At 35.3% G+C, this 56,339-nt stretch overlaps 4 protein-coding genes across 5 annotated transcripts; 2 read left to right on the top strand and 2 right to left on the bottom strand.

The window, feature by feature from the left end:
• Positions 1-1,465: 1,465 nt before the first annotated feature.
• Positions 1,466-5,694, bottom strand: LOC115969539. Its single transcript, XM_031089210.1, has 3 exons — positions 5,477-5,694; positions 4,981-5,137; positions 1,466-1,847 (listed from the first exon to the last, which is right to left on the bottom strand). Exons 1-3 carry the CDS (start codon positions 5,654-5,656, stop codon positions 1,714-1,716), a joined length of 471 nt encoding a protein of 156 aa, XP_030945070.1. The 5' UTR covers positions 5,657-5,694; the 3' UTR covers positions 1,466-1,713.
• A 6,074-nt stretch (positions 5,695-11,768) lies between these two features.
• LOC115966559 lies at positions 11,769-13,681 on the bottom strand. Its single transcript, XM_031085771.1, has 2 exons — positions 12,730-13,681; positions 11,769-11,899 (listed from the first exon to the last, which is right to left on the bottom strand). The coding sequence occupies exons 1-2, from the start codon at positions 13,679-13,681 to the stop codon at positions 11,769-11,771; spliced, it is 1,083 nt and encodes a 360-aa protein (XP_030941631.1).
• An 11,179-nt stretch (positions 13,682-24,860) lies between these two features.
• On the top strand, positions 24,861-27,614 carry LOC115967432 (pentatricopeptide repeat-containing protein At1g74630). 2 transcript variants are annotated; one of them, XM_031086525.1, is made up of 2 exons: positions 24,861-27,047; positions 27,227-27,614. In XM_031086525.1, exon 1 carries the CDS (start codon positions 24,940-24,942, stop codon positions 26,887-26,889), a length of 1,950 nt encoding a protein of 649 aa, XP_030942385.1. In that variant the 5' UTR covers positions 24,861-24,939; the 3' UTR covers positions 26,890-27,047; positions 27,227-27,614. The 2 variants fall into 2 exon arrangements, with proteins under 2 accessions (XP_030942385.1, XP_030942384.1); XM_031086524.1 differs by having other exon boundaries at positions 24,861-27,083.
• Positions 27,615-33,878: 6,264 nt separating this feature from the next.
• LOC115966219 (pentatricopeptide repeat-containing protein At5g18390, mitochondrial) lies at positions 33,879-35,454 on the top strand. The gene has a single exon (XM_031085465.1). The coding sequence runs from the start codon at positions 33,893-33,895 to the stop codon at positions 35,327-35,329; it is 1,437 nt and encodes a 478-aa protein (XP_030941325.1). The 5' UTR covers positions 33,879-33,892; the 3' UTR covers positions 35,330-35,454.
• The last annotated feature ends 20,885 nt before the right edge of the window (positions 35,455-56,339 follow it).

The raw sequence follows: 56,339 nt of genomic DNA, 5'->3' as shown, positions 1-56,339 counted from the left end.
TGTACAAAATTTGCCAATTTTTTTGTGTCTACAATATAAATTTACATTGTAATTAAGTATAATGTATACATAGAGATATTATGAAAATATTGTGATGCATGTGTCAATTCCTTATAGGTCAAAATAAAATAAAATAATAAAATATTATACCGAGATCTAGCACAACTAAAAATGTCGTGACATTTTGTTGTTATTATAATATATTCACAACTATTGAGGTGTAAGTTATAGATCAAAATAAAATAATAAAATATTGGACTGAAATCTGTCACGGTCTTATACGATTGAAATTAACTTTTTATAATATAATTATCAAAATTCTTAAAATTAATGTATCTTTTTATTAATATAAACTTCTATGTATTTTAAAAATCAAATGATTTATATTTTTATTTTGTGATACAAATAAAATCTAAAATTGATCTTAATCACTACTTTTTTTTCCTATGTATTTTAAAAATCAAATGATTTATATTTTTATTTCGTGATACAAATAAAATTTAAAATTGACCTTAATCATTACTCTTTTTTTTCATGGCTAGCACGTGCCTTGCACGTACTGCCTTGACTAGTTATGTTAAAAAATTACTAATGCACCCTTAACTTATGTTTAGTATTTAATTTTTTAATCATATATAAGGACATAAAAAGTAAAAAATATATTTTTACCCTTTTCCTTCCCTTTACAATCCAAACAAAGTGAGTGTTTGCGCTCTGCGTTTGCGTCCACGTTTTGATGAGTTCACGTTTTCTCCTTTTTTTTTTTTGGCCCGTATTTGTTGATTTTGGGGGGACAAATTTTACTGTTATGAACAGTAAATACACTGTTTACATACTGTGCTGACACTGTTTATGTACTAAAAAATATTAAAAAAGAATCCCGCGGTACTATTTACATATTTAAAAATTATTTTGCTACAGTGTTTTCAGTTTTCAGTTTTCAGTTTCAGCAACAATAAGCTCAATCCAGACGGACCCAAAGGAAAGATTCACTAGTCTTTTTTTTTTTTCCTATATCCAAACACATGAAAAAGAAAATACTTTAAACCTTATTGCTGGAGAAGAATGTGAAATGCTGGAGAAGAAAGCTAATAACACAACACAATCGACGAATACTTTTGCCCACGATCTCTTACCAATAACTTTCCATTCAGGAAGAAGAATACTCTTACTCTTACATGCACAATCTTGAATGAAACATACATTAAGTGTCAAACCCTGTCAAAGCATGACTTCATCAAACACAACCGTTCTGTCTCCTACCACAAAATTGAGCATAGAGAACACATGTATGGCTTGCATTCTGATCACCATATCCAATTGTTATGGTCTCTTCGTTTCCCCACACACACACACACACACACACACGCACGCACGCTCAGGATACCTTTCACTGAAGTTGTGAAGAACAAGCAACATGAGTTCTTGTCCTGTAAATATTCTCTTGAAAACCTGATACTGCAGATTTCACATCTCCTACCGCAATTTCATTCATTAAATATAGAAGATTAAAAGACCAATATGAACAAGAAATACACGAGCACTTTCAGCCAATTTGCTGAGATCCTTTCATTCATCTACAATAGTAAATTCAACCCAATAACAAATTAGAGCAGAGAGAGAATTTGTGTGGAAACATTGCAATTAGTAAAGTGTAGACATTCAACTGTTCCTATCTCTTGAATTTACAAGCTCAGCTCAGCAGAGCAGTGTTTAACCATTTGCAGAATGTGACACTTTTCCACCTAGCGTTTGAACAATAGCTTGGAGGACTTTAATTTCCTCATCACGCTTTGAGATTTCACCCTGCTTTGCACGCAACTCTTCCATGTGCAGCTCAAATACCTCTGTGGCAAAATATGAAGTGCATTGGACAAATTTGTATTTTGGAGGTAATTACACTGATAGAAAACCCAAAGTTCCAAGTGAAATCTTAAAAAAAATTTGAAATTTCAACTGCATCAATGTCTAAACTATAGCTGTATGACCATTTTAATGTTAATCCTCCATGTGTCTCAAGTAACTGAGAGTTTACAAGAAATGTACACGAAGCCCCTCCAGCTGGTAAAAAACCTCCACCTGAGCTGCATGCACACCCTTTAAGGATTTTTAGCACCTAGAGGTCCTACAAGCAGCTCATCTAGGTTCTTTTATAAATCTGGGTCTGATATAATGCTCTCGAAACTATAAGGTGAACATTTATGTAAATGAAATTTCTAGAGTTAATTTGCAATTGGGATCAAACTCCAAGGTTGGTTATGTACTTGCTCCTTTATTTTGCCTATAAGAGGCCAGGGCTACGATAAGCCCCAAGCAGCTATTTAAAAATAAATTTGTATAAAACTCTTTTAAGGATAGCTAGATTTCTTGTGGCAATAGAGTTACTCCATTTTGATTCAAATAAAATTATTTACAAATAAGCGCAAATGCCAAGGCTCAAGCTCCACCCATTTTGTTATCCTAGCCTAACCCATGTTCAGGGTAGCCTAAATCAAAGAACCTGTTGCTATCAGTTAAAACATTTAGATTTTTGTATCTAAGCAATTAAATTTAAACCTTTACAGAAAATTTTTGGACACAACGCAGTCTGTTTTTGATCATCCAAATGGCTCTTCCAACGTCTAAAAAATAGGTGAAAAAACGAGTGAGGGATTGGGGGGTGACATTGGGTGCGCCAACAACATGATCAAGGGAAAAAAAGGTGAAAATGAATACATATATCATTAGTTTAGGATAGCACAACTCTAAATTGAGCTTAGTTGAGCTTGAGCTCGGTCTAAACTTGGTCTTATGCCCAAAATCATTTTTATTAGTAAGTTACACACACAATCGGGATGGAAGTTGAAGTCATGAGTTCAAGATCTACTAAGTGCATGTGTAGTTAGTTACCAATCAAAAATAAAAAAGCAAAATAATTTTGGGTCAAAGCAGGAATGGGATTAGCTCAGCCCAGATGTTAGTCCTACAAGCCCAACAGGATGCAAAATGTTTCAATCATAAGGGGCTTGGGCTCAGCTCATTTACTCTACCACGATTGTGTTGACTTTGAGAAGCATTGTGGTTATAATACATACAAAAATCAAAGATGCATTGTTTTGCTTCTGGTGTGGCTAAATATATGATGACTTTAGTTGAGCCCAACCTCAGCTCTAGGCCTGAAAGCTTTTAAGGGGCTCATCCTAGATCAAATTCCAATAAATCTCACTCAAATATTTTCTGGCCAGACAAATGGGTTTCTGCCTAGCTCAGCCCAATTGACAGTCCTACCACTACCACAACTGAAAGTATGACATAATCAGTTCATTGATTGTCCTACCACTATGGGCATTTCAAAGAGAGACAAACCACAAACAGTATGCCATCGTTATTGATTTTACAAATAAACGACAACCTGGATCAATATCAAATTAAAGTGCTATTGTTGTAATAGACCACCATGAGAAATGTTAATGCACTTCAAGATAAATTATGCTATTATAGATGCATCTCTCTAATGATGGGAATGGCCTCCAGCTTCAAAATCAAGATTTACAAAAAAAAAAATAATAATAAATAAAATAAAATAAAATAAAATGCAGTAAAAATCTGATTTGGGAGATATTTGATAAAGAATCTTTCAATGATGCTAAAAAGGGGGCCAAAACAAATTCCCCATTATTAAAAGGAAGAGGCCCAGGCCAAAAGATGTGGCTCAAACAGGAAGATTTATTGAAATCTGCAAGTAGAAGACTCTTTGTATTCAGGTTTTGCTATCTTTAAAACGGCCAAAAAGTTGATTTTCACCATTGTTTTTACTTTTCAACACCAATCAAGGAACATTTGAATTCACAAGAAGCTTCAAAAGAAACATAGATCACACACACACATACACTCCAATCATTCAAGCACCCTAGAACTGTAATATATGTTTAGCTACTCTCATTGTCTCATTTTAGTTGTCCATCTTCTCAGACCCAACTTTTAAAGCAAACACCATAAATTGCTTTCTCTTACACCAAAAACCAAAATAAATAAATTAAAAAAATGATCCGTAACATTTTTTTTAAGGATAATTTGTAAAGGAGTATTATTGTATACACTCAATTTAGTAAGTACGCATCTTCTTTCAGACCTGCACAAAAGGAGAGCTGGACAAGTAATATGGTAGGGAAGAAATATAATATATCCCCACAATATCTTCTACTTAATTTCAAGAATTAACATACATGATTCATAAATTAAGGTTGTACATCAATGAGGATCAAAGATGGAAATTGAAACCATTCTCTGCCCCTCTCCTACAAGAAAATTAGTTTGGACTGTTTTTGAACATGGATGGCGCAAATTAAAAGGTAGCAACCCATTCTTAAATGGAGGGAATTCATATGGGTAAGCCAGGGATGGGAGAAGGAGAAGTACACTCTGCCACCCCATTTCCATTATAGAACCTCAAAGCTGTACTTCCATCTTACATCCTTAATTATATCCATTTAAATAACTGGAAACTAAGATGCATCAATCATTTTCCTCCAATATATGGTGCTACATACTAAACTGATGAACTATATATAATAAAGATTGTTCTTATGGTGCTTCTGTTATAAAGGAACTAGGATGCACGAACACGGACAAGGACACGGACACAGGTATGGGTATGATACGGCAACATGAGCAATTTTTGTTCGGCACCCCAAATGAAGTGTCCGTGCATCCTACTAAAGGAACACAAAGAGTGACTATAATGATATAACCCAACCATATAACTCTTGATTTGGAAGTCACAAATTACTGACTACTATTACTCCTAAACAGTTTGTGTATCAACATGCCTCAATGACTCTTACTCAAGGAAGAGTATATGATCCATTCTCCCTTCATTTTACCTATTTCTACTTTTAGGGTAAGTAATTAAAAATTTAAAGTCACCACATCTTTGCTAGAAAACAATTTTTTTTAACAAGTCTATTAAAGGGAAAACGGAAAAGCCAAGGATAGACATACTTGTGGTGTTCTCAAGCTCTCTTGTAATCTCTTGTGCATGTAATTCAGCAGCTTTCTGAGCTGCCTCGGCCTGTCGTTTCTCAGAACGAGCACGAGCCGCAGCCGTGATGGCAGCATCGAGTTCTCTTTCCAAAGTCTCTACCCTTTGCTCAAGAACCTAAACAGATAAATACAGAAAGCAATATATTAGTTTCCTGACACACAATTCATAGCAACTCAATATCATGCAACAAAATATTTTAGTTATCAAAAGTCATATTAATAGAATCTCACAACTTGACTATCAAGTAACATAGCTGGAAGAATTATATTAGTGAATTCCAATATAAAAATCAAGTAAACTTCATTCAATTATGGATGGTAAATCTATTGAAAACGCTATAAATCAAACAAAAGCAAGCAAGAAATGAAAAACCCAGATCAGAATATGTAAAAAAATGAAGAATAAGATGAAATTGAATATAAAAAAATGGAAGTCAAACAAAGAGTGAAGAACCTTGATGGTACGGGCTTGTTCGGAACTGAGGGAGGCTTTGGCAAAGGTCTCTTCGTCAACAAAGACAGCTTTCTTGAGGAGTAGCTTCTGAAGTGACTCCAGATTCGAAGCCATCTCGGTCAGATTGGTTATGGCTCCGCTCCATCTCTCACTTCCTTTTCCCCTCTCCTCCATTGCCATTTCTGATTTCTCTCTCTCTCTCTCTGCGCTTTGAAAAAGAAAAGCTACCTCACTACGCTGTCTTTCTTGGGCTTTCCATGGTTTCTACCAATGGGCCGGTTTGGGATTTACCTGCCAACCCGGTTGGAAATGATCTCATTTTTTGTCAAACCAGTTTGAAAGAATGCAATTTTAGGCCTAACCGAATACTTTAAAATAATCTCTCTTTTCTTTTTCTTTTTTCTTTTTTATATATATATTTACAATTTTACATATCATTTCAGAAAAAATTCAGCTACAAAATTGGTTAGATATGAATTTTGACAAATCTACCATTTGATTACTTCTTCTTCTTCTTATGTCCTCTAGGCTCACAAAATTTCTAAAAAATTAAAGATTAATAGCTATGTTATTAATAAGTGGTTTAAATTGCAAGTTTTTGTAACTTAAAATTATGCATAAAATATAAGATTATAAATTATATAATAAATAATGTCCGATTGACACAAAAGTTGACAAGTATATTAAAAGTGTAAAAAATATACAACTTAACAGTTAGATTTTCAAAATATGTAGTAATATTTATTTTATTGAGTAAAGTTGTAACCTTATACTATAACCAATTTTATATCTAAACTTGGCCCTATCACTTATTCACCACAATAATTTTTTATTTATTTACATATTACTTCAATAATATGTAGTTTATGAACCATCAATATTATATTATAGTTTTTTATTTTACTTTTTAATATGACTAATTTATTGGAGTGATGTTAGGAATAAGACTACTACATAGGCCATACAAAGTAACATGTCACCAATAAAAAAAATGATTTAAACGTTCATTATATTTGTTTAAGTGGCAATTATATATTTACCACATCAATTTGTAATTCTTTGGTAAGAACTATGTAATAAAACTTGTTGTATTTTTAGTACCATTCAAATTTTTTGACACTCTTAAAAGTGAAGGTAAAAATATACAACTTAGATGAATGACTTATAGATCACACCACCTTGAGACAGAGAGATGTCTAGTTTACAGGCCTTTGCTATTTTTTGATAATTTAATAGCTAAAATGAAAAAGGATTTAAATCTTCAATATTTCCTTTGGGAATATCAAAAACTAAGTTGAGCTAAAAGAATTCTTAACCATATGTCTTTTTTGTTATTTTTTTTATAAATTTTTATAAATATAAATAAATGTAACACATAATATTTATAACTTCACATGCCATGTTAATATTTGTTTTTATTGATGTTCACATGTAAAATGTGAAATGAGTAATGTATAATAATGATGTACAATAAGAATATGAGAATCAATAACCTAAATTTATACAATTGCTTAAAATCTATTTTAGACATTTTTTTTTATGACTTATTAAGGTGTCAAATTGTGATTGGTAGATAAAAAATCAATAATTACATACTTACTTTTGCATTATATTCATTAATACATACATATGATTTATTAAATTAATAAACATGATAAGGTATAAGTCTTTATTTTAAAATTTAAAATAACAAAGAATTTTTTTTAGTTGGATAAATCCTAATTCTATTTTTTTGAAATGAAATAAATAAATACTTCAAATAAATTGATTAAGAATTTTCATTAAACTTTTCCAAATGAGCACCTTCTATTATTTTCAACAGGAACTTTGAGCCTAGGCCATGACCATCCCCCCTGGGCGCAGTAGGAGTAGGCCCAAACCTTGCACAAGTCCAACTCAATGAGATCTCGTTTCGGAATGATTGGTCCAACTCAAGTCCACAACATTGGGTAGGCCCAGTACCTTATTAGAGATATCCATACCCAAATGCTAATTTAGAAGTGACAATTCTGTAAATTACAAATCCGGGCCCAGTATCACTATTGGGCCGTTAAACTCATTCAGCCACCTTATTAAAATTCTAACAAAGTTAGGAATCCTTTTATAAATACAGTCCTACAAGAAAAACAAATGTGAGAAAAGAATTATTAAAAAAAAGAAAAAGAAATTGAGAAAACTTCTTGAACGGCCCAACGAACTTCCTTTCTTTTCTTCTGATTTCTTATAAATCAAACATGGTTGGTTTGATTTTAGTGGGTACATAAGTTTACCAGCAAGGGCGTGGCCCCCAAAATTTTGCACCCAAAAAAGGGAGTATATATGTATATACACACACATACATATAATGGTCCCAAAAATTATGAGTTGCTCCTCTCAAAATTTGAATATGATATATAGCATTTAAGAAGATAAAAATTCACTACACACTCTTGGTGCGATAATCACTCTACAAGTATAAGTGCTTGTAGGCCGTGAGAGGCAAGGGCCAAGTTCAAGTTTGTAAGAGAGAGCTTAGGTAAAAATTATCTCATAAATGCAAATTAAACTATATACCTATTTTCTTTATAAAAAAAATAAAAAATAAAAAACTATATACCTATTTTAGTTTATATATATTCTTTTTTAATTATAAAAATAAGCATTAGAAATCCTCAATTATATGACAATTTCCAATGGTGCTTTGATCAATATACAAAAGAAATCAAGAATATGTTTATTGTTATTTGGGGTTATTTTTTGTTAATGATATAGCTAGAAGATAATATATGGTGTATTCCATATATGTAACCACCCTCTCACGCATGTGGAGTTTACCCGTATGTGAGAGGATAGTGGCACAAGCTTGATGCGCAATAATTTTTCCCTAAAATCGAGGGTCAAGATGTAGAGGAAGGAATTGCCCCTAACCCTAAGCCCCACCAATACTAAACAAAATAAAAATGGAAAAATAGAAAAAGACTTGCATTCTCCTACAATTAAACTCTTGGGTAAAAAGCAAGGCAGTTCACAATTATCTCCTAATATTTGAAACCAAACAATTTTTCGTCTATGCTTGGAAAATGAGCAAATATCTTTAATCCTTTACTTTTATTTCCTCTATTTTGTTAAACTAATAGAATATATTATTTCTAAAAATATTTCATTGTGCAATTTCTAAAATACCCTCAACTAAGTGTTAAAATATCAAAAATATCCCCAATGTCAAATCCGGGGTAATTAAATCATGATAGAGAAATGGTTGGACAATTATTATTATTACAAAATAACAATCAAATAACTAATTTTATTTTCTCTAAAAAAAAACTAATTTTATTCATATGTTTTTTAATTAAATTTGTCTATATACCAAGAAGAACTTCCAAATATCTTGTAATGTACTTAAAAAAATTAGTCACAATTAAAAGCACATTAAACAACACAAAAAATATAACAAAAGGAGAGGCATCTCTATGGTAAAGAACCCTTTGAAATATGAAATATTTATTACGAAAGTCCTTACGTAGGCTAAGAACTAAGAAGGCAATGGTAGAATCCTAGTCCGACTCATATGTATTAGCAGTTCAGCACAAACATATCCCATATGTACCATATTATCAAAATATAAATACTAGTCCGACTCATATGGATTAGCAGTTCAGCACAAACATATCACATACGTACCATATTATCAGAATATCTGTGTACCATGCGATCTGAATATATGCATGTCTAATGTACCAAAATACCAATATACTTAATATATGAATTGTCAAAATAAATGTATGCACCATGCTATCAGAATATATGTACCAACTACCAATATACCCTAATATATGGTAATGGTAGCACTAAAAAATGTTCTAATGGTATATAAAGAACCCTCTCACAATACTGATGGTTATGGATGGACACCTAAAAAAAAGAAAATAGACAAAAAATATATTAGAATTCCTAAAAATAGAAACAATACAAAAAATGCAATAGTTATGATATAAAAGTTACACTAAATCCACAAATAAATAAATATATATATATATATATTAATGAATAAGCAAGGCTACTCATGTTAGAATATCTTAGGATTGCAATGAAGAGGTTTAGAAGAAGAAGACGGTAGTAGTAGTTAAGAGCTACAAAGTCGTTTCTGTATTGTAAACAATAAAACTACATGTGGTAGTTACAGTTGGTTAGTTAAATTAATTAGTGCTTAGATGACAGGTGTTATATATGATTGTATTGGCTTCTTATTATTTGTTAGTTAGTTAGTTAGGTAAAACTTCCCTCTCTTTGCTCTTGATATATAATCACAGCTTGTAATTACTCACACACAATGAATCATTTTCATACAATCTCAGTCTCTCTCTCTACCCCAGTCTCCATTGTTCTCTAACCACCATTGTTGAAGTTTTGCACAGAGTCTAACATGTTATCAAAGCAAAACTAGCCAGTGATTCCTACTGATTTACTAGTTTGATTCTCTTTAAGTTCCAATGTTTAATTTATTAGTTATGGAATTACATGGTTCAATTTGTTATACCTCTTAGCTTATAGGGTGCAAAACAATTTTTTTAAGAGCATCATTGCACTAACTCAAATATTTAGTTTGTTATTTTTGAAACTATAGGCTATACTTTGTTAGTTTTAAAATTCCAATGTTTAATTTATTAGTTATGAAGTTAAATGGTTCAATTTGTTATACCACTTAACTTATAGGATGCAAAACATTTAAGATCACCATTGCACTAACTCAAATATTTAATTTGTTACTTTTGAAACTATAGGCTATACTTTGTTTCTTTTTAAATTCCAATTTTTAATTTTTTTAGTTATGAAATTACATGGTTCAATTTGTTATATCTCTTAAATTATAGGGTGCAAAACATGTTTTTTTAAGAGCACCATTGCACTAACTCAAATATTTAATTTGTTACTTTTGAAACTATAGGCTATACTTTGTTTCTTTTTAAATTTCAATTTTTAATTTTTTAGTTATGCAATTACATGGTTCAGTTTGTCAAGGTTTTCAGATTCGGACCATTTATTGAACCGTAAAAGGGAGAGGTTCAAGGGTTTTGAGGTCGAACCGAGGTTGAATCGGGGTCGAACCGTGATGACGTCATAATTAATTTAATAATTATTTTAAATATATATAAAAACATTAAATTAATAAATAAATAAAATTAACTAGAATAGTCTAATTCATTTAGAGAATGAAAATGTTGTTCACATTCCCCTATATTTCAGTTGTGTTGTGCAATCCAAATGAACATTGTTATAATTTTGACAAGCCTGCATTTACAAGTATGTGAGAAAATAAATTAAGAAAATAGAGAAATCATTATTCTTGAAAAATGCAATCCTCAGACAGCACTTAAAAATATAAGTGGGAGTTCAGAGTTTTAATAGGCTGCAGTTTGCCAACAGTGTAAACAATGCTTAACTTAAAGTTTAAAATCGTAGAAAGGAAATATTAAAAAAAAAAAACTTTTAATAATAAAAACCTTCAACCACAAGTATACAAACTTTTATCTAGAAAACTTAAAGCCACTTCCAGGTATCTATGCAGAGTCTTTAGTTAATGATTGTTGAAACTTTCACTAAATAGTAAAGCAGCATTTACAGCATAAATTTCGCAACTGATATTTCCATAATTAACTACACCAAGAAAAATTCTCACAATACCTTTTGAAATAGAAAAACAACTCCAAAACTAACCATAAGAACCCTCATGAAACACCCTTAAAAAGCCTAAAAAAACCAACCGAATCCCTCCGTAAAACCCAACCAGTCCCAGTAAATTTCACAACCAAAATCCCAGCAAAACCCACTGAATATATCACCAAAAACAGCCCCTATGAACCCAGAAAAATTCACAACCAATCACCAAAAATAGCCCCCATGAACCCAGAAAAATTCACAATCAAAATCCTAGCAAAACCTACTGAATATATCACCAAAAACAGCCCCCATGAACCTAGAAAAATTCAATTAAAACCTCATTGCAAACATAACACAGGACATGAAATTCTTAGCCAAACACCATAGGAAATCAACCAAGAAAAATTCTCATAATACAACTACACATTGTGTACAACCTTGTTTCTCATAATAATGTTTTCCAAGTTACAATACACAAACAAAATACAAAATATAAAATACATAGAAATTATCTCTAAAATAGAAATTATCTCTAAAATGTTACAGTACACAAACAAAATACATAGAAATGTTTTCCAACCTTCTTACAAAAAGACATAAAAATTATCTCTAAAATACAAAATATAACTTCAAAGTTCAAACATAATTATTATGATCATAAATCACTAATGTCATGATAGTTATCATGCTCATCATCATTCCCTAGAAATCCAGGAGGAGGGCCAACAGGTTGTCCAAATATTCTCAAATCAATTCCTTCAACCTCACTGCTATCATCTACAGATTCTACACACAAGTTTGAACAAAATAAAAAGAAAAATCATTAGAATGTTTACACAAGCTTAAAAAAATAAAAGAAAAATCAATATAGGTTATCATAATTTTTTACATATAAACTAATCTTCAATATTAGAAGAAGGCCTTGCACTTGCTGGATATGCACCACCTTCATAAATTGCATTCCAACTCTTCATAATTAAGATATGGGTCTTCCTCTTCCACAAATACCCAAAAATCAGTTTTGTCGATACTTGCATAATCAATGGGGTCAAAATTAAACTTTTTGTTGTAAAGTCTGCATCATAAAATGTCATGCTCATTATTGGAATTTGAACATAATTAGTAACTAACAATTACATTATATAGATGATTTTTTAAAAATTAATATAATGACAAGATATAGCATTTAGTTACCTATGTTTCAATCGCAAGTTATGATGAACAAACACAAGATCATTGAGCCTTTGATGCTCCAATCTATTTCTCCTTTTATAATGTATTTGGTCAAATAAACTCCAACAACGCTCACATCCAGAAGCGGCGGAAGTTTGGCTAAGGATTCTAATCGCCAATTTTTGCAAGTTTGGAGCGTCAGCACCCCACAACTTCCACCATTCATCTAATTTTCATAACAAAACATAATCTAATATTAATCAACATAAACATATAGTCCAAGACTAGATTCTCAACATATAGTATTAAAGTAATTAGATTCCCAACTACATTACTTGAATGCAGCACTATATCCTTTACTTGAATGCAACACTAATTACTTGAATGCAGCACTATATCCTTTAATAAACATATAGTATTAAAGTAAACTAATTACTTCTCACCTGGATGAGTGGTTGTGCTTGTTGACAATGCAAGATCTCTATCAAAGCTCCCAATACGGTCTCGAAAATATTGGGTTTCCTTAATTACCTTTTCTTTGTCACCGTTATATTTTGTCCCAATGTAGTCCAAAACAGCCATGTGTACTGCTGGTTTCTGACAAAAATTCACCTCATCATATTGAAAAGCAGGATTTAACCAATATGCAGCAGCATGAAGATCTTTACGTAAATATTTGTCCTGATGGTTTTTTATAATTGAGGTGTATGACTTGTACAAGTGCTTCTTCATTCGGAAGATCTTCTTGATTCCTAACCGTGCTCTATGCATGCCCTCATACACATATTCTATTGCAGGCCTTTGATCAGAATCAACAATCCGTAACAAACGAATGAGTGGCGATGAAATATTAACAAGAACATTAATATCATCCCAAAAAGAATTATCTAAAATGATAGAAACTACTTCTTTTACCTTTGACTCTCTTGTCAATCTATTGTCCACAAAGAACTTGCTAGTCACTAAGGCTTGCAAGTCATGCTTATGCACATGAAGACTTCCAAATGAAAGGAAAGTAGTAGCAAATCTTGTTGCTCCTACAAGTACAATATCTGTCCAACCATGTCTCTTCCTCAACCAAGCAATCAAAGCCACATGATTATAAATAAAACCTGTGACTTTGGATGCACGTTTTTTAAGTCTCTCCACATGAGGCATGTCTCCCATATCCTGCAACACAAGATTCAAGCAATGTGTTGCACAATGAGACCAACTAATAGTTTTATACTTTTCACACAACAATTTACCAGCAGATATATAATTGGAAGTATTATCAATAACCATGTGAACTATGTTTTTTGGACCAACCCATGTAACTACTTCATCAAACAGTTTAAATAAGTTTCTGGTACTCTTCACAATATCTGAGGCATCAACTGGTTTTACAAATACCATTCCCCTAGGACAATAAACAAGGAAATTAATCAATGACCTATGTCTAGTATCTGTCCAACTATCAACCATAAGTATACATCCAACTTCTGCCTAATGCCTACGCTGTGACTCAACCAACAACTGAACCTCTTTCTTTTGATCCCTCAACAAAGGGACTCGTAAAGCATGATAAGATGGACCTTTGTAGCCAGGACCAACAGCAGCTACGACATCAATCATCTTTTGATAGTACACTGAATTCACTACATCAAAAGGAATGCAATTGTCATATAGAAACCTTACAATAGCCATATCAGCTTGCCTCACCCTTTCTTTACTTTGGAACACGCTTTTAAGACCAGGTTAAGCTCCTGGAGTAGTTCTTGGAGCAAAGTAATTATCCCCCGGATTTGTACCATTTCTTTTACCTAAAACAGGTTTTTTAGGCAACCCACTACTATATACTTCTTGAACATCTTCATCTTCTTGCATATCACTATTTGTGGAAGGCACACTAAACATTTCTTCTTGACGTTGTTTCTCAGCTTTCACATATTCCAACATTTGGTATCTCACATCATGAGAAACCTTTTTACATGATCCAGTATCACCTTTTATCCCCGCAAGGTGTTTTTTCATCCTATTAATACCCCCACCTTTATATGTTTACCTACAATACATACGTGTAAAAGTATTTCGTCCCTTCTCATTCGCCCCAAGGCTAAAATGTTCCCAACCCGGATCAACCTTTTCCTTTACTTTAGAGCTAGACTCCATTACATTGGAATCAACTTCATGTGATGGAGTAGACCCGGTCTCTGTTTCCATTTTAATCTAAAAGACTAAACAACCAATCAAACACGCATAGACCCATCAATTTTTGAAATATAGATAGTCAAAGAATCACAACTTCATACACAAAGTCAAATTAACAAACTAATATACATAGAGTCATAGAGTCAAAGAATCACAAATTGATCTATAGGTGCTGATATAGAAAGAATCATAAACTTCAAGCGCCTAAAAAATATTAATGTTATTTTGCAGGGCCTAAAATATTGTAAAAATTAAAACCACTACCTTCAAGCAGCAGATAACACATAGGATGCTGTGCCATTATTCTACAGCTACAACATCACAAACTATGACAGCAAAATGGGGAGAGGAAAGGAATGCCACAATGGAGATACAGAGAGGTTCCAGAATGCTGAGGTAGTTCTGTTCAGTATGAAATTGGCTATATATGCGTATTGATCAATCAAGTGAATCACCAGCAAAAAAAAAAAAAAAAAAAAATCTATATGCACATCCATGATTTCCCAGAATGTGTAAAAGTTAGATCAGATAAATAGTATGTAGAAATATATTGATTTCGCAAAAGAACTAAAAAAAAATATAGATACTGAAAACATGAATGAAGTAAATATTATTAAAACCAACCGCAATAAAAAATACAAAAAAAAAAAAAAAAACATGCAGCAAAAAGCAGTGATTTTGGCAGACAAAAACCTAAGAGGAGCATGATTCTAAGCCAAAAACACGCAGCAAGAACCTTCAAATCTATATCATCATCCACATTTTCAATTGACCCTAATCACTTTACACACCAACACTTCAGATCTATATCATCATCCACAATCAACTTTCAAATATTAACAAAGAAAAAACAAATTAGAGGTAATAAAGTACCAAACGACGGCGATGGCGACGAGGCACAGAGTGAGCTGCGACGACGACAAGGGGGAGGGAGAGATGAGCGTGAGAGAGTGAGCTGCGATCTGGGCTAAGCTACGACGGCGACGAGGGAGAGAGGCAGAGACAAGAGAGTGATTGAGACTTTGAGAGAGTGAGGAAGAGATTGAACAAGGGTGGAATGGCGATGATCTGGGCTGAGCCAAAAGAAGAGATCAAACAAGGGTGGAAAGACGGCGATTTGGGCTGAGCTAAAAGAAGGGTGGAACAAGGGTAGGATTTAGGGTGGAACAAGGGTGGAACGACAGCGACGAGGGATAAAGGCAGAGACGAGAGAGTGATTGAGAGAGTGAGGGTTTCGGAGTGATTGAGATTTGAGAGAGGGTTTCAGAGTGAGGAAGACTGGAAGAGGCCGAAAGTGATTTTTGAGAGAGGGTTTAAAAAAAAAAAAGGTGGAACGACACCGTATAGGAAGGGAAAAAAAAGGGTGGAACGACGTCGTTTATAAGGCTGAAACAATGCAACCGTTCAAACCGTGTGAACCAGTTCACAGAACCGGACGATTGGACCGCGGTCCAAACAGGTCCATGCTTTTTTCTCATGGAATGGTTCCTTACCTTAAACGGATCGTGAAACTGAACGGTTCATGGGTTTCTCGATCGGATCGTACGGTTCGGTCCGGGTTTAACAACCTTGCAATTTGTTATACTTCTTAAGAAACTTGAGTTTCTTTTTTCAGATGTAGATTTCGTTTTGTTTTGTCGTGTGCTCAAATTCAATGATAATAAAACATTTCTACTTGTTCTGTATGCCCTCTTGCTAAACAAAAAAGACTACCATTCACTTCATCTACTCATGTTACTATTTCCAATTTTGAGTTTATTCATGTTGATATTTGGGATATATGTTCCACTCCTTCTCTAAATGGTTCTAGATATTTTCTTACCATTGTGGATGACCATAGTAGATGTACTTGGGTGTTTTTAATAAAACACAAGTCTAATACTCAGTTTTTAATTCAATCCTTTTTTAATATGGTTGTTACTCAATTTCAATTAACTATCAAAGTCGTTAGATCTGACAATGGAACTAAATTTGCTTTGGACCTTTCTATGTTTCCAAAGGAGTTGTTCATCAACTATCTTGTGTGGAAACCCCACAACAAATTCAATAGTAGAAAAAAACGTCAACATCTCCTTAGTGTAGCTAGAACACTTAGGGGCTATTTGGATTTGTTGTTTTCCATCACCCATAACTCTGTTTCCATCACCCGTAACTCAAATTTGGTTGATCCCATAACTGTTTGGTTTGTTTGGATTTGTTTTTAATTTTTGTTTCTACCACTCAATTCTCTGATTTTTGAGTAATGAGTTATGGAAACTGAAAAGACATTTTAGGTGTTTTCAAGTTATGGAAACTGAGTTTCCATGCCATTTTGGTAAATAAACACAAACTGTGGGACCCACTAGTCTTGTCAAGTTAGATTTTTCCTCTCACTCCCACTAGTCACTCTCATTTTTCTTTTTCTTTTTTTCTTCTCCACTTTTCTTTCTTTTTGTCTCTCTTCTTTCTCTGTTCTTCTTTAGAGCAAAATCTTCAGAGCAAAATCTGACCCACATCGAAAGACAAAAGAATATTAGCCTTCCCCATCCATGGCCTCTCTTCTTCGATCTGCCTGCCGTTCTTTGTCCTTCACCCTTCCCATGCCGACCCATCTGACGAACAACATCTCAACGCCACTCAACCTCGGGTTGTGTGAATTCCGACGACGACACGGCCAGTCTGGAATGGTGGTTGTGGTTTCAGTTTCTCTGTGGGTTCGGTTTCTATAATTGTGAATTCAAAGCATCCAATTTCTAATTATAATACAACTGGACTATCCCTTTAACCCTTCTTTATTGTTTTCAAGTTCAATTAACATGTGATGCTTTTAGGTAATGAGTTTTGTTGAATTTGTTTTAAATGAATAATGTTGAGCTATAAGATAAAATCTGGTTTGTGAATGTCATTGATCATACTTGTGCACCTTCAATATATTTCTTCAGACACTAAAAATTGGGGTTTGTGTTTAATGGGCCAAATTTATTGACTACCCAATATCTTTGAAAGAAGAAAGAAAGTTGTTTTCATGACAGAGTAAGGATGTTGATGACGGAGTAAGGACGCTGAGGGAGAGGTGTTGTGGGCTTGGTTTCAATGAGGACAAGGAGAAATGGAGAAGAAATGTGATGGTAAAGTGAGGTTTCAACTATTGAGTGGAGTTAATAGGGCCGGGTAGGGGGGTTAGGTGCACAGGTGTGGTCAGAGTGTGTGGGTCCCATTTTTTTAGCTTTTTTGGTTGAAAACATAATTGAGTGTTGGGTGCCAAACGGGCTGAGTGAGACATTTCCTCATTATTGGGCGATAGAAAGTGAGTTATAGAGTGATGAGTGATGGGTGATGAAAACTGAGTGATGAGTGATGAGTGACCCTTTTTTTTGAACCAAACAGCCCCTTAGCTTTCAAGCCAACTTACCTTTGAAAGTCTGGGGTGATTGCATCCTGACGCTAACAACTACTTATCTTATAAATGAAATCCCTAGCCCTTCACTGCATAACCTTACATATTTCGCCATGTTTTTAATAGAGGTACGTTACGAAACTTTAACTGAGCTAACCTCAAGTGAGTAAAGTGTCAAATATCAAACCATAGGTAGGAAACTTAAATTTTGACCAAACCACAGGCGGGTAAATTATAATTTGCCCAATAAACTAATAGCCACGTTGGAAATTTGCTTTTATTACTACTTAAACACCTTCCTAGTTCAACTCTTAAATACTTAGGATTAGTGGCACTACTAAAACTAAAAAGTTTGGTGGGTCAGGTTCTAAACTTGAAAGGATGAAACCTATCAATTATACTCAAATATTTTCTATTAAACCCAATTTGACCAGTAACCTAGTTAACCCCAATAATTTTTTTTTTCTTTTATGGAAATTTTATGGAAACTAGCCTCTGAGCACATGCTCACGCACATACTCAGAGGCTCTTCTATTTTTTGGGTAAGGGTTAATTTAGAGCATTTATTATAATTTAGGATTACTACATTTTCTAATCACAAAAAAACCTAGGGGTGTGATAAGTATTATGTGTGGTGAAATAATTTTTCATCACACCCCTAAGTTTTTTTTGTGATAGGAAAATGTAGTAATCCCAAATTATAATAATAAATGCTCTAAATTAACCCTTACCTAAAAAATAGAAGAGCCTCTGAACTCAAAGGCTAGTATTTTTTTTTTTTTTTTAAAGAATTTGAATTTTTTTAGTAGTTGTTATCTGAGAGTTTTGTTAAATACTTGAAAGTAGGGTAAATTTGAATGTGCTTTCTTTTTTTTTTTTTTTTTTTAATAGAAGTTGAATGTGGGTTTGAATGTGGTATTGAAATTTTTGGATTCCTTTTGGATATGATTGATTTCTACTTTTTAGTATTTTTTTTTCTCCAATAAAAAAAAAAAAAAAAAAAAAAAAAAAAAAAAAAACCAACAGAGATGAGATTAAGGGAAACCGGTTATTGAAAAAATTAAAAAAAAAAAAGAAAAAAAGCTAAGCCTTGATAAAGAAAAAAGAGAAAAAAATTTGAAGAAAGAAAAAGTGAAAATGGGAGTAATGCTTGGAGTTAAATGCAATAAAAATGCATAATACTCATAAACCTCTAGTGTGTGTGTGTGTGTTTTTTTTTTTTTTTTTTTTTTTTTTTTGTGTGTGATTAGAAAATGTAATAATCCCAAATTATAATTGATGCAAATAATTAAATTTTACCCAAAAAATAAAAGAGCCTTTGAACACATGACATTCAACTATTTATAACCGTCAAATACTGTGCCCCTCTATTTCTTGTATTCTTTTCTTTTCACGTGTCAATTTTCTTTTATTATTTTTTTAAGAAACAATTTTCTTTTATATATGATTAGCCAATAAAAAGGCTACTCATGATAATTTAATCTTTTAGTGTAAACACTACATTAATCTAAATTGTTATTTAATGACTTAGATGAGATTCCTCAAGAGGAATATGATATTTAACTAAATTTTTAAGTACCTAAATAAATTTGGATTAAAATCATTATAAGCTTTTTACAATCATATCATCATCCATTTTGAAATGAATAGATCAACATTTAATTTTTTTTTTTTTTTTTTACTGCAACCATTTCGATATTTATTTAAATTATTGATAATACAACAAAATCCACCATTTTGAATAGTCTATCATCGATGGAGTTTGTCCTAAGAAGTGTGAGAATCCTACTCCAAAACTTTCTTTCATATGTGTCTCTCTATAAATGAATATATTGCCAATGATACTCCATTTGCTATTGAAGTACGTTCCATTATCGATACTTTGGGCAGTTCTTTGGTTCTCTGTTTAGAATAAATTAAAAGAGAGGTACTCATCCTAGTTGCATCAACCACAATCTATAGTTTCCTCAAAACTCCAAATCCAAATCCAAGCTTTATAACTCCATTGACATTATTGAATCCTTTATTCACAAACAACAAACTTTAACTCCCATTCTCATTCTTGGTACATGTTTCTTGGTTCTTCTTGTGCATTCTACAAATAAAGGGTATGCCAATTCCTTTTAGATTTCATCAGGTTCTTTTCATTTCAAGACTCTTTATTCTTGCCCAACTGCCATTGAAAACTCTGGCACTTTTTTGGATGGCACGTTTGTGTCAAGTGAACTAATATCAACAAATAATTCACCTTTGCCAAATAACAAACTCTTTTTTTTTTTATTGTTGTTACATCCAAGTTGCATTAGTTTAGTACTTGACTACTTGGGTTCCCGTTGAACACAAAAGAGATAAGCCTATAATTAGAATGCAAAATTTTTATGCAAAATTTTAATGAAATTTTCTACTAAGAATTTAAGAACATACCTTCAATGAATTGTTTGGGTCTTAAATTCCTTTGCATTTACTTCAACTCCACCCTTTCTTCCCTATACGGAAAATAGAGAATCAACTTTGTTAGAAAATAGTTGCAAAATGCAAAGTTAAATGAGAAAGAACAAAAAATGTACCAACTGCTCGTGTGAGGATTCAATCAATGAATTTTCTGGCTCTTAAAGTTTCTTAAACTCCTTTGCATTTACTTCAACTTCACCATCTCATCACTATACAGAAAATAGAGAATCAATTGTGTTAGAATATAATTGCAAAATACAAAGTAAAATGAGAAGGAAAAAAAAAGCCCAACCTTTCATATGATGAATTTGTAAGCAATTGCTATATACGTAAAGTTTGAAAGAGAAAATGATACTGCGGAAGCTATCTTTAAAGATAAAATTATAAAATTGTGGAGGAAACTGCTTCTAAATAATAGGCAAACTTTTAGGAATAAAAATACCTAAAACGTTTTTTTTTTTTTTAAAAAAAATGTAAAACCATGTTGGTCAGTAGGCTATTAGTGGAAGATTCTAAAATCCTAAAATTTAGGATTTATTTTGCTTGAAATTGTAAAAAAAAAAAAAAAAAAAAAAAATTGTGGTTCTATTTTGTAGGTAATGTTTTAGTAAAAGTTAGAAGTGTATTTTTAACGGACTATCATTTAGTTTTGTGACTTTCTCTCTACTTAAACCTAGGGAATAGGGGTATTTTGGAATTAAAAAAAAATTCGGTCCAAATATGAACAACTCTTTAAATAATAGTATAGATAATTTAGCAAAAAAAAAAAGAAAAAAAAAAGAAAAAAAAAAAGGAAAAAAAAGACACGATGTAGTTTTGATCTATTTCAAAGACGTACTAAAGCTTTCCCGCTCAATTTCTAAAGATTGGGCTCTCATTTGTTATCTCTAGCTCTCTCCTCTCTTCTGTCTTCTTTGACACACTCTCTGTGCTCCGTCTTCTCCGATTCGTATCTCTGTGCTGTGTCTTCTCCGATACGTATCTCTGTGCTTCGTCGTATCTTTGTGCTCTATTCATGGCGGGAAAGCATTTCAAGGAGAGAAAGGAGGAGTGCAAGAAATCCTGACACCAAAAAATTATCCATTGCTTCTGATGTGCGAAGGATTTCCAGACTGTTAGTGAGATGAGTACACAAAACCGGAATACGCATCGTGATGATAGTAGACTTTGTAAAGTTTGTGGCACCGTCTTCAAACGGAAGCGCGAGCTTGAAATGCACCGGGAAATCCATAGTGCAAAAGCTTCTTCATCCACCACCACCACCACTATCAGCAACCATGGTACGTAGGTTTTCATTTTTTTTCTTTTTCCGTTTTACTCTCCATTCTTTTTGTGTATTGAATTGTTATTTCTGATCAGGTAATGATTTGGGTGAAGAATTTTATGACGGATGATGCCATTGTAATTCCTTTGGAGCAGAGGTATTTTTTTTCCCCTTCAATTTCTTTGAATTTAATTTAATTCCGGTTTTGGGGCTGAAATTAAGGTTTTGTAAAATTGTTGAATTTTGATAGCTAATCTTCTCAATAATTGTTACAGTCTGTTTGGTTGCTGGAAAACGAAGGGAAAGAGTGGGAAATGATTAATTAGGTTACTTTAGTGTCTTATTTTTTTTTCAGTTTCAAATTCAATTGGACATTGGAATCTCGTACCTTGGTGTGTTGCTTGCAGCCACTGATTCTGTTGGTGGATTAAAAAATAGTGTAGTTGAGAAATAGGATTGCAGACACATTCTTAGAAACTGCTATGAATTTTAGAATGCATTTTTAAAAAGTTAAAAGTTAATTTTAGATAATCATCCATAAGTACTTTTGGGATTTGTATTAAAATTATGATGATTTTTGAGTTTGTTAAACCTTGGGAGCTTTAATTCATTCTACATAAGTGACTTGAGTCGAGGTACATCGAACACGTATAAGAGTAAGAGAATATACTTATAGAAAGGGATAGGTTTGATGCTGAGCCTTGCCCCACCTTTTGTGATAGTCTTTTAGCCATTCCTCTGTTCTTCCAAGTTCTTTTCTCAAATTGAAAAGTTCAAAGCTCAGAATGGCAGACTTTCAGGCCTGAGACACCAACTTTAGCTTCAAATAATTAATCCTAGGATGTCTAGTAAGAATTTGAATAGATTTCTCATCAAGAAGACTGAGAATCAACGTTGAATTCTCCTCACAAAAGCTTGAATGACAACCTTTGCCTCTTGCAAAAGTCACTTTGTGAAACCTCATATAGAAAAATCAAAGTACAAGGCTATGGATTCATTTGGGTGGGTGAGAGAAGCTAAAGCCACAACTGAAGTTGGGCAGAAGCCAAATTACAATGGTAATGCTGAAGATAAGAAGGAGGCTTCTGCACCAACTTCAGTTTTGGCTTTAGCTTCTCTCACTACAATGGTAATGCTGAAGATAAGAAGGAGGTTTATGCATCATAGTTGAATTTCTAAGCGGTATTGAATCTGGTTGAGGTTCAAGCGGAGTAGGTTGAGGATGAATGAGGTCAAGTTGGATGAGATCAGGGAATTCATCAGGGGGTACTATAATAGTAGCAAAATCCAAAGAAGGAGAAAATTTTGCAGAAGGTAATGGAGAAGTATTTGGAGTAATTTACTGAGGAGGGAAAATGAAGTGAGGAGAGCTGGAGAGGAAGAAGAAATAGGCTGTGAACCTGGTTTGGATAACAACTATTTAAAATGAAAAACATTTTCTTGACAAACTACGTCTCTGGGATAAAAAACAAGTTTTAGTAACCAAATCATACAATTTATATCCCTTGGTTCCAAAAGGATAACCAATTAAGATACATGCCTTAGCTCTAGGGTCAAATTTGGATCTATATTTGAAGGTAGAGGCATAGCATAGACATCCAAATACTTTAAGGTGGGAATAGGAAGGTGGATAACCTATTAGGGTGGGCATAGGAAGTTGGATGACCTAATAGTTTCTAAAATGGACTAAGGTTATGCAGTAAAGGACTAGGGATTCTATTTATAAGAAAAGTAGTTGTTAGCGTTAGGATGCAATCACCCCAGACTTTCAACGGTAAGTTGGCCTGAAACCTAAGTGCTCTAGCTACACTAAGGAGATGTTGACGTTTTCTTTCAACTATTGAATTTCATTGTGGGGTTTCCACACAAGATAGTTGATGAACAACTCCTTTGGAAACATAGAAAGGTCCAAAGCAAATTTAGGTTCATTGTCAGATCTAATGACTTTGATGGTTGATTGAAATTAACAATCATATTAAAAAAGGATTGAATTAAAAATTGATTATCAGAATTGTGTTAGTACATCTATATGGTCATCGACTATGGTAAGAAAATATCTAGAGCCATTTAAAGAAGGAGTGGAATATGGACCCCAAATATCAACATGAATCAGATCAAAATTGGGAACAGAAACATGAGTAGATGAAGTGAATGGTAGTCTTTTTTGTTTAGCAAGAGGGCATACAGAACAAGTAGAAAGGTTTTTATTATCATTGAAACAAGAAATCTCAGGTACAATGGATTTCAACAAAGCTAACCTTTGTGAAGATGGATGGCCTAATCTGCAATGCCACAATTAGATTCATCAGCATCAAAAGTCTTATTACAAGAACTGATAGAAAATTCATGCGAACAAGTAGCAAGTTTGGAAAGAACAACAGAAATAGACTCTGGCAAAATCATTGAAGATGTATCTTGCAAAGTATAAAGACCTCCTTACTTTCTACCCAACCTATACATCCTCCAAAGCTATAAGTTCTGGATAAAACAGTAATTGGAAAGAAAGATACAACACAAAGGACTTTGGGTTAGCTTACTTATAACGGGGTCTGAAAGCAAAACCCATAAAATAATTTCAGAGACAATCACAAAGAATTGGCAATGGAAGCAAGGGCAGTTCTTACTTTTTTCAAGATTGGGTTTTGCATATTATCAAAAACAAAAACAATAAAAAGATTTTGTTTTGCAATTGGGTTTTTTTTTTGGTCGATGTTATTTGTTTCTTCAAACTGATGGGTTAGGGTGCTTCATAGACATTTGGAGGTTTGGATCCATTGATTTTCATTTGGAGGCTTTGTGGTTTTCCTTAATTTTTAATTGATGGAATGTGGGTCCTTGTAATCCAACCCTTTCTATTGGTTTTGATCAAGTGGGCAGGGAAGTTCATGTAGATATGATTGTTGAAATCTTTCTTTTTTCATATAATTGAAATCTGGATATATTGGATTTTTGGCAATGGTTGTGTGTTGTTCTTGGTTGGCAGTGGTCGTGGATTATGCTATTGATCAGTTTGTGGTGTTTTTTTAGTAGTGAGATATATTATTTTATTATGATATTTATATTTTTTTATTGTATTGAAAGCTAAAATAAATCTTGTGGCGTTTTTTTAGTAGTGAGATATATTATTTTATTATGATATTTATATTTTTTTATTGTATTAAAAGCTAAAATAAATCTAATGCTATCGGACATTTTGTAAAATAAATAGATAAAATAAATAAAATAGCTTTTTGAGATTCAAATAGCTAAAAAAAAATAGTTCAATGCTGCGGATGCTCGCTAGCAACCCATGAACTATTTTATAAAATATTTATTGAAAATACATAGATGGATGGATATAGACATATATCAAATCAAACAAAATGAAGCAAAATGAAGAAGAGCACGGCCACAGTCTCATTCACAGAACAGCTCTGCCTTTCTCTGTTACACAAGTGCAAGACTCTCAAAACCGTGAAGCAAATCCATGCCATTACGTGCAAGACAGGCCTCGACACCGATCGCATAGTAGCCGGGAAGCTCCTCCTCAATTGTGCTGTTTCAATATCCGATGCACTTGACTACGCTCGCCGACTCTTCCATCACTTCCCAGACCCAGATGTTTTCATGTACAACACTATCATCAGAGGCTTCGCTGAATCCGATAACTCCCGGAATTCTCTGGTTGCATTCGTCGAAATGCGTAGAAGAGCATGTGTTTTGGATAGCTTCTCTTTTGCGTTTGTGCTTAAAGGGGCGGCCAATTATGGGTGTTTGAGAGGTGGGGTTCAGTTGCATTGTGATGCTATGAGGCATGGCCTAAATACCCATCTTTTTGTTGCGACGACTCTTGTGAGTATGTATGCAGAATGTGGGTGTGTGAGTTCTGCACGGAAGGTGTTTGAGGAAATGTCTGAACCAAATGTTGTGGCTTGGAATGCGGTGCTTACTGCGTGTTTTAGATGTGGGGATGTAAAGGGTTCAGAGGAAATGTTTGATAGGATGCCGATTAGGAATTTGACGTCGTGGAATGTCATGCTTGCTGGGTACATTAAAGCAGGTGAGCTTGAGCTGGCTAAGGAGGTGTTCTTAGAGATGCCTGTGAAAGATGATGTTTCTTGGAGTAGTATGATTGCTGGGTTTGCTCAAAATGGTTGTTTTGATGAGGCATTTGGGTTTTTCAGGAAATTGTTATGGGTGGGAATGAGACCAAATGAGGTGAGCTTGACAGGGGTTCTATCGGCTTGTGCTCAGGCTGGGGCGTTTGAGTTTGGAAAGATTTTACAAGGGTTCCTGGAGAAAGCTGGATTTCTTTGGATGATTTCAGTGAATAATGCACTCATGGATACATATTGTAAGTGTGGGAACGTGAGCATGGCTCGATTGGTCTTTGAGCGAATGCCGGAAAATAAAAGCATTGTTTCTTGGACAACAATGATAGCAGGACTTGCAATGCATGGTAATGGAGAAGAAGCAATACAGCTTTTCTATGATATGGAAGCATCTGGAATTAGGCCTGATGGGGTCACCTTTATTTCTATATTATATGCTTGCAGTCATGCTGGTCTAATTGAACAAGGCTGTAAATATTTTTCTAAGATGAAAGATGTATATGGCATAGAACCAGTGATTGAGCATTATGGTTGTATGGTTGATCTATATGGTCGAGCCGGTAAGTTGCAGAAGGCCTATGATTTTGTTTGTCAAATGCCAATTTCACCAACTGCTATTATTTGGCGGACTCTTCTTGGGGCTTGTAGCATTCATGGTAATGTCAAGTTGGGAGAGCAAGTGAAGGAAAGGCTTTCTGAACTTGAACCCAGCGATTCTGGCGACCATGTTCTTTTGTCAAATATTTATGCTATAGCAGGGAAATGGAAAGATGTTGCCACAGTAAGAAGATCAATGACTGACCAGAAGATCAAGAAAACTCCTGGTTGGAGCATGATTGAAGTTGACAAGATCATGTATACTTTTGTGGCGGGTGGAAAACAGGACAAGATTACGGAAGAGGCCTATGAAAAATTAAGGGAGATAACCTCAAAGCTTAGGATTGAAGGAGGTTACGTTCCAGAGGTTGGGAGTGTTTTGCATGACATAGAAGAGGAAGAAAAGGAAGATTCAGTGTTTAGGCATAGTGAGAAGCTTGCTTTAGCTTTTGGAATGGCAAGATTATGTGAGGAAAGGGTTATAAGAATAGTGAAGAATTTGAGGGTGTGCAGGGACTGCCATGCAGTGATGAAGCTGATCTCTAGAGTCTATAGATTGGAAATTTTGGTGAGAGATAGAAGTCGCTTCCATTCTTTCAAAGATGGCTCTTGTTCATGCAGAGACTACTGGTAAGTTACGACTGGAAGATTTCCAGAAGGATATGTCTTGCACATTGAGGAAAACAATTGAATCAATGTCCGCCTAGGATTAAGCCAACTCTCGGATCCAAAAATATTGAAAAAGAAGAAAGAACCGAGAAAGAGATATTGAGCAAGAAGGCGACGATGAAGGTCTGAAGAAGAAGCCAGCAAAATATTTGTCTAAAGGTTTTTCTTTCTTGATATCTGGTTGGGCCTAATAATGTTTAGGCTTTAGGGTGGTCAAATTTGATTTGATTTTATTATTTTTTTTAAGGGTAGAAAAATCATAAAATTTTAAGTATGTTATGTATAAATTATTTTTTTTCCAGGTCAGGGTGGGCCTAAGAGTCGAGTTTATAGCAGCAATGGTGGGAAATAGGTGTTGAGTTTGAGATTGTGGTGGCCCAATGTGTAGTGCAATTCTTGTCTGTGATTGGCCTACAAGATGTTTAAGAAGGGAGTGCAGGCTGGTTCTGGAACGAACTACAATGGCGGAAGACCTTTGGGTTTGGCAATGGGGCATCTTGATGAAGTATTGATGGGTTGTTACTTGTTAGAGAGTGAAGTGTCAGTTATGCCTGAAGCTGTGTGACAAGGCTGCTATAACATTGGTTCAACATGCTATTAAGGAAGATTGTCGTGGGGTTTTGCTAGAGGAATGACCTGATTTTATTCTCATCATCCTAACCTAGGAAATACCTTCTAAATTGCCTATTTTCTATACGACAAAAAGGTCACAACAAACACATTAATGCAAAACATACATCATTACTAGAAACATTTTGTCAACCTACAAACCTTTTTCCCCGCATGGTTTTGAAGCTTCGTATCAGATTAGGATCAGGTGCAATGTCCTAAACACTCAGTGCAGTTGCCCCCTCTCGGCTGACAAATTTTTTTTACCACTTTCACTTTTTAAATGTTTTTTCACTTTATTTATTCAATGTAACCATATCATAGATATCAGGTGCCCACGAATATAGAGTCAAAAGAGATGGAGTTTGAAGGGAAGGAGGATTTTCTTGGGAGCTCAAGAGATGGAATGGATAGGGCCTCACCTCATCCGCGTATCTCATACTCCTAAAACATCTCTTTTATTTCATATTTCATTTAAGATTGAAAGTTACTTTTTTCGATTCTCTATCTCAGCCATTGAGAGCTATTACATTAGGTGTAATGCTCACCTGATCTCAATCCCTTCATATAAAACTTAGCATTTTTCGGTGTTAGAAAAATTTCAGTACAGAAAGAATTTGAGTGATGAGAAACATGCAATTACATAATGTTACAAATTACCACATGATTCCTTTGGTTATTATTATTTAAAAAAAGACTAAGGGAATCAAGTATATTGCACATGCGTTTTGCTTCACACCATTTTAGGTAAAATTTGCTACTCGTTCTACCATAGCTACGTTAGATTGATGCACAGATTTTGGGAATATAGAAAAAATTTGGAATGTCTTCCAATAATTCCTACATGTCCATATGAAAAGCATCAAATTGTACTGAAGGTGAATTCCATCTGAAGTGCTTTTGGACCTGATCCACAAAGAATTGAAACTTTGGAAGATTTTTTAGCAATCCTTTGTCTGAAACATTTCTAGGAGAATATTGCCGGGGAACATTTTTCAAATTTGACTTTCTTATTAAGCTGTGAGCAATGAAATGACCCGACATTCATATTAAGAGTGATGCTGAGCTTGGGAATACTGTAGAATTTACTATACAAAGCTTATAATCTAGTGTCACTAATCATTAAAAATAAATTCAAATACTCATTTATTAGGTGGTTAAATCTATACTAATCATATTCATTATCACATCAGTTTATAAGTTTTATATAGTAAAATTTGTAACAATTTTAACATATTCCTTCATATTAATTATCTTTTCAATTATAGACTTTCTTGTGTTAGAAACAAAATTTAATTACTTACTAGAGAAACACAATATGCTGGGATTAAGAAAACAAAAATATTAAATGAAGCACATAGTTGTTTAGATACCAAAGCATGATGCCATTTCAATGTGGGTAAGGTAAAAGTAGAAATATTTTTTTTTACCTTAAATAAGTTGTAATGCAATTGGGTGACTTCAGGGCAGCCTGATGCATTTGGGGGCTTAAGGCGAAAACTGATTATCTTGTTTTAGATGCAAAATTACTACTAATTAACATAAACCACGTAGAATTTTTTCTTACTTTAGAAAGTTTATAGACATAAAAAATTTGACAAAACATTTCATACTTGTTGATGTGACAGATTGATAGTAGTAAGTAAAAGAGTGATGTTAATGGTAGATCTAGATAAGAACTAGTAAAAGTTTGCTAACTCAATTATTGTGAAAAAAGTTGTGAACTTTTTTGTGTGTTTTTCCCTGGTTTTTTTTTTTTTTTTTTTTTTTTTGAGAAGTGCAACATTCACAATATTTTTCACAACAAATACTAGGTGTTAAGTTGTTTTTTGTTTTCTAATTGAACCCACCACTATAATTATTTTTTTGCTATTAATAATAGGTTATAACAACCAGCTATATAGAATTTGTTGTAAAAGTGTTGTAAAAAATGTTATGGCTTTTTTTGCTTGTTTTTTGTTTGATAAAAAAATATTATTTTATTTATTAGTTATAAATAACTTTATTGGTTAAAGTTTGGGGCATTTTTTTTTACTTGAGGCCTTAGGCTACCTCATCAATTCCATCTAGTATTCAGCTGGCACGAGTGACTTTCCTCAGTCAGAAGCAAAATTTAATACCTTTCTAGAGAAACCCGATATGCTGGGATAAAAATTATTAAGAAGACAAATGATAAATGAAGCACATAGTTATCAAGACACTAGAGTATGGTGCCTTTTCAATGTGGGTATAAGGTAGAAGTCGAAATATATTAAGTTGTGATGCAATTGGGTGAAATTATCAACTTTTATGTCTTTAACTTTAACAGTGAAAGATGGCCAAAATTCTGCATTAAAGTCAATCAAGGCAAGAATCCCAGCCTTGTAAAGGCCTAAGGGGTTAATGGCCAAAAGAAATTCAACCCCAAGAAAAATACACTCCAAATTTCCACTATAATCTTCACTGTTTTAGCATTACCAATAGTTGGGTCCATTACTAAATAACCCCTTAATGCTGCTACTCTGCTAGGCATGATCCCAACATATTCTGGATTTCAAACTAATATTTTTGTATTTGCATGTTTTTTTTGTGACTTATTTTCTTTTTGAGAATCAACACCCAGTGGGTTTATTTATTAAGTTGGAAAATCTTCAACAACATAATATAAAATGTTTGATGGAACATCCTTTGTCCAAACTTACAAAGGAAAAGAAAAACTAGCTCCCTTATTAAGGTATATGCAACATTGTTACCTTGCCTTTTAGTATGGGAGAGAGAAGGTTCTCAAAGAACCCGCTATAGACAAGAAGTCTTTAACTAAGTGACCAGCTAGTGCAAGAGCCAAGTCCCTCATAGACAAAGCTTTTATCACACCTGCAGCATCGCTTTCAAAAATAACACGTTGAAAACCAAGCTCCACTGCAAACACAGCAGCTCTTCTTGCTGCCACCATTTCCAGTATTTCCACCAATGAAGGAAGGGCAATTTTCTCAGATAATGCTGCCATGACTTCCCCATTTTCATTTTGGATAACAATACCGACTCCTGCTTCTCCAGAATCAGCAAAAACTGCACCATCAGGGCTGGGGGCTTCCATCTAGTTGGGACTGGCTTCGGTTTTGGACCATGAGTAGGGAGTTTCTGCTAGAACTCGAACAGCAATATAGAAGCTGATTCAAAGACCTTATGAATGGGCAAACTCTGCTCATTACATCTTAATTTATTTCTCTGAAACCACACAGACCAAGCCACCATTGCAAACTCATCTAGTCTAGCCGATTCCTTTAGGATAACACTCACCAAGTCAGAAACTGATCTCAGTTGAGGATACCGACTTCGGAGCCATGGAAATTTCGGTAACCACACAGAATTAAGGGCTTCACAACTCCGAAGGGCATGGAAAGAATCCCCAGGGGCAATCTGACATTCACTGCATAACGAGTTATCTAACACTTTCTTTTCTGCAAACTTACTTTTGTGGGTAGGCCCCCTCACTATTTTCTAGCTCACATAGCATTTGATAACACGTTTTCACTAAATACACGCTCGAATTACATCTTGGCCAAATAATACAATCCTCTTGCCGTGACATGCATAATGGAATGCCCATAATCCTCTGAGCCTCAAGGGAAGAAATAAGGACTCAACTAGATGGTGATTCCAGCCACCTGTATCCGAATCAATCAGCTGAGAAACTGTCCATTCTCCGGCCATGTCCACCTGTGGAGAAATAATTTTTTGTGACATTGATATATTCAAATTTTCTCTTTATTAAATTTTGTATAATTTAAGTTTCTTAGTGACCACTCTAAAAAAATTCCTAGAACCGCCACTAACTGTAGGCTGCACTTCTATTCATCGTTAGTCACTGTATGCTAATGACTCTATGCTCTGAATTGATTATGTTTTTGACAATATTCACTGCTTCGTCCCTGTTATAGAGAATTTGGTTTCTCAAATTCTAGATTGTTTCCAATGTGATGGCCATTTCAAGGTAGCATGGTCAGCACTATTTTTATAAGATATAAACCATCTTGATAATATCAGGATTGTTGGTGATGTTTAAGTGTTAGTTCTCAAACTCCAACTACTCCTAAACCATATGGCTCTGGCCACTATGCAATGAGAGAAGATGTCTATTATTGTTTCTCTGGCCTCATTACAAAAGGAACAAATACTATCAGCATTCAGCAAGTTACATTCTTTGATTTAGGTTATCTTTTGCGGTCAAGAGAATGGACCCATTTCTCCATAGCAAAATCTTTACTCTTTCATGTAACCTCAACTTCCATAGTTTTTCCCCAAAACATCATTATTTGCATTGTCTAATTGTTTCTTGGCTCACTCTATAAGCCGATTTGACATAGAAACATTCTTTTGGATCTTTAAACCACACTAGTTTGTCCTACCTTGGCATTAAAGGAATTGAGATTCTCTTGATAGCCTCAATAGACTCCGTATCAAAGAGATCCATCAAGTTGTCTTCTTTCCAATTATGGGTTCTTGGGTTGATGTGGCTCGACACCATTAAAGATTTTACCGCAATTGAGTCATCCTTTGGTATTGGTTTCAAACCATCCATTGAAGGGACCCAAGAATCCATTCCTACATCTATTGAAATGCCATCCCCCACCATGTAACAGACACCTTTGACAACTTCCCTTTTTGCATTCCCAATTGCTTTTCATATAGGTGATATTGACTTAGCAAGACCTCTTCTGAGTCAATGATGTCTAACTTTATGCTTGATTCTCAACAACATCATACACAAGCTATCCCTTTGGATGCTACCATCCAGGTCAATATTTCAATTAAGACAGTATTAAAGCCTATTGTTTTTCTTAAGCCAAGACCCCAACCTTCTTTGGTAGATATAATTTATTCTAGGACTTTCAGGCTAAGTTCCTGCCATCAGAGCTTTTTGGATTCCAAAAAAACCTTCTCATTAGAGTATCATGGTAGTTGCATACCTTTCAAGGGACTTCAAAGGTGGACATGGTGAATTTGAGAAAGGCTTGAACCGCTTACTTGATTATAGTGCATCTTCCTGCCTAAGACAGGCACCTTTTTTTTTTTGTTTTTTTGATAGGACAGGGCCGACAGGCAATTGTTTCTCCAGCTTGTCAATCTTGCCTCTAGCTTTTCATGGAGAAACTTGAAGTCTTGAGTTTTGGCTTTGTGGTGACCAATATGGCATCTTTCTGGACTATTCATTTGTATGATTTGCCTCATTGCTCTAACTGTTGGTTGCTGTGTGGATTTGGAGAAGATCATTTTAGATATGTTCCTATTTAACCTTTAGCTAAACCGGCCACATTATTTCTCACTGCATTCATTTATTTGCCTACCCCTTTTTTTTTAATGAATAACTCTTCTAAATGTCTTATGTCAAAATACCTCTTATTGTGTGTATTAAAAATACTTACTATTCTCTAAAAAAAAAAAAAAAAACCCTCTTGCTACAATATGAACAGGTAAGAGTAAGGAGATATGGATGGGTCCTCTTGGTCGAGACCATTAGTAGATTAAGATCCCCCAATCTTTCCACCATGGTCCATTAATGAGAATTGCAAAGGAAACAGAGGAAACACACACTGATGATGTCCAGTCCGCAAACCTGTCATTAAACCCAAAATTTCCCACTACAAGACAACCCTCGGAACATTTACATCTACAAATTTTTTTTTTTGTCTAGTTTAGCATAAAAATCTACTTTTTATTTTTATTTTACATACTCACTTTTTATAACACCCCACATTAAATTATCTATTTTATACCATATTTTATTAAAATATCAATTTTTCTTGATTTTATTAATTGTTTCTCTTTCTTCACACATAACAACCACCATCCACTCTCTTTCTTCATGCTCAAGAATAAACAATTAAATGTAAAATGAATAATATCAGTATAAATTTAAACGGTTATAGTGGCCAAAATGGCACAATAGCACTGTTTACTGAAATATATATCAATCTACCACTATTTTGAAAATATATAGGGATCTATCACTTTTTGGGTACTCGAGTTCCATGGAAAAATTTTCCTGCAAATTTGAAGGGTATTTTTTCAAAGAACTCGAATTCATGGAACTCAAGTATCATGAAAAACTCGAGTAACTAAAAAGTGGTAAATCTATACATATTTCTAAAACAGTGATAGATTGATATATATTTTAGTAAATAGTGGTATTTGGCCATTTTGACCAGTTATAATAGCAAACTTGGAAATTTACATAATTTATATGAATTGATGTAAGTTATTTTTAGGGTAAATTGTGTTAATTTTATTTTTTATTTTTTTGTGAAGCTCCAATTTTATAGCCATTATTTAGCTTAGCTCACTCATCTCAGTTCGAGACCCCCCCAAAAAAAAATCAAATGCTCCTTCAGTCCACAAAGCTCAAACTCACCCAACTCTTTATCCTCTACAAAACAAACACACCCAATACCAAAATCAAAACCCAAACTCTTCCACTCATCCTCTCTTTCTCAAGAACCCTCACCACCGCCACCAATGAATCGCCTAATAAAAACGACGCCGTCTCAAACAACGACCAGTACTTCGCCGCAATCCACCACGTCTCAAACATCGTCCGCCGCGACTTCTACCTTGAGCGAACCCTCAACAAGCTCTCCCTCCGCGTCACCTCCGAGCTCGTCTTCCGCGTCCTCCGCGCCTGCTCCTCCTCCGCCACCGAGTCCCACCGCTTCTTCAACTGGGCCTTAACTCAGCCCAACTACCACCCCACCTCTCTCGAGTTCGAAGAACTCATCAAATCCCTCGCTCGCGCTCGCAAGTTCCAAACCATGTGGGACCTCGTCCACCGCTTCAACAAATCCCAATCCCACTCCTTCTCCCTCTCCCCCGAAACGGTGTCGTACTTGATCGAACAGTACGGCAAGCACGGCCTCATAGACCAAGCCGTCGAGATCTTCAACAAATCACACAAAACCCTAAACTGTCCACAAACTATTGAAATCCACAACTCCCTTCTCTTCTCTCTCTGCGAAGCGAAGCTCTTCCATGCCGCCTACGCCTTAATCCGCCGCATGGTTCGGAAAAACCTCGCCCCGAACAAGCGAACCTACGCCGTCCTCGTCAATGCCTGGTGCTCCGCCGGGAAATTGAGAGAAGCGCAAGACTTTCTCGAGGAAATGAGCCGAAAAGGCCTCAATCCGCCGGTCCGCGGCCGCGATCTCCTCATGGAAGGCCTGTTAAACGCCGGCCATCTCGAGGCAGCCAAGGATATGGCGAGAAAGATGGCGAAACAGGGCTTCGTGCCCGACCTCGAAACCTTTAATTCGTTAATCGAATCAATCTCCAAGTCTAACGACGAAGAGGTCGAATTTTGCGTTAGTCTTTTCAATTCAGTGTGTAAATTAGGCCTTTCACCGGATATTAATACGTATAAGATTTTGATTCCGGCGGTGTCGAAGGCGGGGATGGTGGATGAGGCGTTTAGGTTGCTGAATGATTCGATTGAGAAAGGGCATAAGCCGTTTCCGAGCTTGTATGCGCCTTTGATAAAGGCAATGTGTAGGAGGGGACAGTTTGATGATGCGTTTTGTTTCTTTAGCGAGATGAAGGTGAAGGGGCACGCCCCGAATAGGCCGGTGTATACCATGTTGATAACAATGTGTGGGAGGGGAGGGAAGTTTGTGGAGGCAGCTAATTATTTGGTGGAAATGACTGAGTTTGGTTTGACGCCGATTTCGCGGTGTTTTGATATGGTTACTGATGGGTTGAAGAATTGTGGGAAGCATGATCTTGCTCGGAGGATCGAGCAGTTGGAAGTTAATATTCGGGGCATCTGATGTACATGTATTATTGATTCTAGGCTTGGCTTAGTGCTTATTGATTCAGTAGATGTTAGTTTGATAAATTCTTTTTTTTTAAAGCTATTTGCATACATGAATGGTGGTTGAATATTCAGTGTTTAGCCGTTTTTACAAGGATTTTTTTTTTTGTTCCCTTTGTGGGTTCCTTGTAAAAGTTAATTTCTTCAATGAATTTGCTCTATGTTACTAGAAAGTTTTATTTTTGTGCATGAAATGATACTCTAGCTTGCCTTTTGTCATTTCTCCAATTTGAGCTTTAGCCTTTAAGTTTATGTATCCGCTTGACGGGAGGTTGATTTTAGGCTACAGGATGTGTTTTCGTGGCAAATGAATTTAACACTCTTGACATGATATACTTGATCCAACTGTGGGATGCATGAGGGCTAGCTTGAAGTTTGACATCGAAGGTTGTAATTTCTTTTTCAAAAATCACTGTTTGATATAATTGAGGCTGAAATAAGTATAACTCTAGTAAGTAATGCTGCAAATGCAGTTTGATGCTTGTTTATGATCTGCTACGCATTTAGTCTTGGTGATATGAAGTTCTTTTTCTTCTCATTATTGCCATACACAAGTAGTTCCAACTTTTAGTTTCATTTTACACTACAGTGGAAAGTATACCTCTCTCTCTCTATTAAAAAAAATTGTTATGGCTGTTTTGTTCAAATTTGTCATCTATTTTGTGCTTTGCCTTTTTTTTTTTTTTTTGGTAATAAATTAATATGAGTCAGTTTTTCTAGACCAGAATTCTAAGGTCAATGGCACTAGATGTTTTAATGTCTGCAAGAGTTGTCAGAGTGGCTAGGTTACTTTGAATAGTCCAAAGCATTCACTTCTGGAATAATCTGAACTAACCATGCCAAGGAGTTCTGCATCTCTGTCCAATTGCTACATAGATACAAATATTAAAAGAAGAAGAAGAAGATATTGTATTAATGAATTGGAAAAAGGGAAGAGCAAAAAAATGCTTTTGCATTATTTCTTTGTGAAAGTGAATACTATATCTGTTTTCCAGATCAAGATAGTCTGTCCCTCAAACAGGGGCTAGCTGAAGTAGTATACTCAAATGAACTCACAACAAAGTATCAACTGTAATGGCTTCCATGCACGAGGAGCACGTTTAAAGTTCACTTTGGAGTATGTGTGAAAGACATTGAAGGCTATATTCCTTTTTCAGAAATCACTATTTGCCATACACTAGTAGCTCCAACTTATAGTTTCAGTTTACACTACAGTGGAAAGTATACCTCTCTTGCTCTCTAAAAAAAAAGATGTGATGGCTGTTCTATTTAAATTTGTTATCTATTTTGTGCATTGCCCTTATTTTTTTTAAGTAATAAATTAATATGATCAGTTTTTGTAGACCAGACTTTATGACAGTAGATGACTTAGTTAATGCAGGAGTGGCCAGAGTGGCTAGGTTACTTTGAATACTCCAAAATATTCACTTCTGAAATAATATGAAGTGTGCCAAGGAATTCTGCATCTCTGTCCAGTTGCTGGACTTGCTTCATAGATACAAATAGCTAAAGAAGAAGATATTAGAGGTATTAATGAATTGGTAAAAGAGAAGTTACAAAAAAAAAAAAAAAAAAGAAGAAGAAGAAGAAAGATTGATAATAATAAATAAATAAATAAATAAAAATCTGTAAGCATTATTTCTTTTAGAAAGTGAATATCTGTTTTTCAGATCAAAATAGTCTGTCCCTCAAATTGGGCTAGCTGAACTAGTATACTAAAATAAACTCACGACAGAATATCAATGGTAAAGACTTCCATGCACTTTGAGTGGATGAACCTAAACAATATGCTCACAATGAAGTGCATGTTATACATGTTGCCCAGTAAGTTTAAAAACAATACTTTGCTTTTATGTAAAAAATAAAACAGAAGAAGTTTAAAAACAATACTAATGTTGTGACCTGAAGAACTGCTTTTTGAAATCTGATTCACAAGGCTTGGTGTCTTGTCACTCGTATTTATGCCAAGGAGTTGACATGTATTTATGTCTCTTTTATATTACAGTCTCTATGTTTTGTGTTAAGAATGTGTTAATGATCTTAGCTGGTTAGTGGATCGCTTTTTTATGTGACTACAGGATAAGTGCTAGCTGTTAGACCTTTTATCATCCGACTTTTGAGAGTTCTTGCAGATTACAGAGCTACTTATACTAAATTTGATGCATGCTAGATGGCAAAGAGGCTAATGCAAGTTGCAAATGCAGAAGGCCTTCAAGTTTAAAACATTTGGTATTCATGTCTAAGGGAACACAAGTGCTCCGCCTGCTCTCCTCCAATATTTCACAAACAGGAAAAAAAATTTTGGGGGGGGAATGACACTGTGACAGTGGGGATGGTAGTCTATTAGTATTCTGTTGAAACTTAATTCACTGGTTAGTAAAGGAGATGAGGGTAGAAAGTTTTTTCAAATTGAATCAAAAACTTTTGAAATTGTCTGATGAGAAGAATGGGGACATACTTTTGGACTTACGTTTTATAGAACAGGGCAAGGTTTTATGTGAAATTTGTTATTTGGGAAGGAGGGAGCAACCTGGCTTCAGTCAGCTCTCATGAATTTGATTGATTGAACCAGGATCAGAGCTTTCTGAGAAGCATTAGAGAGACTAGCAGAACTTTATTGATTCAGAAAGGTCAAAATGAAGAGGGATAATTTATGTGTCAATTTGTAGGAGGCAATACTTGGGGAACGCAGATAATACCAAAATGGCGGAATTACAAGGAATGGAAAGGTTTCAGCCGAACACAACAATTTGTTGGTTCTCGAATTTAGAACACAACCTAATACTTTGTTTGGCTTCTTGAACGCCTAAGCCCAACGGAAACCAGAACCAAAAGACCATTTGTTCACCTGAAACTGTAAGTTAAACCACAGTTGCCGAACTTGGGGTCAGGGGAGGTTTGTACTTCGGACTTCCCTTGGGCTCCACTTTCAAGGCAAAAACAATATGCAATATGGATTTCATTTTGGAAAAAATGGAGTCGTACTGGTTGGCAGGGACATTATCTTTGGAGGTAGAGGTGCTGTAATTTTCATGATTTCTTATGAAATATGATTCGCAACAGTTGGTGTCCTGTCACTTGTGAATTCAAAACATTAGAGTCTCTCTAATCCTCCTATGCATTTGTTGTTATTTTCTATCCCAGTAAGTGTAGCTCATCATATCGATGAGTTGCAACATGATTTCTTATGGGGTGCTGTAGGTGATGAGTTTGAGTTTCACTTTGTCAATTGGACTAAAATTTGTGAACCTACGCAGTGTGGAGGGTTGGGCATTAGAAATCTGCTAACTTTTAATCAAGCTCTTTTGGGGAAATGGCTTTGATGGTTTGCTATGGAACGAGAAGCCTTATGGCAAAGCATGCTGGAGAAGAATTATGGTTGTATATGGGATACATGGGCCTAACCAGACAATGGCCTGATGGTGCTTGTTTGTGGAAATACATTAGGAGAGGATGGGATAATTCTCTCCATTTATCACACGTGAGGCATGGGCAAAATTTTGGCATGACATATATATGGTGCTGAGATCAGAGTCTTAAGGAGACTTTTCCAGAATTGTATCAATAAACTTGCGATAAAGAAGCCTCTGTGGTGGATAATTTGAAGTTTATCGACTTTGTTAGAGATGTGCAAGATCCTCTCCAGCAAGGGGAAGCCTCCATGGCAGTGTTTCCATATTAATAGAAGACATATATGAATGGTTCTTATAAGTGATTGTGTAGAGGTATTTAAATTGGCAAGTGCTGCCTCCAAAGTCCTATATGAATGTTTTTTTTCGTTACAAATGAGCTAGTAAAGAGGGGACGGGAGCAACAATGCATTTTTAGAGACTATAATGATTGTCTAACTTTTGTTTACAAAAATTATGCACGTAACACTCTTTGCTAGTGCCCTATGGACAATGATTGTAAGTAAAAGAAAAAAGTACACGAGGACTTTCCAAAAGGTCTTCTAGTCCTATTATATGTACCCATCTCTCTGTGGGTCCTGTGTACTGTTCATAGGACCCACAAATACCTTTATTCAGCAACTTTTTCTTTAAAATTGAGTCTCACGGTACTATTCACACATTTAAAAATTATTTTACTATAGTGTTTTCAGTTTTTAGTTTTCAATAATAAGCAGTATCCAAACAGACCCTAACTAAGGAGAAGGGGAGGGTGTTAATTAATTTATTGTTATTAGTGTTTCTAAATGTAATTGTTATGCACTCGTTGTCAATATGGCATTACTTTTTCTTTTCTTTTTTGAGGGGGAATATGACATTACTTGGGTATATTGTAAATACATATTGTATCATTCAGATTCTAAATCCTAAATATGTGTAAGGACAAAGTTTGGCTTCAAACATATTTGGAGCTAATGGCTCTAACACCCACTAAAAAAATTAACACAGTTATATATTTTGAAAATCTAACCTTTAAATTGCATGTTCTTTATATTCTTAACTCGCGTGTTAAATTTTGTTCCAATTCGATATTATTTACTATTCGATCCATAATTTTTATTTTTTATTTTTTATGTATAATCTTATATTACAAAAACTTGAAATTTAAACATTTGTCGATAGCATAGACATTGATTTTTGATTTTTTGGAAATTTTTGCAAGTAAGAAGGATATGAGAAGAAAATGTAATCTAATGGTGGATTTATTATAATTATCCAATAAAAAAAATATTAAGTTGTTGGAACCATTATTACAAACAAGTTTAGAGCCAAACTAGTTTGACAAATTTTGTAATAACTAGTTTAGCAAATTTTGGCTAAAAACATTGTTGTAGCCGAAGGCTACAACTTCACTCAATATCTATGTTTATGGATCATATAGTAAATAACATTTGATTGACAAAAAATTTGACATGTGTGTTAAAAGTATAAAGAACATGTAATTTAACTGTTAGATTTTCAAAATATATAACGATATTAATTTTTAAAAAGGAAGTTGTAAGTTTAAGTAACAATCAAGTGTCCTAAATAGTTTAGATTGGCAGAGTTTTTTTTTTTTTTTTCCTAGTTAAAAGAGGGTAGATAGATGAGGCAAATCTTATTATTCTCCTAGTTGAGACATTAATTCCCATACAGTTGATATTGTGATGTATGCTTTATTTTGGCAAATGGACGCCAAGGCAGACAAGGAAGGAGACCCGTGGGGGTTAGGGGGCCAATTGTGCTCCCATAATTGATCTATTTCTCTGCAATATATTTTTCACGTTCTTTATATATATATATTACAATTAATGAGTTGTTATACTTCAAAAGTCATTTAAAAAGTTATTATGGTTTTTTTAGTGTAGTTTGTGGTGTGCTTTTATGTTAGAGCCTCATTTCTCATCCTTGTAAGTGTGTTTCTTAAAAATAAAAAATAAATAAAAATCCATTGAAAAAATATTTCTTATTTTATCTATATCTTTTAAGATTCAAAATCTATAAATGGAAAAAAAAAAAAAAAAAAAAAAAAAAAAAAAAAGAACTGAAGAAAAAAGAAAAATAGAGAAGAGTGTTAATTAAAATTAAATAACATTACCATTTCTTTTTTGTAGGGTCACGATTCGTGGCGGACCGTAACGGTGTCGGGTTCGCACGTAAAACGGCCCTAACAATATCATTTGTAGAGCGTGGGTTTGAAAGGCTAGGCCTTGATCGATAGGCGATGGGTTTTTCCTGGCGTTCATACAAGGTTAAACGATCGTCACCCCTAGAGTACTTCTCATGGAGATGGGCTGGGAGGCTCTCGTTTTTTGGCCATTTTTCCCAGCCCCTTCCCAAAGTTACTTAGTTTTCCTTTTATACTCGCCTGTGTCCATTATCCTTCATCCACGTGTAGGGTCAATCTTTCCAAGGCTGATACTTGTCCCATCAGTCCATCCCCCAAAGTCGTTGGGGGTGGTTGTAAGAGCCAAAGAATGCGGCCCTGTCGGGTTCAGAACATTAAATGACCATAACAGTAGCTTTCCCTGGATATTTTAGATCTTTCTTCCATGTTCCAGTCCTATACCGTTTTTACCCTTTCCTTTGGGGGTACTGTGGGTTTGCCGAGGACTGAACTACCCTCGGCGGTACCCAAAGGCTATTTCGTTGAACTTGGGCCATAATCCTCCTCGGCTTGGGCCTTTGGACTCTCCCTGGGTAGATGGGCCTGGCCCATAAATCATTTGCGCCCCACATTAGCCCCTCAAAACCCGGCTGTCCAACCTCTGGGCTGGACAGGGGGGTTTTGGTGACGCCAAACTTCTTCCTATGGCCCAGTCCATTCGGCCTATTAAACATGCTGGCGACTCCTCATGTGCCCAAGAGGTGCACCGGTCTACGAAACAATTTTTAATTTCGCGCTTTGAGGCGTTCTTATCGCTTGGGGTATCCAAAACGCACTTTGAATGATCACTATTTACAAGACTACTTTAATTCGACGGTTTATCTTGATGGGGTGGAGAAACGAAACCGGCATGTTTGTGTTGACAGATCCCTTTGGAGATCTGAACCTATTAAATGCCTCCCGCTCCCCCCTCTGTATAAGAAGGAAGAGAGGAGGTTATTGTTTTTATCAAGAATCCCTTTTCATCTCCCTGAGACTCTGAAATACTTAGCCTCCCTTAGGATTCGGTTTACTCACTGGTTTATACACTTAATCGTAAAACACTTTACCGTAACAACAAGGGATGCAAAAGCCCCACCCCTCCCAAAAACGCCACGTTCCGATAAAGCTCATCATGGCTCGATCGGGACAGGGATGGCGAAGACTCAAAATCAACCTCATCCTTCTTTCAGTCAAAATCCGAAGCAGGGACTCGTCACGTCAAACTTTCGACGTGACTGAGTCGAGAACACCCACGATCATTACCATCCGACTCCTCACGAGCGTACCTAATATGGCACCGGCGTGTTAGGAGTTAGGGCTGAGGCAGGGGCTAAGTGCTTCTGTTTCCCCCTCTTTTGCTCCCTGGTGCCCTCCCCCGCCCTCTCCTTATAGTCTTCCAAGCACCAGTTCCGACCTGGTGCTTTCTCTTTTCCCTCTTTTGCTCCTTTTCTTTCTTTTCATTTCTTCTCTCCTCTTCTCCTCCTTCTTTACTCATGTCCTCCATCTTCTTTATTCATCCCCTCCATCTTCGTTATTGATTTCTTCCTTACTATTTCCTTCTTTTTTATTCATTTTCTTTTTTTAAAGTGAGTCCCTCTCTTAGTATGAGCAGCAATGAGGCGGAGATTAGAGAAACTTTGAAGACGAGTTTAAAAGACGCTTGACAGTTTACTTTTCTGTACTACAGATGTAATGGTTGCTTAGGCAGTTCACATTTTGTATAGGCTCGTTTGAGCCCCTTTTTGTATGTTGTAGCAATTTTTCATATTAATAAAGATTGTTGTCAACCTTATTTCGCATATTATGTCTTTACGTTTTCATAAATTTGCAAGCACTACTCGGCACAATGATATAGCATCTAAATCAATGATGACTAAAACCAAAATACTTGATAATAAATAGATATCGCCATAACTTTGATAAAAGTGCTTAGCACAATAAGGCCGACCCGTAAAAAATAGTACTTACCCGGAACTAGCCGAGGAGAGAACAGCTGGGCTTGATGCCGTGTGAGAAATAACCATCCGAGGACATACCACCTGCCAAATGAATAGCCCTCGTATATGACTGAATGCTGGGGCGTTCCACCGCCTTCCTTACACCCTTATTGGCCTTAACCTTCTATGGTGTTTAAGCCGTGGACGAAGTGACTTGACGTTTTTATCAAGTAGCCCATCTTACTAAATTCAAACCCTTTCTTATCTAAGTGTTTGGTTTCTCCATTGGCTTGGGTCCGAGGACCATACAAGGCCTTGGTTCTGTCCAAAACTTGTGATTTTTTCTTTTTTTGTACTTGGTTTCCCCATAGGCTTGAGTCCGAGGACCATGCAATGCCTCGGTTCTGTCCAAAACTTGTGATTTTTTCTTTTTTTTGTACTTGGTTTCCCCATAGGCTTGAGTCCGAGGACCATGCAATGCCTTGGTTCTATCCCTAGGCCCTTGTGCTGAATCGGGCCTGGGCTGCGAATTTATTGGGCCCAAAAACTAGAGGGTATTTCCGTAGTCTTAGGTCACGCGGTACTTTCTGGGCGTCCCAGTGTTCGAGGCGCGCCTTCTCGAGACTCCTTTGTCCTCAGAGTTGCAGACGACGTTGGAAATCGAGCCAGAGACATTTTGTCCATAGCGTTCCTTGGGACGCTGCGTGAATTAAATGCCACCACTTTATCTTTTAACATAAATAGGCGAGAAAGTTGCTCTATCCACACACAAATCCTTCAGTTTCCTCCCTTGGTACATCATGCTTGAGGCGGGGGTTGGGAAAAAAGAACTCTCTCCGCCACAGAGGCGCCGTGTCCCTCTGACACTCAGAGTAGTGAGGTATGGGCCAAGGAGGCGCAAATACAAGGGAGCATTCCGTTTCGTCATAGGGGAGAGGATCTTTTTCCCTCTTTTAGTCAAAATCCGAAGCAGGTTCTGGTCATGCCAGTTTTTCGGTATGTCCAAAGAAGGAATTTCCACCATCAGCACTGTCTGCCTTGTAGCAGGCCAATTTTTGTGGGGGCTTCCCAACCTCAAGCTCCTAACACCTTTTCTGTAGATGGTGTTAGCCTGAGGTCAGGTTCTTTGGCTGCCTGAGTTATGGGCATGCAGAAGTGTCGAGGAATAGTTTCCTTAGACAATAACTTGGCGCAGTAGCCAACCTCTCCTCTGAGCTGTCCCCACGGCCTTATCTCCACTCGCTTGTATTTTCCTTTACTTATGTAGTCAGTTTTAGTGTAAGCTTGTTTCAGTTTTTCATTGTACACTGTACTGTTCCTTTGTCTTAATAAAATATGTGTCTATTTCTCCATACATATCTTTCTTCTCCGTAACAACTACTTTATGCATGAATATTAAATGCAAGCTTGCCCTTAGGGATATTCTAGGCAGAAAAAATGCTTTAACACAGGTTCCTACTAATTTAAACTCACAAATATTATCAAGTATAACAATGGTAACTTTCAATAAATTAAATTCTTGGAACTAACCGGGATAAGCGCTAAGTATTACGCGATGCATGCTAGACCAATGTCCGAGAACGATAATCTCTAAATAATTCGTCTGAAAGGGTAGCTAAGTAGCGAGGGACTTTGATTGTGCTTTTGGGTAATGAATTGCGTCGTACCGGATCAACCCCTTTGACACTAGGGACCCGAGGGCAGACCGTGGAATCCGTGCATTCAAGGTATTAACCCATTTGTGAACTAGGAGTCCTCCTCGGATGGATTTTGAGGTTTACGTGCCATAGTTTTTTTTTTTTTTTTTAATAGTTGGTTCCTCATCCAAGTAGTTGGTTTTCCCATAGGCTTGAGTCCGAGGACTATGCAATGCCTTGGTTCTGTCCAAAACCTAGTTTCCACATCCAAGTAGTTGTTTTCCCACAGGCTTGAGTCCGAGGACTATGCAATGCCTTGATTCTGTCCAAAACCTAGTTTTCCACATCCAGGTAGTTGGTTTTCCCACAGGCTTGAGTCCGAGGACTATGCAATGCCTTGGTTCTGTCCAAAACCTAGTTTTCCACATCCAGGTAGTTGGTTTTCCCACAGGCTTGAGTCCGAGGACTATGCAATGCCTTGGTTCTGTCCAAAACCTAGTTTTCCACATCCAGGTAGTTGGTTTTCCCACAGGCTTGAGTCCGAGGACTATGCAATGCCTTGGTTCTGTCCAAAACCTAGTTTTCCAGTAGTTGGTTTCCCATTGAGTCGAGGACTATGCAATGCCTTGGTTAGTGTCCAAGTTATGCAATGCCTAAAACCTAGTTTTCCACATCCAGGTAGTTGGTTTTCCCACAGGCTTGAGTCCGAGGACTATGCAATGCCTTGGTTCTGTCCAAAACCTAGTTTTCCACATCCAGGTAGTTGGTTTTCCCACAGGCTTGAGTCCGAGGACTATGCAATGCCTTGGTTCTGTCCAAAACCTAGTTTTCTCTTTGCACGGGGCCTTGGCTGGCCTTTAGCTCTAGGAGAGTTAGCTACTCAGCCAAGCCCCTTGAGTTTATCTATACGGTTAACGTTACCAAGCGCCTAGTTTGTTCTTTACGAGGAGTTTTAGCTTTTAGGGGAATTAGCTCCTCAGCCAAGCCCCTCGTCAAGAAACGTAGCCCCTAGTGAGATTTTACACCTGAACTCTATAACCAACGGTTAGAAATAACAGAGGAACTGTTTCAACCTACCACCTGCGCCAACACGCAAGCCTTCCCCACAGACGGCGCCAATTGTAGGGTCACGATTCGTGGCGGACCGTAACGGTGTCGGGTTCGCACGTAAAACGGCCCTAACAATATCATTTGTAGAGCGTGGGTTTGAAAGGCTAGGCCTTGATCGATAGGCGATGGGTTTTTCCTGGCGTTCATACAAGGTTAAACGATCGTCACCCCTAGAGTACTTCTCATGGAGGTGGGCTGGGAGGCTCTCGTTTTTTGGCCATTTTTCCCAGCCCCTTCCCAAAGTTACTTAGTTTTCCTTTTATACTCGCCTGTGTCCATTATCCTTCATCCACGTGTAGGGTCAATCTTTCCAAGGCTGATACTTGTCCCATCAGTCCATCCCCCAAAGTCGTTGGGGGTGGTTGTAAGAGCCAAAAAATGCGGCCCTGTCGGGTTCAGAACATTAAATGACCATAACAGTAGCTTTCCCTGGATATTTTAGATCTTTCTTCCATGTTCCAGTCCTATACCGTTTTTACCCTTTCCTTTGGGGGTACTGTGGGTTTGCCGAGGACTGAACTACCCTCGGCGGTACCCAAAGGCTATTTCGTTGAACTTAGGCCATAATCCTCCTCGGCTTGGGCCTTTGGACTCTCCCTGGGTAGATGGGCCTGGCCCATAAATCATTTGCGCCCCACATTTTTAAAAGTGATAAAAAAATATTGATAATATGATCTTGAATTCTTTATATAATAATAATTCTTCAGAAAAAATAGTTTGTATAATGCAATTTAATTATAGGTATAATTATAAAACAAACTCCAAATTTCAATATTATTTTTAAGGGTAAATTATATATATGGTCCTTAACTTTTACATTGTGTGTCAATTTGATCTCTAGTCTTTTAAATGGGTTAATTCGATCCCTAACATTTTAGTATTGTATCAAAATGGTCCATGTCATTAAATGATGGATGGAAAATACTGACATTGCTAACCGCCAAAATAAAATATAATTTTCTTGCTACATAGATTGCCACTTGGATTGCCATGTGGCCTAAACTTCGAACAAAATAAAAAATAACAATAAAAAGTGCACATGTAAACACATCTTCAATCTCATTTTTTTTCTTTTTGCACTTTCTCATCTTTGTTTTAAACTTTACTGGGAAATAAACACATAAATAAATAAAAATAAAATAAAATAACTCAAAACCAAAGATTAAGCCCCTCATTTTCTCTTGGTATCCAAATAAATAATCTTCATAGTCATAGTCATAAATGCAATGCAACCTTAAAGCATCAAATAGGCAGAGGAGGCCCCAATCCCCATTGCCTCTTAGGGTCAGGGGAGTAGAGAGTCTATGAGATAAGTCCATGAAAGAGTGTGGGTCTATATGGGTGCCATTTCAGGAGAGTAGAGAGTATGGGTTTGAGATTTGAGCATTGACAGTATTTGATTCTTGGTTTCTGTTGGGATGCCAAGAAAATGAAATTTCTTCTAAGTGGATGAGGCTTAATCTTTGGTTTTGAAATTTTTTTTGAATGTGTTTGTTTCCAAGGAAAGTTTAAAGGAAATATGAGAAAGTGCACCCAAAAAAAAAAAAAATAAAGTTGAAGGATGCATTTACACATGCAATTGGTTTTTCTTTTTATAGTTTAGGCCATGTGGCGCTCCAAGTGGCAAGAAAATTTATATTTTATTTTGGTCGTTAGTCATGTTAGCATTTTCTATACAATAACAAAAGGTTACGGATTAAATTGACACGTTTAAAAGGCCTACATGTTAAGGACAAAATATGTAATTTACCTTAATTTTAAATTAATCTTAATAAAATTCAAATGCTAAGATGTTCATTATATAGTTTTAAAGTTATTACAATTTTAAAATTTTATAAATATATATTACTCAAAATAACATAATTTACGTATAATGTATTTGAGTTCTATCTAGCCACAAAACATCCTTATGAATTATAGATAGAATTTTAACTTTAAAAACATGAAATTAAATTTTCATGTGTAAAAAAACTTAACAGATAAACATAACAAAACACATATACCTTTTTATTTTTTTCTTTTAGGAGGGGTTTTTTTGCATTAAAATCTCACTTAGTATTTTTATGATTGCTCCATAAAAAGTATTTTACATGATTGACCTTTTATTTCTCTCTCTCTCTCTCTCTCTCTCTCTCTCTCTCTCTCTCTCTCTCTCTCTATATATATATATATATATATTGTATGGCACCGAGGTCCCAAGACCCAGATGGGCCCTGGGCTCAAGCCCAATGGCACGGCCCCATCGCCCTAAGCTCTACTTGAAACTACCTTAAAAAAATATGAGTTTTGGGCCTCGGCCCCTAAACTATGCTCGGCATAAATTTCCCGAACAATCGGTGAAACCTTGTCTAGGCGTACCATAGGATGCTCGGGGAACATCATTATCGAGCATATTCACCTGAGTTGGAACCAAGTTCCAAGGCCATAATCGTTGCATTCCACTCTCACCTAAACATCCACTTATAACAGATAATATTGGACCTTCAATTGCACTAACAATGGCAGTATTATGATCTCCCCACTAACTTAAAGCTATAAATAGAAGAAGTTGGGGAAGAAGAAGGGGTTCAGAAAAGGAGAGAAAAAACAGTCGTTTAGGAAGGGAGGAGGAATATTACTTTGAGTCTTTGTGCCGAGAACGACCCAAAATAGGAAATCCTGAAGCCCACTTTATAAATAAATTGTGAGCCCAAGTGAGGTTGAGCCTAACAGTCTCATTTCAGGTGCCCACACACACACACACACACACACACACACACACACACACACACACATATATATATATAATTATTTGTCAGTTATAAATTATGCCCCTTTTAAAGCATTCGCATCCGCTATCTTCAAACTATTCTATTTTACCATCTTAAAATCTACTTTATCTATTATATCATATCATTTCATAACACACTCAACATCCCAACTTTTATTTTCTCATACAACACATTAAAATAATATAATCAATAAAATAAAAATAATATAAAAATATATCTCACTTCTCTCTCTGTCTCTAATCTCTGTTTCTTTTACTCTCTCTCAACCATCCACCACCGCCGCCGCCAAGCTTCCCAGTCACACCACCCACCATTGAAAGCACCACAAAGAGCTAACCTTTGGTTATCTTGCCCAAGAAAGCAAAGAATGAGAAACCAAGAATAGAAAGCATGCACTTGATAACCTCACCACAACCCACCATAACCCACAGAAACCCACCGATCAACCACAATTTAGCAAACCCAACTCAGCAAAACCCACTGCTCATTCAAACTTAAACCCACAGCAACACCACCGATCAACAACCCATAACCACTGATCCTAAAACCCATTAAACCCGAAACCCATCAAATCTGGAACCTAGCTAAACCCACAAATAACCCATCAACAAACCCATCAACCCATCAACCACCAATCAACCCAAAACAACCCGATCCCGAAACCCATCACAGGACCCACCAAATCGCACCCCCAGAGAAACACAACAACCTCGCCATGCCACACCAATCGCCAATCTAGAAACCAAAAACCTCCATACCATGCCACCACTAGACCACGCTACCACCAGACCCATGCCGAACCCACAACCCACTCCAAAAAAAAAAAAAAAAAAAAATGTGAGAAAGAAAGGCTTGGAATGGAGAGAGAGAGAGAGAGACTGATGAAAAGAGAGAAAGAGGTAGATATTTAAAGGTAGGGAATAAAAAATATTATATCGGTTTAGAACATTGCTACAGTACCATGATGGTACTATGGCACAATTGCAATTTTTTTTACCATTAGAAGACCGAGTAATGGGCATTTTTTTTATGCTTGGATGCTAAATAATACCAACATATACCATTTGCATCATCGAGTACTAAGAGTATCCACAGCAGTGGAGCTAAAAATTTAGTTATTTAGCTCCATCAAAAGTTACTTTATCTATTTTACCTACACACATACTACAGTAGTGGATCTATTTTAGCTTTCAACACAATAAAATAACATAAACATCATAATAAAATAATCCATCTCACTATAATAAAAACACCACAAACCGATCCCCCACCACGGCCAACCAAGAACAACTGCCCGCAACCACCCAACAATAACTAGTAAGCCAAGAACAACCATCCACGACCACTGCCAAAAATCCAAATTAACCAAAAACCACCACACAAATCACCACTAACACAGCCACACCACCATTGACCCACAAAACTCAGCCACCATGAAACCCAGCCAAACTACCATCACGAAACCTAAAGAAACCCACGAAATCCAGCCATAACCACAAAATCCAACCACGAAATCCGCAGCGCTCTTGAGTTCGATGAAGGCGATGCAGGTGGAGCTTGGATCGAAGATGAAGCTTAGGTCGGCAATGGAGCTTGGATCGACGATGAGATGAAGGACTGGGCAAGATGGGTTGGCAGCGTGGGACGGCGATGTGGGCTGGCGATGAAGATGAAGATCAGCGGTGAAGATAAACCCAGAATAAATCGGCGATGAAGATGAAGATCCAAAACAGATCGACGGAGCAGAGAGTAGATGAAGGAGAGAAAAAAAAATGAGAAGGAAAAAGGAAGAAAGAAGAGAAGCCAGAGAGAGAAAAAGAAAGAAAGAGAAAATATTTTTTAAATGAAAGAGGAGAGAGAAATTTAATATATATATATATATATATTTTTTTTTTTTAACTCTCAGCTACAGTGCACATCTATCTATAGATGTGCATTGTAGTAATGAAGTTAAAAAAAATAGCTATAGCTCCACTGCTGGATGGTGGTTTTTTGTGTTTTGGTGGAGACTGTTGCAAGTGCTCTAATGCTCTTAGAGGCAAATCTAGAGAATACATTAGGTCCGTACTTGGCATAAACTCCTTATTTTATGCCCTCCAATTGCAAGTTGCCACATCAGTAATTCACTAAAGAATGAAAAACATCTACCACAGAGAATCAAATCTCCAAAACCCAATTTCAGCAAAAACCCACCCAAAAGAACCCATCACCAATTCGGATCAAGTGCTTTACTTTGAAACAAAGGGTGATATGGCAGATCTGGGACTAAATGGCGAGATTAGCGGTGGAGAAGTGAAGGCAACTTGGAGTTGGCTTGACAACTTGGGCTTGTAGCGGTGGCTTGAATAGCTTGTTGGCTGTTGTTTGATGGGTTAGTGTCAATGGTTTGAAAGAAGTAGATATGTTTGTTGGGTTGCCGGCGTGTGGGTTCAAGTGGTGGTCGTATGTGTTGACAACGGAGGAATTTATTTTTGAGAAATTCCTTATGGATTGACGACAACAAGTAGGTTAGGCAGCTTTGAGTGCTGGTCGTATGTGTTGACAACGGAGGAATTTATTTTTGAGAAATTCCTTATGGATTGACGACAACAAGTAGGTTAGGCAGCTTCCTGGTGGGTTTTTTTTGTTGTATCCGATTGGTGGTGGGATGGTTGCAGCGGGGATGTGTTCTTTTAGGTGGTGCTGAAATTGGGTTTTGGAGATTTGATTGGTTGTGGCAAATGTTTTTCATTCTTTAGTGAATTGCTAATGTGGCAACTTGAAATTGGAGGGCGTAAAATAGGGAGTTTATGCCAGGTCCGAACCTAATGTATTCTCTCTTTTTTTTTTGGTTGAAAATCTTTGAAGACAAATCCTAGTTCTGCCACTAGAGACAACATTTAGTTATAACTTATAACTAGTGTATCTTCTTCTTCTTCTTCTTCTTTTTTAATCTCTTGTTTATGTTTTTTATTTTTTATATTGTGTTTTATATATAATTGATGCAAAAAAATAATAATAATAATAATTTGATTTGAAAATAAGTAGCCTTTACTTTTAAGTGGGTCATTCTATTTTTTAAATTAATTAATAAATAAAATATAACAAAACATTTAAGTGTAAAACTCACAATTGAATAACAACATGTCTAGCTTAATGTTATTGTCTTAAACCTAAAATTATATCAAGCTGTGATTTTGCAAAATATTTTCTACTTGATCATCCAAATTCCATGGATGCTTTTTACACTTTATTTAAGTTTATAAGTGAAGAATCAGTTGTTGTAGCCTTGCAGGGTAGATGCAAATCTAGAAGAGCCCAACTCTATTGCACACTGCAAAGTTGAAGAAGACATAAGAGTCGGGTGATACTGGTGTTAGACTCTTTTGTAGTGGTACTTTGGGTTAAGTAATGTGTTTGAGTTTGGTGATAGAGTGTAATGTAATTAAAATGTGTGTGTGTTTAGCAATTAGTTTCTTTCTCAAAAAAAAAAAAAAAATAAATAAAAAAATAAAAAAAGAGGTGATACCGGTGTGGTGCCACTTTAAGATCCTCCAACAATCAAGTTATAAATATTCTCCCTCTAAGTTTTATTGAATTTTTCTCATACATTGAGTACTTAGCTAGCTGGATCCTCTATTTATTGGGCCTTTAGTGCGTTGATCTGATCATGCTGATCATCTACCCTTGATACAATTAATCAACTTAATGCTTAATCCCTTCTTTCTAGGGAGATGACATATTTGCATGATCTTCTCGTAAGAGATCCTTCATTTCCTTTTGTGGTTTTCTGTTTGAATTTCGAATTGGAGTGTTGGTGCCTTTACTTGGCACTTCATCTTTTGAGGTTGTCTTTGTCCTCGATAGGTTAAGTGAATAATTTTGGGAGAAAATGGGTATTTGTCCATTTCGCCAAAACTTTTCAGCAAAATGCCTCATATCTAAAACTATTTAAGAAAATGCCCCTGTTTTGAAACTCGATTTTCTAAAAATTGAGTTTCAATTTAAAACTCGATTTTTGGACAATCGAGTTATAGCGAATTGAAAATAAAAAATAAAATAAAAATTTTGGAACTCAAGTTCCATTCAAGGAACTTGAGTTCCATGTGAAGTACTCGAGTTCCATGAACTCGAGTACTTTACATGGAACTTGTGTTCCCAAAAAAAAAAAGATTTTCTAAGTCCACGTTCATTATAACTTGATGTTCCAAAAATCGAGTTTTACATTTGAAACTCGATTTTTAGAAAATTGAGTTTCAAAACAGTGGCATTTCCTTAATTAGTTTCAAACATGGGGCATTTTGCTAGAAAGTTTGTGAGAAATAGGTAAAAGCCTATATTGGCCGATGATTTTGTGCTTCATCAATAAGTGTTAATGTTTTAAAGTTTAAAATCGAAAAAATTAAAATACATGACAAGTTGTGATGACAAGTTATGATTAATGAAGTATAATGAGAAAAACAAAAGTTAGTAAAGAGGATTGTATTCCGTTTGATTTGTAACCTAAATAGAATGTAGTCTTTTTGTGGACTGACTGTGAATTTAAATGCCTTTTTTTTTTCCTTTTTTTATTTTTTTTTCCTTCTCTTATTCTCTTATCATTTCTTCTCCTCCACGTTTTTATCAGTACTCCATTACTCTCTCCATAAACAACACCAGAATGTACACCAAATATAGAGGTTTTTATAAATTAAATAGCCATGAGCCCACCCATGATGGCGATATGGTACTCGATGAGCATATAAATAATTATCCATCTGAAAAGAATAAAGCTATTCATCAATTAATTTTTTTTTCCTCTGGCTACTAGTTCATCAAAGGAATCCAATAAGAAGGAATTGAAACTTTGCATGTAAACGTGCTAAAAAAAAGGGAAAAGATTTTGCTCTAAACATATTTGGAGCACTAGACTTCAACCACTAACAAAAAGATTACATGTGTTTCATTATATGCAATGTATATGATTTACTTTTTTTTTTGAGAAAATGTACATGACTCACTTGATGTGAGGCATAGAAGTTTATTTAATTTTTTGCAATCTATATAAGTTTTTAAAAAATTTTGGGTTTTTTTTTTTTTTTTTTTTTTTTTTTTTTTTTTTAAATAAAGTGTATATGTGTATGAAACTCTTTTCTGGAGACTTGAACCCCGGTCCTTACCCCCCACACTCCACAAACACTTATACTTGTGTTTGTGGAGTGAACATCGTGCCAAAGGTACGTGGTGGTTTACATCCGAACTAAAATAGAAGACAATGGGAGAATCTTGATCCTTTCCCATTATATTCATATGTACATACTATTCTTAAACCTTTTTAATTCTTAAGCCAAAAGACATTATGAGTTATTTTTTGTAATTAATAAATCTCCAAAAACAATTTTTTCACAATTGTTTTTTCATAATGACTAATGTGGTATATAATTATTAATCCATAATAATAATAATAAAGTTATATCAATAATAGATGCATGTGAAAATAATGAAACTCTAATTACAACTTTATTTTTATAATTCGGTAGTTACAACACAAAAGAGAGAGAATTTAAAACTTTGATGTCTTGGATATACTAGTAGGTGCTAATTGCTAACCAGTTGAACTACAAGCCTAAAAGGCCAGGAGACTTTTAGCACTCTAATCACAACTTTCCCCCCTTGACAAGTTGTTAAAAATAATAATAATTATCTAATAATACCATCCTTTTTACTATAAATCAAAAAATACATTATCTAAAAGTTTAAATACCTTAAATAAATTTGGGTAAATTTCATTCACATTCTCTTGAGGTTTGGGCTAATGTCAATCAGGTTCAAGACTTTTCAAAACTAACCAATTTAGTTCCTAAAACAGTTAAGAAAAAATAACTAACTATTTAAAAATTAAGTTGGTTTTAGAAATCAAATTAATTAGTTTTAAAAAAATTTAGACCTAATTGATATTAGGCTATTGGCCCAAACTTCAAGACATATTAGCGAAATTTATCCAATAAATTTTAATCAAAAGAGCATACCCATTGAAACAAAGTAGTGTAGAAGTAAGAAGAGCGTGCGCACACGCATAAAAAACAAAAGAAAAAGTTGGCAGGTGCACATCTCAAGCACCCCCAAAAAAAAAATGACACGAGAATGTTGCAGTTGGGTTCGATTCAAAAGGTGCATGGGCATGCACGTGGCAAGCTTCCATTGGCAATAAGATTTTGTGGCATTAGGAACCTGTGGGCCCAACAAAAATTCTCGCTTTCCGGTTAAGGCAACGTATCAAAAAGATTTTTTCTTTGCTTTTCAAAATAAATAAAATTTTTTTTTTTCTTTTTTCTGCCTTTCTCTTCCACTTCTTTGCTTATTAATAATTTTGTATTTATTAGTCTCAAATAGTTGACTTAGTGCTAGTGGTTCGGTAAGGTCGGCATCTTGGGCCACTTCATAAGATTTTTCTCTATAAAAATCTTATGTCAAATATTCGAAAAGGTCACAACTCTAAACAGCCTCATATGTAAAAAAATAAAATAATAATAATACTAATTTTGCATTTGGTCATTCACAAAAAAACTAATAATTTTGCATTTGGGGTTTCAAAAAAAAAAAAAAAAAAAGACTGCATTTGGGATTTATCTCAAATATCAAACTTTCATTGTCCAGATTCACCCTTTTAATCGACAAAATGGCTAACATGTCATTAATTTTTTTTTTTTTTTTTGCGAGGACATGTTAGTAACTTTGGGACCCAGAAAATGTGGCCGACTTGCATCAAAATTGGCCGTGACCATTTTATATGGCTTTCATTACATCTAGGTCATCGACCTCACTTTTTCTGATCAGTGATCACCTTCTGTTTTTGGCAAAAGGAGAATGGGGTAGATGAGGTCTATTATGTGACTCCAAAATTTAGTTTGCATTAAATTGATATATATTGGCTGTAAAAGATACACCTTTGGCTTATAATTAGCAATCCAAAAAAAAAAAAAAAAGAAAGAAAGAAAGAAAGAAAAAGATAACCTTTGGCTTTGAGAAAGCAGAAAGGGTATTCAGAATAGCCTGAGGCATGCATTTGCCTTTTTGTGGAACTTTCATGGTTACTTCCTCCAAAAAGCCACCAGATTATAAGGTTTAATTATTATTGACATAGGTCCTTTTATATATACACTATTGTCAGTTTCTTTAAGACTCTATCTCCTCTTCCTATCTATATGTGTTAAATACTTAACATTCTCAAATAAAAAAAAAATATTATTGACATATTCAGTTGATAAATAAATCTCAAAATTTTATTTTATAAATAAATATGACATTTGCTCTTATCCTGACATGATGATAAAGAATAATGACATTTGCTCTTATCCTGGGAATGATCCGTATTACATAGTGAATGTGTTGTAAAGGAAACATTATGAAGATAATTTTATTAATTTTTTTTTTCAAAATAAAAGTATTGCCAGTCTAAAAGCTTACCATCACTTGATTATTATTTTTTATAATTCAATAATCGGGGAGAGAGAGTATTTGAAATCTAGACGTTTCTATTAGAAATTCTAAGAAGCTATAAGCTCTTGGCTATCATCACTAGATCCTATCTTATTAAAATCTTAACTAAGAGTTGAAAATTGGACAGAATCCATATTTCGTTTTCAAAAATATGACTTTGTTTTTTAAGTATAAGCATGTTTCATTTTGACTAGTTATAATAAGAAGTCCAACTACAAATCCCATTTTCACTTAGAATTGAAGATCAACTTTTTTTTTAAATAGATAAATATTATATATATATATATATATATATAATTATAATTTGAATCTATAATATTTGTTCCATTATCATTATTATTTATCATCATGTTAAGATATCAATTGATTTTTGATATAAGGAAATTCGAACCAAGTATCCTTATTTGACGATAACAGTCTTTACTAGTTGAGCTAATGATAACTGAGAGAAAAATACTATTAAACTATAAGGACAT

The sequence above is a fragment of the Quercus lobata genome, chromosome 11 (genome assembly GCF_001633185.2).
Source record: "Quercus lobata isolate SW786 chromosome 11, ValleyOak3.0 Primary Assembly, whole genome shotgun sequence".
Taxonomy (NCBI): domain Eukaryota; kingdom Viridiplantae; phylum Streptophyta; class Magnoliopsida; order Fagales; family Fagaceae; genus Quercus; species Quercus lobata.
This window is presented reverse-complemented; position numbering and strand designations above follow the sequence as displayed.

Coding starts and splice junctions, on each gene's coding strand:
- LOC115966219 (XM_031085465.1), top strand. CDS start 33,893: ATGCTCCTTCAGTCCACAAAGCTCAAACTCACCCAACTCTTTATCCTC.
- LOC115969539 (XM_031089210.1), bottom strand. CDS start 5,656: ATGGCAATGGAGGAGAGGGGAAAAGGAAGTGAGAGATGGAGCGGAGCC. Junction 5,138..5,476: donor AACAAGCCCGTACCATCAAG/GTTCTTCACTCT, acceptor TTATCTGTTTAG/GTTCTTGAGCAAAGGGTAGA. Junction 1,848..4,980: donor AGAGCTTGAGAACACCACAA/GTATGTCTATCC, acceptor ATTTTGCCACAG/AGGTATTTGAGCTGCACATG.
- LOC115966559 (XM_031085771.1), bottom strand. CDS start 13,681: ATGGTATTTGTAAAACCAGTTGATGCCTCAGATATTGTGAAGAGTACC. Junction 11,900..12,729: donor AAGCACAACCACTCATCCAG/GTGAGAAGTAAT, acceptor ACTTGTGTGTAG/AATCTGTAGATGATAGCAGT.
- LOC115967432 (XM_031086525.1), top strand. CDS start 24,940: ATGAAGAAGAGCACGGCCACAGTCTCATTCACAGAACAGCTCTGCCTT.